The sequence below is a fragment of the Magnolia sinica genome, chromosome 4 (assembly GCF_029962835.1).
Source record: "Magnolia sinica isolate HGM2019 chromosome 4, MsV1, whole genome shotgun sequence".
Classification (NCBI taxonomy): Eukaryota; Viridiplantae; Streptophyta; class Magnoliopsida; order Magnoliales; family Magnoliaceae; genus Magnolia; species Magnolia sinica.
In genome coordinates, this window is record NC_080576.1 from 105,879,390 (window position 1) to 105,931,455 (window position 52,066).

Genomic DNA, 52,066 nt, shown 5'->3' on the forward strand with positions numbered 1-52,066 from the left:
TGGTCCACTTAAGCTTTTTATCTGCCTCTTTTTTTAGCTCATGCACCAAATGCTCTTTTAAAATAGATTGATGGTGCGTATGCAACTCATAGATCATGGTTGTCTCTACATAGCTCCTTGTCTATAACCAGGTCTTGGTGTGAGCATTTGTAAGGAGGGGGATGGGTAGATCATTAATCTATTGAAATTAAAAACTTCTGCAATACTCTCACCAAAGAGTGGCTGTAGTTTAGTGGTAAGAATTCCACGTTGTGGCCGTGGAGACCTGGGCTCGAATCCCAGCAGCCACATTTTTTATTATTTTTAATTTTCAAATTCATGTCTAGAATTCAGCGCCGTTGACTTGGACGGCCAGGATAAACGGTCAGAAATAAAAGTCACTAATTGCCGACGGGACCAGATCAATTTTTTTTTTTTCAGTTGTCCATTGGATTGCGCCTGCCGGTGGATATAGCCTGTTCCCAGTAAGTCCTGAGCCGTGGACCCTACCAATGAGATGCGTCATGAACCGTCTGAATTCCGTGTGTGGTCGTATCTGTCATTTCACGTGCAATGGGCGCATTTGGACGCGGATTGAGACCCGGTCACCCAGGGACCGGGGAGATCCCTGGTGACCCGACTCTGAAGGGCCGTTATCATGTCATCCCTATCCCTTTCCATTTCAGGGCATGAACTCAAAAACGGGCGCGGATTAGGTACCAACCCCGCCTGTTCGGAGCTCGGGACGGGCAGAGGCTCCGAGAGCCACTGAGGATCCACTGTGATTCATGAATCTCATGCACACCGTCCATCCCTTTTTTCATATCATGCTAGAGTAATGGATAAAAAATAAGGCATATTCAAGGCTCAAGTCGACCACACCATAGGAAGCAACGGTGCTTAGGATGCCCACTGTTGGAACCTTCCTACAGCTCACTGTGCCGTTCATTTTCCATCCAACCCATTAATATGGTCATATACACCTGGATGAAGTGAAAAAAGAAATATCATCTTGATATAAATCTTCTCTAGTCCCTAAGAGATTTTCAACGGTAGAAATTTAATCACCACTGTGGGTACATTTGAGATTTCGATCTTATCTATTTTTTGGATAATAATTTAAAATAATATGAAAAAAATGAATGGACGGTGTGGATAAACTTAATATATCACGGTGGCACCTCAGTGGCGCTCGGAGGCTCGGACTGTCCCGAGCTCCGAATGGGCGAGGTGGTACCTAATCCGCGCGCTTAAAAAACGAGGCGGATCCAAACATCAAGTGGACCACATAAAAACAACAGTGGGGATAACGACACTTGCCATTGAAGACCTTGTTATGGGAAGATCCGAGCCCCTTATAGTTCCGAGGATCAGCATCTCCTTAGTTCGATCAGAGCATCTCCTTAGTTCAATCAGATGCAAGAACACCTAAAATAATGAACACTACCGAAGAGAGTGACATCCGAACATCTGAGCCTCCGAGCCGAGGGAATGACATCCGAGCCGAGGGTTCGTCCTCGTCCTCATCTTCATTCAAAGAAGGACCTTCGAGCCGCGGGCTCGTCCTCGTCCTCGTCCTAATCCTCATCTTTCTCCGAATGGGCGATGTCCCGAGCCGAAGCCGGAGAAAAATGCGGACACATTACGCGCCAAACTAGGAAACTACCTTGAGAAGACACTACCGATCGTTTCACCCACAGATACACATGATACCTTACACGATCTCTGGATTACGGGCCGTATCTCCACGATCATATAATCCTGATGATTGAACAAATCATGCTGAGATTAATGGGCCCAGATCATCCGACAGTTAGGTATAAATGCAATAAGACCCCATGCCTACAGGCACGCAACATCTTGCACTCTCCCTCGACCTTTCAACTCAGATTCCTTTGACTTGACTTAGGCATCGGAGGGTCCCCTGACTTAGCCAGGGTCTCCTTTGCTAACACCTTGTGCAGGACCAGGGTTCTTCAAAGGCGTGCAGCACGGAGTGGAGGGTGATCTAGATTTTGTCATCAACAGACTTCATAAGTCTAATCATGATGTTTATTTGCTATCAATACGTTGGTATGAATGACGCAGCCTGGTCGCCTAAGCAATCGGCGTCCTTTTTACGGGGAGCGGAGTAAGAAGTTTTTGACTATCTACACTGTTTACCTGTGATATGGAACACCCAAGATTTGGATTTGCCTTTTTCTTCGGCTAATGCTTTAAAATGAGCGAACAAGATAGATGAACGGCATGGATAAAACACATACATTATGGAAGGCCCAAAGAGCTTTTGGCACCGGTTGAAAGGCCTAAAGAGCTTTGACACCGGTTGACCGGCGAGTGTTAGGGCCATTACTAGGGGTGTACACGAACCGAGCTAGCTCGGTTAGCTCGCTCGACTCGACTCGACTCGAAAAAGCTCGACTCGACTTGGTTTGAAGCTGAGTTCGAACAAGCCTCAGCTCGACTTGACTCAGATCGAATCCAGCTCGAATCGAACTAGTTCGGTGACTCAGTTACTTTGCTATTGATGTTGCTCACAAACAGTTTGATAAAATGACTCAATGAAATATGGCAGGTGGCAAAGAAGGTTTGGCTGGTGGTAAGGAAGGTTTGGCTGGTGGCAGGGTAGTAAGGAAGGTATGTATATGAAACAAATACCTTTTTTCGCTTAGTTTATTTATTTATTTGTTTATTATTTTTTTTTTTTAATGTTTTTATGTTACTTAGAAAGTGTTTGTGAAAATACCTGTAAAACCGTTGCCTCTGTTTGTAAAATAGTGGGATTTTGAAGTTGCGGTTCAGGTGTTTGTGCAAATGCCTCGATCGCGAACTCGGCTCGATCTTGGTTCAAACTTGGCCCGAGCTGCTGACCGAATCGAACCGAGCTAGCCAATCAGGCTCAAGGACCGAGCTGAGCCGATTTCGAGCTAAGGTCAGCCATTGTTCAAGCCAAGTCGAGTTGAGGCCAGCTTGACTCGGTTCGACTCGATGTACACCCCTGGCCCCTATTGTATGCATTTTTAGATCCACTTTGTCTATTTATTTTGTTACATTAGTTATGACATGACCCCAAAACTAAAGCGACCATATCACAGTAGTGATTAAACAAATTACCATTAAAAACTTCCAAAGGCCCACTGTAATGTACCAATAATATTTATTCATCATTCGATCTTATGATAAGGTCATGCAAACGGGAAAGAAGGAAAAACACAAATATCAACAATTTTATGGTCACCTTAATGTAATTATTGTATATCCATGAAGTAAATTTATTTTTCCAAATCATTACAGAAAATAAGCCCAAAACACAAGAAGCACATCCAAATCTAACGTGTACCACACCATGTAAAACAGAGGTGATCGAATGCCTACCATTCAAAACTTCCAAAGGCCCACCCTAATTGTAAACGTAATGTTTATTTTCCATCTAACCTGTTTATAAGGTAATATAGACATGCATGAAGGGGAAAAAACAAATATCAGCTTGATCCAAGGTCAATTACCACTATTTCATGTTGGGTTGTCCACCAAAAATTTGGATCTGCTTTATTTATGAGCTCATGCCCTAAAATGAGCTAGAAAAACGGATGGATCAGCATAGATATACAATACATACATAGGTTGCCCTACGATCAGGGCCGCACGTAGTACGCTCCCACTTACAACTCCATGCCCGCGGCCGTTGGCAGGACATCCCGCCGTCGCATCAAGTGGGAAGCGGATTAGCTGGTGTACCACACGCCAGCTGTATAGCTGATGTATCGACGTCAACAAGTTCGGTGGATCCCATCATGAGGTATGTGTTATATCCAAACCGTCTTCCATTTGGTTAGCTCCTTTTAAGCTTGATACGAAAAATAAGAAAAATAAGATAGATCTAAACATCAATTGGACCACACTATAAAAAGTAATGGGGATTGAACGTCTACCATTGAAACCCTTTTTGGTGTCACGGAAGTTTTGGATCAATATGATATTTGTTTTTCCTCTTCATCCAAGTCTTTGTGATCTTACTAACAGATTCAATTTAAAATAAATGTTATGGTGGGACCTATGAATGTTTTAACGGTGAAAATCATTATCCCCTCTGCTATTTGTGATGTGGTCCATTTGACCTTTGGATATGATTCATTTTTTTGATGATGCACTAAAATGATCTCAAAAACTGGATGAATGGTGTGGATATAATAAGTACATCATTTTGGGGGCCACGCAACTTTGATCTCCTTTGAACCGTTCGTGAACTCGAGGAGCGTGTGCGCTCGTCTTCTCACGACATGTGCATACACCAGCTATGTAGCTGGTGTGTGGTACACCAGCCATCTGCGTCCAAGTGGGACCCACAGTGGATGGTTTAGCCCAAAAATGGGAACGGATTGGCTACTCCAATGACACCAGCCCCGTGGCTGATGGTCGGTGCTCCGTGGGCCCCACCATGATGTATGTGCTTCATCTATTCCGTTCATCCCATTTTAAAGATCATTTTAGGGCTTGGTACAAACAATGAGAGGGATATAAATCTCAGGTTGGCCACACCACAGGAAAACAATAGTGATTGGATATTCACCATTAAAATCCTCCTAAGGGACATTGTACTTTTTATTTGATATCCAATCTATTGATTAGGTCATAAAGACCCAGATGAAGGGAAAAAACAAATATCAACTTGATCCAAAACTTTTATGCCCCAAAAAACTTTTAATGGTCGAAGTTTATTCAAAACTATTTCCTATAATGTGGTTCATTTGAGATTAGAATATACTTAAATTTTGATCTCATATCATAAAATGATTTATAAAAATAAATAGATAGCATGGATTATACACATACATCATGTTGAGGCCCATAGAGAACCGACCACGCCATTGGCTGGTGGCAGGGGGAGTAGGCGAGTCCGTTTCCCACAAAATCGGGTTGGCCAAGCCACACCCGAACGCAACAAACGCCTTTGGCATGAAGTTCCTTGCGTTGGGAACCTATATAGGACCCACTGCGATGTTTGTATGAAATATTCTCCGTCCATCCATTCTATGAGTTTATTTTAAGACATGACACTAAAATTGAACCATATCCAATGCTCAAGTGGGCTGAAAAAGTAATAATTGAACTTTCACAGTTGAAATATCCGTGGGGCCATGTAAGTTTTGAATCATGCTAATATTTGTTTTTTCAGTTCATCCCAGCAGAAATGACTTTATTAATAGTATGGATGTCATGTAAACATCACCGTCGAACCTAGGAAGGTTTCAATGATAGGAATTTACCTAACTACCTTATTCCTTAAATACGGCCCACTTAAGTGACAAACACCATTGTAAGCGGGTCCCCACTTATAATGCCAATGCAGGAACTTACTGTGGAAGGCTTTAGCAGGAAATCCGCGTCCGCCACACCCGCCGCGAATAGGAACTTCCTCAGTTGGAAACGTAGGTGGAGCCAACCGTGATGTTTGTGAGAAATCCAATCCGTCCATCCGTTCTCTGAGATATTTTTAGCATAATAGGACAAAAATAAGCTATATCCAATACTCACTTGGGCCTTAAATGTGAGTATTGAACGTACACAATTAAAATATTCGTGGGGACAGGGAAGTTTTGAATCAGGCTAATATTTGTGTTTTCAGTTCATCCCAGTAGGAATGACGTTATTAACGGTATGGATGGCATGTAAATATCACTTTCCACCCCAGGGAGTTTTCAACGGTAAGAATTTTCCTACCCACCTTTTCCTATACTGTGGCCCGCTTGAGTCTTTGATACTTCTAACTTTTGGTCTCGAGTCTTAAAATGTGCTCAGAAAACAGAATTACGGTGTGGATTTCTCAAAAACATCACTTACAGCGCAGGAACTTCTTGCGAATGGCTTTCGCAGGAAATCCGCGTCCGGGAAAAGATGGCGGTAAGAAACTTGCCAAGGCCGGGACTCTTCTTGACCGTCCATTGTCATCCAAAAATCAAAAGGTTATGATCGTCCTTTCGAGGTGATTCTTGGTTCATGGTCCATCCACTTGGGGACGCGTACCAACGGTTTGGATTACAGAACCGTGGGCCCCACACGTCAGAACTGAGAACCCGAGCATACTGCGAAGTGGAAGAGCCCCACGAGTCGTGGATCACATTAATAATCCCTTCGTTCGACAAAAGCTCCCCAAGGAATGCATCGAAGAACGCCAGAGCGCTGAAAGATCTCCGTTAGCCTCTTTTTTGTTTTTTTTCAATGTAAGCACTCAAGCAATCTCAATCCCGTTGAGATCTTTATTTATGTATTTTTATGATGTCTGAATTCTTCTTCTTCTTCTTCTTCTTCAAAAAAAAAAAAAAAAACTGTTGATTTTAATTTCTGAACTGATTTGTGATTTTAATTTCTCTGATTTTAGCAGATCTGTGATTTTATTTTTTATTTTTAATCGACTGCTTGTTTGAATTCTTGAATGTGTGTGTTGTATTATATCGTTATAAATCGTTCGTGTGGATTTTTTCAGACGAGATCTGGACGCTTCATTTTGTTGGCCCTGGAAAGGAAATGTCTGTTGTTAGAGAATTATACTGTCTGGTTTGGCTTACAAGTGAATGTATAAAAGAAATGGTAAAGGACGATCCAGATGCAATACTTACATGTCCTCTGATCGAACAGTTAGGATCATCTATACAGTTTGATTTTTGGGCAATGGCACCATTTCCAGTAGGGCCCACTAATGAACTGTCCGATCGTATCTACATGTGCCACGTGGATCGTTTATGCATCAACCTTCTCTTTATTATTATTATTATTATTTTATTATTGCAAAGAACTGCTATTATGTACACAACAATGCAATTTACACCAATGTTTTGTTTTTTGCGAAGCACACGCCACTTTTGGTCCTTCACTAGTGGACGCAGATCAGGTGGTGTTGCCAACACCACCCCCAGCAGTAGTGTCGTGATGCATTGGGCGTTGTGGGACCCACCGTGGTGTATGTGTTTAATATCCATGCAGTCCATCCGTTTTGCACTTTTGCTAGGTTGTTTTAGGGCATGAACCCAAAAATGAAGCAGATTCGAAGCTCAAGTGGACCACACCACAAGAAATAGTAGGAATATTGACACCCACGGTTGAAACCTTCCTAGAACCCACTGTAATGTTTTATTTGCTATCCAACCTGTCGATAAGGTTGCAGAGTCCTAGATGAAGGGAAAACACAAATATCAGTTTGATCCAAAACTTTTGTGGCCCCAAAGAAGTTTTTAATGGTGTGCGTTCAATCACCACTGTTTCCTGTGGTGTGGTTGCCTTGAGGTTTGGATCTACTTCATTTTTGGGCATGCGTCCTAAAATGACCTAGCAAAATGGATGGACGGTGTGGATATAGAATACATACATCGCAGTGGGCCCCACAGTCTCCAATACATCACAACACTACTGCTGGGGTGATGTTGGCAACACCATCTGATCCCCTTCCAAACCAAAATGTGCTATTCTAGCAATGAGGTAGAAAAAGTGGGAGTTATATGATACTCTATCACTCTTGATAAGCAGTCACTCAGAAATTGTATGCATGGCTTACATTATGTAAAATAGACCAAGTTGTGGAATCCATTGTTGCCAAGTTGCAATCCCAAAATCATATTGTTTGAACGGCTCGAATCTCTTCTTCATGGATACTTGTTGAAATAGGATCATTTGGCATTTTCACCTCTTAACCATCGAATAAATGTCCACCAATTTGATAATCAGATTACCATATAGAGTAATGTTTGGTTAATGATACATCTAAATTGGGAAGCATAATTTGGACAGTTTTATTTGAATTACTCGTATGCCACATGTACGACTTCTAAGTAATTTATTTGTTCGCTCGTATCATCCATCACACTGCCATGATAGCCCATTGTTGCATGGCAACTGGCCCAATTGAAAGTTATAACCACCTCGAAGCATGGGAAATTTCAAAACTACCTTTCCTATTATGTTATACCATGCCCCTAGAGCATATGAATACGATGAAAATCATTTGAAATTCCACAAAAGAGCTGAAACTCTGCAAAGATCAAAACTTTGAGCTACAACACTTGGGAGACGAGCTCTACAGCCACCATTTGCTTTAAATTTCAGATTGTAGATAGATTCTAAGTCTGGGAGAGTCCAAGGTACAGATTCACTTTTGATTCAACAATCAATTGAAGCGGTTTGGCTTGACATGTGCTCAAGCATCACTGTATCCAGTGTTTTAAATATCGATATATCCCACGATATATCTTGTATCCTACCTATGCGATACGAAACGCACAGGTAATGCTGATATATCCCACCTATTCGATCTAATGAGCATTTTCTATCTTCGATCCATATTTTTGTTGTAAATCGTGTTAAACCAGTGTCAAATGGTTGCAATATTTATGATTCTTCATAGTTTCCATGAAAAATCATGGATTTGGAACTTTGATTTCGAGATTTGGAGGAGATGGGTCAAGTTGTAGAAAATTAAGAAAAATCAAAATTTCTCAATTTCTTGCAAATCAGTTTTAATCTTTGTATCCAAACACAATTAAATATGTATGTAACATGGTCTAGTGATTCTTCTTTTGCTTTTAAATGTATTGCTTGTATTTCCATACATGTCTTCTTACATTTATAAATTATACGAATAGACTTTGAATATATTTGCATTAGTTCAGTTGGAAAAATGCATATATTAGGACCCCATACAAAGGAAACTCTTCTTATGTGCACTTTTTTTTTTTTTTTTTTGTAATGTTCTGATTTCTAAGTGTGTATTGATGTCTTTTTCAACAATCCTTGAAGTTTCATTAAAAAGTTCAACCAAATTCCCAATGTTCTCATCCCATCAACATTGATACATTATGCGATACAACCGATATATCCCATGCAATAACCGACAACATGTATTTGTATCCCAAGGGTGCGATACATTACACGATAACGATATTTAAAACATTGATTGTATCCTCCTCTTCAAAATGGATTTTTCTGTATTTTCTATTTTATTTACTTTATTGTTATCGAGTTAGGAAGAGAACATAGGAAGATCAACCTTTAGATTTTGTTTTTGAGCAAAGAGTATAGTTATATAGGAGATCGAGGCTAGATATGCTATTGCGATTCCTCTATTTTGCTCCTTGGTTGAGGCTTTTTGTATTTTATGGAGTCTTGAAGTCTCTCAAGCTTAGCTCTTAGCAAATAGATGTTGCTCTACATTGTAACCTTCTTGATCTTGGAATCTAAGGATGAGAAGAACCATCTTTGATTAATGCACCCCCCCACCCGACTCGGCCTTTAGCATCAACTCCTCCGTACTTCACGCTTCTTCGCCTGCTTTGACATGCCTTCTTAAAACACCTTGCCCTCCTCTCTTTCACCATGACGCCTTAGCTTCCTCCATTCTATAGTCAAAACCCTTGGAGAAGGTGGTGTGTAATCCCATGGGGTATATTTACACATTTCAAAAGATGGATATGGAGGATAACTATTGAAACCCCAAGGTGTTGATCCTTTGTCACAATCACAAAACAAGACTTTTTTTTGGGGGGGAAATTGAACTAAAATTTTAGTGAGGAAAAAGCAAGTTTAGAGCACAAGTGAGGATACAATAGTGAGTGACCCTCTTCTTACTCCATCTCATTCTATTCTACAAACCATCTCATTATCATCTCTTCGATATTAGAGCAAGAAGCGTCTAGATGGGCTCCCAGTCCAGACAACCCTGCCTCCCACTCTCTTGCCACCTTTGAGAAAGGACCATCCTTTAAACTAAAGACGATTAGTGATGATAACCCATCCATCACCATCAAATGGACTTGTTTTTGTTGTAGGGATGAATATAAAACCACCCATACTGTGGATAATTTAGTTATTTTGGGGAATCTTTAATAGTCTTATGTGTCATCAAGTCAATATTAGCTTTCCATTTTAGAAAATTTGTGTTTTAAGGGGTCCTTCATAGCCCCCCTTTCTTCTTCTTCTTCATGTTGGAGGGAATAGCAAGGAGTTATAATTATGTGGAGGGATGATGCATGAGAGTTCACATCAATTGGATAATTTCACAATGTCGATACAACATTAATGAGTGCCTCCTTGTATGCGAGGTGGCAACATTTGGAGTTATAATTATATGGAGGGAAAGCTGCATGAGAGTCATATCAATTGGATAATTTCACAATATCGATACAACATTAATGAGTGCCTCCTTGTGCATGAGGTGGCAACATCTGGAATCGGATGTTAGCTGTTTTGATTGTGTTCCATTTGATCATCCTCATTGTAGAAGAGATGACCAATTGGAGGATTGTGACTATGCTTTCTCTATGAAATGCCTTATAGGTTCATCATATTGGGGAAAGTAAACGTTGCTAGTGCCATCATCATCATGATAGCCTTGGCCCAGATATTTGAGTCAGGCCTTACGGATCCTTGTTTTTCCAATAGCATTGGAAACAAGAATTCTCAAGATTGCTTGGGAAAAGTTTTACAGTTGAGTGCCTACTTGACATTGACTCTACTCCTTTATTGGGACTGGTACCAGGCTTTTCATCACTTCTAGGCAGAGTTCCATCTTTTCAAGGCTCCTAAATGAGGAAATAAAGCCTTCACAAAACCAAACTACTTGCTGGGTTTTTAAAAGGCGATGTTTTGGACTAGGCGGTTATCATTGTTTGGCATGTTCATAGGTACCTGAGTTACTGGTAATTATTGGCAACAAGTAGTAGTTGTTTTTTTTTCCTATTAATTTCAAAGATTTACATGTGGCAGAACTTCCCATCTAAAGCAACTATAGCTTGAGCTGATCATAAATATTGAACTACCATAAATCCTAGATAGCGGACCTGATGGACAATAGCTGTCAATCTCTTTGCAAAGGAAATAGAAATAAGCCCTGTTTTGAGCTTATGCCTTTTATTTTAGCATTGATACATTGTTATTGTTGTTGTTCACGTGCAGAGTAGTTGCATCTTTCTTTTTCTAAGAGAAGTCAGGCTTCCTTTTCATCGGTCAAATCTTGTTCTCATTTGTTTTCATTGTCTCTAAGGTCTTTATGTCATTTACATCATTCATTAGCATTCATTCATGAAGTTTCTACTCAGTTAGCTTACGTTGAACCAATTTCTTTTGGCTCATTTCTTGAAGCTTTTTAATTTTGTAGGAGAGCGTAAGAGGGGACAAGATGTCTTCGGCTCAAGATCCATTTTACATCGTTAAAGAGGAAATTCAGGGATCAGTAAGTGTAAATCTTGACAAAATTTCCAGTTTTCTAATTTCCCTCTTGAGTAAAGTGATTTTTACATGGTCTTGATTTAGCCATTGTCACTGGTTTACCAGTACATTGAATCAAATGAGTTACTTTGATATTTAGATATTGTAATATGCATAGATTTGTTAATGAAGTTCTTCATATTAAGAGGAAATTCAAGTACCCACATGTCTAGTTATTATCAGCCTTTTCCCCCTTTGATAGGGGCCATTTGTCCTAATTTTTTTAAAAAAATAAAAATAAAATCTTGATGTGGATTTGTTCTCGAACTGTTTCATTAGTTGGCCAAATTGTAGCTGATTTTGATTTTTTATTCCCTTTGTTTTCTTATTCTTATCTATTCCTCATCTTTCCTTTTTCCCGAAGAGCCTAGGTGATTAGAACTTGAATTTCAATGGATATGAAGTTGTAAAGCATGGGAATTTTTTCCACTCTCTTTATGAATATCCAAAATATTGGAATATAAAATTTTATATCAGGAATGTGGTGCTATACATTCATTGGGAATGCACATCTCACCATTGGCAATATGAACAAATTATCATATTTAGTTTAAATCATATTTGAACATCTGTTTTTCACAATTTTAGCAAAATTTTATAGCCGTCAAAATTGTCCGTGTGCTAAAATTTGTTAATCGAGGAAAACAATTTCAAATACGTGAACTAAACTTTTTTATTTTCATTATTTTCAAAATTTTCTACATTTTCTTTTGAATTCGAAAAAATCAAGATGATGGTATTGGACAAAATGCACATGTATCGATGGTACTGGTCATGTATCTTATTGCCCTGGGGTACAAAAAAAAATTGTGAAGTGGCTGGGATAACAAATTTGACTGGAATCAGTTATTCTCATTTCGAGAAACAACTTTCTGAAAATTGTAAGCTCTTTATGTCATTTTATCTTAGAATCAATCATGTGCTAACAATTTGTGGCAACATTTATGAATAAAAAAGAAAACATTTTTTCTTTACTGAAGTTTTGGTCCATCTGTTTTCTCTCCTTTGATTTTGGCATTTATCCTTTGTTTTGATTATGTTCTAAAATTCCATCTTATGGAATTATTACCAGAAATAACACTCTGTATTGTGGTTTTTACCTCATAAAATCACAAAATTTTCCATAGCAACTTCCATATTTTCATTGATGTGCATGTGCGCTTTTTTATTTTACTGAGGTTTAGTTCCTGATTGTTTTTCTTCTGGTATTTTTATCTTTTTTAACGACTCATCTTTTTGTTGATTTGACACCTTTTTTCCCATTTTCCCTGCTCGTGATTGCTTGCATATTATGGGTAATTCATGAAGTTTTCCCTGCTTGCATGTTGCATCAATACTTTGAATGATTTAGTTCAAGTCCTGTCTTAAAATTTCAGATATGTGGCCAGCATCAGTCAGCTGAACATATACTTTTTTGTTGATATGCTAGTTTTGAGTGTTGCATACTCAGTTAGCAATCCAATATTGGAGCAGACAATCAACTAGTTGGTTGTTTCTTTGTCTTGTGAAACGTTGATGCCTGTCTTGGTCCCTTTTGGAAGTACTGCCAAATTGGCATTGGTTCTGCAACTTTAGCAGACCCAATCTGCTTGGCAGTTGGTGCAATGTGGGAAATGGAGTGCGTTTTGGCTCCAAATCGATGTTGAGAAACTTGTTCTTATCTATCTAGAGAGGAACTCATTCGCCGCTGACCATGGAAACACCCGAACATACCCTTATGTTATTATAGTAGCACTAGATTCTGAATTTGTTAAGGAGTTCCAAAATGAGGGTGGCATATACAAACCTGACTGTAAGCACTGTTTTAAAGATCGACGATATCAGCTGATATATCCCACGATATATCTTGTATCCCACCTGTGCAATACGAAATGCACAGGTAGTGCCGATATATCCCACCTATTCGATCTAGTGAGCATTTTCAATTTTTGATCAATGTTTTTGTTGTAAATCACGTTAAACCAAAGTCAAATGGTTACAAATCTATGATTCTTCATGTTTTCCATGAAAATTTATGGATTTGGAACTTCGATTTCAAGATTTTGGGGAGATGGGTCAAGTTGCGAAAATTGAGAAAAATCAAAAATTTTCAATTTCTCATAAATTAGTTGCAATCTTTGTATCCAAACACAAAATTAAACATGTATGTAATCTGATCTAGTGATTCTTTTTTTGCTTTTGAATGTATTGCTTGCGTTTCCATATATGTCTTCTTACGTTTATAAATTATATGAATAGACTTTGAATGTACTTGCATCAGTTCAGTTGGAAAGCACATATATTAGGACCCCATATAAAGGAAACCCCTATTATGTGCACTTTTTTTTTACTTTTTTTTTTTAAATGTAATGTTTTGATTTCTAAGTGTGTATTGATGTCTTTTTCAACAATCCCTAAAGTTTCATTGAAAAATTCGACCAATTTCCCAATTTCTCATGTTTCCCAACAACAGCGATATATTATGCAATACGACTGATATATATCCCATGCGATAACCGATATTTATCCATATCCCAAGGGTGTGATACATTACGCAATAACAGTATTTAAAACATTGACTGTAAGTATAGCAGTCAATATTCCATTGCCACACCAGGGGTGTTTCCTTGTTGATGGCTTGACTTGCTTCTGTGTCTGTTTCTTTTTAACTTGCTTCTGTGTCATGATCTTCCATTATATTGTTAGGGATCATTCTAATTGTTCCCCTTTGTGAGTTGACCAAATTCAGAACAAAAGTCAGCACCCTACTAATTGTTCATAATAGATCTCGCTAGCCAAAAGGCCTAACATTCCTTTTGCTGACCTAGTGTTTAAGGTAGCTTCTCTTTCCAAATGGAAATGATCATGGTGCTATTTCATTTCATTGTATTTTTCAAAGACAAATCTGTTTTCTTTTCTTCTATTATATGATCTAAGGATCTCAAATACTTGCATGTTTGACAGCTTACCATTGTATTTGGTCCATTATTTTCGTACTCCTATCAGGTCTCTATGGTATTAATGGCTTGGATGGGACACCCTCATCCATATCCATGTCCTGGATCTTGAGAAAGGCATAGTCATATCCCACTCTTCATGTCAGTGTCCACATTGGTATTTGGAGATCATAGATCATGGAACTCTTCTTTGGCTCTCAACTTGAGGCCAATTAAATACTCATGTCTCAGCGAGGGAAGGAGCATTACTGTACACAGTTATATCTGTGTTCCCTTCAGCCATTGTGTCTATATTCTAGAAGTATGTTTCTGCGGGACCTAAAATGTATGTTTTAGTGTTTCGAGAAGGCGAAAGCTACTTTTTGAAATGGTTTCATGTTTGCTTGGTCAGATTGATAAAGTGCACACTACTTTTCACCAATGGGAACATATACCTTCGAACACTGGTGAGTGGGTTCATCTCACAAAAGAGCTTGTTGCTGGTTGTGAAAGTGTTGAATGGCAGGTATTATAGACACAACCATTTTAGTCTTCTATGAATTAATTGTTGCATAGTTTTAAAATATCACTATTCTTTTATAATCAAGGCATCTTTGGATAGGAGAACTTGAAAACAGTTTCTACCTCTTTTGAATTCTTCACTTTGATGAGAAGAGATCATAGTTATTGACATCCCTCTTACCACGTTGAATGATGCCTACAGCCCTGGCTGCTGCTGGTTTTTGGATGTAACTTCCATCAATGTTCAGATTTTGATATCAAGGTGGAGGTTTCATCCATTTCAATGTTGGCTGCTTTTCCCTTACCCACCTATGTCCACCATTTTCCAATCTGTTCATGTTCATTTACTGATATACCTTGAAATTCCTGTTTCAGTAAACTGAAATGTTCTTTATATATATATAAGATGGCTAATTTTATTAAAAGCAAAAAATGAGAACAAGAAAAAGGAGGATGATGAGGAATCATCCCACCTGTATCCTACAAATCAACTCCTGCAAAAATCCCGGGTTTGGTCCCAATTTCATCCTTTAAAAGGTTGCGAACCCCTTGTCAACAAACAACCCTCTAGCTTCTTGAAAACAAGGTTTTAAATTGGTGTATCGGGTATTGTTTTTTTCACCACCAATCCAGGTCCATGTTGCCCCTGTATTGGGCTGTTTCGGGCCAACATGGGTTGATACAGCTGTATTGTTCATGGATGATACAAGTACGTATCAGGTTATACATACTGGTTTTGGACGATTCTTTAGCCCTTTCTTGAAAACACACAGATACCGATTCTGCCTTTACTTTACAACTTTAACGTTGAATGATGGAAGATAGAAACTGGTGCATGGAAACCATGTTTTTTTTTTTTTTTTTTTTTGAGAGGTAGTGATAAATTTATTAGAAAACTGCTCTACCAGCTGAGGTGAGATAGGGCTCTTTAGTTTTCTCCATCTATAGCTCTATGAAAACTTGTTGTAAGCCTTTGCTTTTTGTCAGCCTGCTTCTGCTTCTGAACATGTAATTTCTTGATAGGAAGGTGGATGAATTGCACAAGGCAATTTCAGTAGCAGCAAGAGATCCGGCCTCGTATGGCATTGATGAAGTTGAACTTGAGAAACGGAGGAGATGGACCAACAATGCTCGGGCTCAGGTATGATCCATGTTCACCACCACCACCACCACCACCACCAACCCCACCCCCACCCCCACCACCACTGTCATCTTTGTCTATGTGTCTCCGCCATAATAGCCTTTTCCCAGCCATTTGGGTTATCTTTCATGATTGCTAGGCAAAAGTTCAATGACCGGCTACTTACCTGACATAACCATCTACCTGGGCTAGGGACCTGCTGGTGCAACACCACCAGATGGGAGCTGTGGTTATAATCCATCTAGGGGAAAAAGAAGAAGAAGAAGAAGAAAAAAAAAAGCAAAACAGATTATGATGATTAAAATAGGTTCTCAGATGGGCTAGACTGGCCCTTCCCAGCCAAATTCATCCCTCTTTTGGTGGGGTTTGGCTGAGCTATGTTATTTTGCAAATTTTGGATTTGAAGATTATCTCTGAGTTTTGTCTTTAGCTAGAGAATAGCTTAATCATATGAATTTTTAATTTGAAGCTTGTTTGTGGGTTTTATTAGACATTCTAAGCAATGTAACATCGATGGGGACTTGTGTCAATGTTGGATGTGATCGAAAGGTTTTAGACAGAGGGACCCTTAAAAATCCAACACACCAGCACAACTGTACATTTGAAAATGCATTATTGCCTATTTGTATAGATATTAGTACAAGAAAGCATGTTATAGAAAAACTATATCCAGTTCAGTAGAAGGTTATGAATACCATATAAATTACAATGAAAGAAGTAGTAAAAAATAAATTAAGGTTTTTTCCTAACAGCCCTAGCAACATATGTACACCGTACCATGTCTCTGAAACTGATGATTACCTAATATGTACTTCTTTTTTTAAGTGGTCTATTATGCAATCCAAATGAATAGACCTTGCAAACTGAGAAACTGAAGAATAACACAGGATTTTTGGATGGAATTGAGATTTTAAAAAATGAAGACTGATTGAAGCCTTGGTGAACGGACATTAGGAAAAGATGTGATTAATCTTCAGGTCCCAAATGATTGAGATAGTTAATTTCAGGTGTCATAACTTAAAATCCGGATTCCCCTTTTTTACGGTCTTTCACTTGTTTGGAAGGTATTTCGAGATCTATAGTAACTTTCTATATGTTTTGTGAATTTTCTTGGTTTTGAGGCTCAAAATATTGCAGGATGCTTAATGGCAGAAGTTATGGCAGATTTTCAGTATTTTTTCGGCTTTAGTGTTATTTACGATACTTTAAAATAGTTACTGAGGAGCATTAAAACTGGTAGGTTTAACAGGCTTGATATTTGACCATAACTTACAGTCTTAATATTTGACCATAACTTAAATAAGGTTTTCACATAGCTTTGCTTATAACGATGCAAGGGGAGAAAATGCAATTTCATGATTATTCGGATGAAATGGTTCTTCCAGTGAGGTTTGTACTGCTGTGGTGAGCCTCATGAGGGATTTCAGGATCACCAATCACCATTGAAGAAATTTTTACCTAGGTTTTCCTCCAAGGATTGACAAATTATTAAATACCCAGAATGGGACATCAGTCCATATTTGTGGTCCTTTAATTTTTTTCTCTAGAACCAGTCTTATACTGAGAGTCGCCACGGTTTGTGATGAACATCTGTTGCAAACTTTGATTCCAATTTTCCAATTTCAACAACAAGTGTGTATTAATTGCTTGAAACAGTAGTAGACAGATTCTCTAGAACCAGTCTTATACGTAAGAGTCACCACAGTTTGTGATGAACATCTGGAGATAAAGATTTCGTAGTTGCTGCGAACTTCGATTCCAATTTGCCAATTTCAACAATAAGTGTGTATTAATTGCTTGAAAGAGTAGTAGACAAGGAATCTTTGATTTCATATGTTAAAACATGAAACCAAATTGGAAGTTGTATCAGCCATGAAGGAAGAGTTCAAAAAAGCCATTGAGCCAAAACTTGCTGAAGAAGCATTGATGGGCCTGTCTTAACAAGGCAAAGAAACTAACTTGAGGACAATTTCTTTCCCAACCAAAGAAGATATTCATTTAAAACAAGATATACCTAAACGGTTATGCAATGGTAACGTAGTAACTGTTACTCATTACGGGGTCGTAATGACCGTTACAGAAAAATTGACCTATAATGGTCTGAATGGGGCCGAAATGGGTTTTTTCAAAAAAATAAAAATTAGAAAAAGCTGTAACATAACGGTAATGGCGGTGGCCGTTACAGCCACCATTACAGTTAAGGAATACCTTGATTTGAAATAAAGGCCTTCCAAGCCTAGAAATTGAGGACCAACATCAGAGTTTTGGACGGAACCATGGTTGATCCTTTTTTCTTTTTTTTGCCCTTGAAAAATAGATCAATCCAATGGTAGTGCAGCAAGAACAGAAATCCGAACGGATTTGAGACCAAGGTGTTCCATAACAGTAACAGTGGCCATAACAACCACCGTTGTTACTGCTACGATGCGAGCAGCAACAGCTGTTATGGCCTTGCCTTTTCTTTTCTTTCTTTTTTTTTTTGGGAAAAAATCTGTTTCAGGACAGTTACGAGCCATCACAGGACCTTTATGGGGCTGTTACAGATCATGCTTTCTATTATGGCCGTTTCCACCCCGTAACACATAACAGTTACCATTGTTACCATTATGTAATGGCTGTTATGTAACTGTTTTGGCATACCATGTCTGAAAAAGTTACCTACTGGGAGGCATAATTCAACGTTCTATAGCTTTTCTTGAGATATACAATGGTGATTTTGCAAGATTTCATTGTTCCAGTCCTCAAAATTTGACCACAATATTAATAACAAAAATTATCATGACTTCTTAAAGTTCTTTAGATTTTAATGGTGTTTATGGCATTTTAAATTAGTTAGTAGCTTAGAAGGTTCAGTAGCATTAATGGTCAAGACTAGCAGTTAGGGTTTCTTTTAGCTTTACTTGTAATAAGGGAAGCAGAACAATTGTTTCAAGCTGTTTTAAATGGAAATTGTTCTTCCAGTGCCTCGTATTTCATGTGGTTGTGATGTGCATGTTCGGAGCCTCAACTGCCACCCTTGCAAGAGGTTTTTCCTAGGTTTCCCCTCCTGAGAAACCTCAGCACTAGCAGTGACTGGTGTTTCTATCCCCACTTCTTCTTCTTCTTCTTCTTCTTTTTTTTAACCCACGCACTCATACCACGGTGGGATTTCACCACAATGGGTACTTGAACCCATGACCTCGTGTTGAAACTCTTGTGAGTCTACCACTAAGGCATGAGTAAGGACCCACTTCATCAACCCCTGATTTCACTTCATGGCTTGGAATTGTCTTGGATCACTTATCCCTTGATTTATAGATTCTAAGCATTTTAAATGGTTTGTGCCTTCTCCTTTACCCTTCATAAAATTTATTGGCATTTTGTTTTGATCTCCTTAGAAGTTTTAGTATTTCTTTAGGTGCGCAACATGAGGAAGACTGTGGAAGCAGGAAAGGAGCAGAGCAATCTGGTCAACACAGGTCTAAGTGGGATGCGTCAGGAACTAATGCCAGTTTCAAATGGTCGCCCTTATCAGGCAGGCAGATCTGATCAGTACAATACCCAACACAACGAGAATTTCATTTCAGCAGAAACAGATAGGCAATTGCTCCTTATAAAGTAATATACTCTTTCTTTACCTTCCATTTTCTTTTTTTTTGAGAAACCTATGATGTTTGACCAAGAATTTGCTTGGCCCAATAAACTATGCATGGGAGCCCGTCTTTTGGTGATCCAAGTGGTTGATATTATGGCTCCCAAGGTGGATGGAGATTGACAATTTCTCCTCATGAAGTAATATATTCTTTTGCATTTTCTTTTTTGAGGAACAAACAATGTTCAACAATGCATTTGCTTGGCCAAACAAACTTTGCATGGGGGCCTTCCTTTTGGCGATAAGTGGTTCATATGATGGGCCCCATGGTGGATGGAAGACCCCAATGCCTCCCCCATTGGGTGATCTTAACCATCTAAGTGTGCCCTGTCAAATGTGGATTATTGGTTGTTTATATGGCTGGAATCAGATGCTGAGGCATGATCCACCCACGATGGGCACAAAAAACGAGTGGCTTATATTTCTAAAATGAGCGGTTGCTGGTTTGAGCCCATCCATCACGCCAGCTCTCTCTCTCTCTCTCTCTCTCTCTCTCTCTCTCTCAGGCTCACGAATTGTTCTCAACCACTTCTGCTCATTTCAAACAAACGGCGCATATTTCTAAAATTAACCTTACCATTGCTGGGTTGAACAAAAAACACCTTTGCTTTCGGTGGAGCATCTATAGTGCTCCTTTTTTTGCTCTCTCTCTCAGGCTCAGGAATTGTTCTCAACCACTTCTGGTCATTTCAAACAAATGGCATATATTTCTAAAATCAACCTTACCATTGCTGGGTTGAACAAAAAACACCTTTGCTTTCAGTGGAGCATCTATAGTGCTCCTTTTTTTTTGCTCTCTCTCTCTCTCTCTCTCTCTCTCTCTCAGAGGCTCATGTATTGTTCTCAACCATTTCTGGTCATTTCAAACTAAATGAGGTTGCTACAAATCATCAAATGCTCTATCTTTTGAGAAATTCTTTTTTAATTGCATTTTAGTTCTTATTAATTATGAAAAACCCATAATACCAGTTGCAATTGCTGTGGGAATAATCTCATTATCGTGTATGGATATTCTAGTGATTCAAGAGGCTGATCTAGATGTTCCACACCCGTTCAGTAATTGTATTTATCCAGCAATTGATGAGATTGGCGAGAACATCAATCTGTCTGAGCAAACCAACTGACTGGCCACCTCATGGATTGGCCAATTCTCAAAAGTTTTAGTGACTGGTTATTTATAATCATTCAGTAAATAAAGTTTTCTGGCTCTTGCTCCAAACTTATCTTGAAACTTGCCTATTTCTCCTGTTAAACTTGACAAAGTAATGGGATATCTGAAAAAGGTTGGGTAACCTTAGTGTCTGTGCCCTATATTGTTGCCTGCTTGTCAGAACTGTTGGGCACATGTATTTAAGACTTGGTGACTTAGGCCGACTCGCCAGTCTTGAGTCGATTCGCGCAAGTCAGAGGTGAATTGGCACGACTCAACTGAATGGGGGTGACTCATCTTGGTTACTCATGGTGTTGAACTGGATCAGATCCAACTGAGTTTGAGTCACATCCGACTTGTCCGAGCTGTCAATACATGGTTGGGCACAATTTGCCAGATAAAAAGTTGGATTAAATGTCTTAATGCTCTAATTTTCTGGGAATTTTCAGCTCCAGATTGTTGGTAATGCATCTAATCTAGAAACAGCTTTTATTTACTTTCTACTGATTCTCTATGCCCATGAATTGACTCCTTAAGGCAACAAGATGAAGAGCTGGATGAGCTGACTGCAAGTGTACAGAGAATTGGGGGTGTAGGCCTTACTATACACGAAGAACTTGCTGGTCAGGTATTGTTTAACTAAATGCAGTTCATTCTTGAGATATCATCATTTTCCTTCTTTTTTTTTTCAAATTGATTTAAATGCTTATCTTTCTTTTAAGTTGCAAACTAAGTCCACCCTATTCCAACTTATCATCATCGCCATCGTCATCATAGCTAGGCTTTACAAATCCTTTTCTGCCATGGACATGTAAAAATGGATTTCAAGTCTGTGTTCTGCTTATAGTGTTGAAAAATCGCGAGAAAAAGAAGATTTGAGGAATAAAACATAGGGAAGGAAGTATGTAGTTTTACTTCTTTTTTCCCCCCTTCAAGTACATTGGTACACAGTTTAAGTTATTACATTTAAACTGATACCTTTCGGTATTAAAAAGTACATGGTCGGTCTTGCCTGATGAGTGGCCTCTCACATGTGTAAAGCAGTCGCACTTCTTGCAATGAGAAGGATTCTACTAGTAGTTTTTAGTAGCGTTTTTTTTTCCATGAAACAGGTATTTTTTTTGCAGTTTTCTTATACACAACTAGTAGCAATTGTTGGTACCTTGACCTAATTTGCATTTAATTGCTGACCATTGATTTGTTCTGTTGATGTAGGGGAGGATTTTAGATGAATTGAGCTTGGAGATGGATGGCACCATGAATCGTCTTGATTTTGTTCAGGTTGGTGTTATCTCATTTGGACAACAGGCCCATATTTGCCGTAATTTGACTGTCACTAATATATTTCTTCCTCTTGCCAATAAAATTCAGAAGTGGTTTGCCCGCTCCCTACTGATACATGTGCCTACCTTTTGACCTTTCCCTCCAAGATGAGAAATGACATATGAAAAGAAAGGTGAAAAAAATAGGGACTTCTACTGCAAAAACTCTCTCGAGTTTTCATGTTACCAAATAATGCCCCCGCCAATTGAAATTCTCGGGAGGGTCCTTTGAAGGGAGAAATGACCAAAATGACCTTGATTATATTTTCTCTTTAAAAAGTGGTAAATGCAGGAGTTGTGGGGTCCATGGGTATACTTATGACATCCAACCCGTTCCACATATGAACCCCACCATGATGATCAGACAAACCAAAAATCTGGCTGACCAAATCATCAAATGGGCTGCATGTGAATTTGGATGTTTTGGGGTGGTGTACATTACTGTTATGGTGTAGCCCACCTTCTGATTGGATTGTCCAGATTTTCCGTCCACAATGCATTTATTGGACAGGTTGGATGTTGACCTGTCTGCCATGGTAGTTCGCGTGGTAGCTTGTAGATGGCATGCCTTGTACATGGGTCTGGGCTTAGCAAAGTCTAGAGAAAAAGATAAATCTCTATGTAAGAACTCGAAATTTAGAATTTCATTTGCAGACTCAAAATATTCTGAATGTTTCAGAAACATATAAAAACATCAACAGCATGGTGCTGCTAGTTCAAAACTCCTGTAACCTAGCAACTTTCTGAACTGGCTGAGATGCTTTTTGAAAGAGAGAGTATCTGCTGTTAGTCACTTTTCTTTTGATATTCAGGTGTGTCCCCATACAACCTTCACACATGTTCTATATCTCGACTGGTCATCTGGTGGCCCAACACAGAGAGGCTTTACCCTGAAAGCACATCATTTGGCTGGTTGTAACCAGTGTTGGAAGTATTGGTATTGCTACAAGTTTCGAGGCCAGGGATATTGAAACAATATCGATATCGCCGATAATATCGCTGATAACCGGAAATGCAGGGAAGCATGGGAAAAATAGTAAAATTTTCAGCGAAACTTCAAGATATGTTGAAATGCACATATTTGCATATTTAGAAAAAAAATAATAATAATAAATTACAAAAAGAATGCATACACCACAGGTTTCCATTTAATGAGGCCTTAAAAGCATGTGTTGTTGTAAGAAATCAGTCCAACCATCCCATCCGGCTTATTTAACCATCCAACCTTCCATCCAAACATCCATCGATATTGCAAAATATCAACAACACATAATATTTCACCAAGAAATCATTAACAATTGGAAAGGAAATGAAAGATTGTGGTCTCAATATCGCGCATGTTGCCATATCGATAGTATCAGGATATTATCAATGACAAATTGAACACTACACACAACCATGTGCCCATGAAAAAAAAAAATTCTAATAAACAAAATTTTGATGATATCAATATGTTGGCGATATTATTGAAATATCGTCGATACACTTATGATACAAGCGTTACCTAGAATTTACATAGTCGAAAATATTGGTGATGCATTGGCGATATTGATGCATTGGCAATACAAGCGACACCTAGAATTTACATAGTTGAAAACATTGGTGATTAGATTAGCGATATTGATACATTTGTGATACTTAGTGATACATTGCTATTACCTGGAATTTCTGATACTACCAGCGTTATTGGTATCGCTACCAATGTTATGAGCTGGAGATAAAGATAATATCAGAGATAATTTGAACACTGGTTGTAACAATCTTTTCTGCTGATTGGGTGACTTTTGCCCATTGAATGCCAACTGTTGGTTGGAATCTTTTCAACTTTACATTTGTAATCCTCAGAGGGAGGGTGGGAGTAAACCTGATCATTTTCTCTTCTGAAAAATCAGAGAGAGGGTAAACCTGATCATTTTTATTTTCTCTACATCGGCTTTGGTTCTTTTGTTCTCAATTGTTGCAATTGCTCAAATGCACCATTTGCCCACGTTTGACTCATGGCCATTTCAGCAGTGGGATAAAATAATTTTTGATTTGGAATTTCTAATTATCATGGCACCTCATCTTAGCTATTTGGGTTTTGCATCTTGATTTGCTTAGCCAAGGTGCAATGACTGTCTGCCCACCTGTGACCTGACACTAACTTTCTTTTCCCTGGGCTTGAGACCATAATTTGAAAGCTCAACTTGACTATGCTTGAGATCAGGTTGAGTTACGTATTTGGAATTTCCACCTTTATAGAATTTCAAAAAATTGTGAACTAGTTCTCGTGTTGTATTGAAAAGAAAGAGCTCTCTTTTATCTACACATTTGATCGTTTGATACTCTTTCTTTTCTTATTTTCTTTTTGCAGAAAAAGATTGCTCTGGTTATGAAGAAAGCGAGTCTGAAAGGTCAGCTTATGATAATAGCCTTTTTGGTACTTCTATTCATTATTCTTTTTGTTTTGGTTTTCTTCACGTAGGCGATACATGGACTCATTGCTTGTGAGATGTAAGAGAGTTGAGTGGGTCCACTGCTTCTTCTCTGACAACTTTGTAAAGAACACTGACTGATAACCAGAGGCCTGTTTTAGTGGTCCTCTGAAATTGTAGTCCTCATGGACTACCGATTCCCCATTGATTGTAGAAATAGGTGGTGGGCCACATCAGAACATCAGTCCAGATTATACCATCTGCTTCCAGCATGGTTTAATAATTCATCCTTGCCTGAAGCTCTACTGAGTTGACTTGGCTGGATTGGATTTTGGGTTAACTTAACAAGAAGCCCTATTCATGCTTTTTCTGGCGGAGTCAAAAGCTCATACGAGTCCCGTTTGAGTTTTTTCCTGGGTTTTCATATGCTTATCAATTTATGCAATTTACAATATTCAGTGTTCGGGCTTTTAGTTTGGAGTCGGTGGACAATTGAGGGCAAGTGGGCCTATATTTCAGTTGTTCAGTGATCCAAGCTGTTGATGCTGTGGGCCACACCAAAATTACAAATTTGCACCGTAGATCTCCCTTGTGGAAAAGAAATCCTGAACCTTCAACTCGTCAGCTGGGTAGACTCATCCAAGTCTCAAGTCAAAATGGCCTGAATTGGTGTGAATTGGCCTGACTCACTGAGTCGGGGTGACTCGTCATACAAACCAGATCCGGTCCGGTCCCATCGAGTCCAGGTCGACTCGGATGAGTCACATGGGACTCATCCTAGCCTTACAACGATGGCTTTTAATGCATGGGCAATTCTTGTGTCGGACCAATCATATGGGACTTGTTGGAGCCTTAAAAAGGATGGTTTTTTGTGCATCGGTAATCCATTGTAAGGCCCATCGAATTGATGGTTTGGATTACTAACCAATGGGCCCTATTTGTATGTACCGTGCAATCTCTCTGCGATAGTCCTGAGGAATTAATAGTGCAATCTTCAAGTCTGACAGATCGCTGCGCTGGTTCTCGTTTCAACGGACGCAAGAGCCCACGCAACAAAAAGCTCTGCGTGGTCCACCATAATGAGTGTGTGACATCCACTCCATCCATCATTTGTGCTAGCTCATATTGCCCAAAAATAAGGCCTATCCAAAATTCAAGTGGGCCACGCCATAGGGAAAAGTGGGGATGGCGTGCCTACCATTGAGACCTCCTTGGGTCCTTGAAGTTTCTGGTTATGCTTGATATGATCATACGGTCACATAGACCTGGATGAAGGGAAAACATAAATATCAGCTCGTTCCAAAACTTGTGGGCCCAATAGATTTTCAGCGGTAGGCAATGAATCGTCAATGTTTCGTGTGGAGTGATCAACTTGATCCTTCGATCTACCTCCTTTTTGGGCTCGTGCCCTAAAATGATCTTTCAAGATGGATAGACAGCTTGGATAAAGCACATATATCAAGGTGGGCCCTACAGAGCTCCATACAAGACCATCTGTCTCTAGCTAGGTCCTGGTGAGTTGTGGATTTCGTTGGTGTTTTGTACCGGGTCCTTGATTGAATAGAGTGGATTTTGCATATACAGCATGCTTGCCCTACAAGCTTCGGTGTTTAGGGGTGTACACTGAGTCGAGCTGGGCTTCAGCTTGACTTGGCCCGGCCACTACCTGACCCTGGCTCGGCTTGGCTCAGTCTTCGAGCCTGACTGGCTAGCCCGGCTCGGTTCAGTCAGCAGCTCAGGCCAGTTTGAGCCAAGTTCGAGCCTATGACATTTTTACAAACACATGCTCTGCACTTTCAATTTCTTGTAAAACAATAACAGCTGTTTACAAGTATTTTTATCAAACACCTTCTAGGAAACATCAAAATCCAGAAAAATGATATTTGTTTCATATACATACCTTCCATGTCATTAGCGGACACTTCCTTGAGTCATTTCATCAAACACTTGGCTAGCAACATCAATATCAAAGTAAGCCAAGTCACCAAACTAGTTTGATTCGAGTTGGGGTTTGATCCGAGTCGAGTCGAGCTTGGGCAACTCGAACTCGGTTCGAAAATTTTCGGTTCGCGTCCACACCTGTGACGGTGTTGTACGTACTAGGTACAGCATGTTTTTTTTCAGATGGTTGGATCTGCCAAACTTGCTCAACTTAAACTCGGTGAATCTGTTCATTCGCCGCACATGGTTGGATCTGCCAAACTTTTAAGGTGCCTACTTTCACGGTGGGACCACCCCATTAGACGGACTACAAGGTAATACCCCTGGCTAGCACACTAGGTGGGGTCACTTTTCATATATGATTGACCTTGTTGGACGGATTGGATACTGTACATGTCCTACACACCAAGTGAGAATCTGTTTCATTATTTATAGAATATTTGTAAATTAAGAAAGTAATATTTATTACTATTAGATAATCAATGATTAAAATATAATGGGTTCAGCCAGACACTGGTATGGTTGGTCCCGTGAGGCGCAAAAATCAAGTGATTGAGCACTAAGGCGGACTACGAATGGTTGAGATTGGAAGTTCTACCATTAAAATCGTTCAAATTGCATGTGGGTCCACTATCATGTATATACATAATCCAAACCAATACTAATAGATTCCAAGGACTAGGATAGTAAAAGATTCACATGCGCATGTGCATGCACATTATGAATTTAAAATTTTAAGCATGATATTTAGGAATTTTAACACGATTCTCTTTCGAAGTTCGGGTGGTGGGACGGCCTTCTCCCGTCTCTTAGAAATGACCAACTCATGTGGAAGTATAGTTCACATGGAACATTTTCATTCTCCTGACTTCGATGTTCTCATTTGAATATTTGCTACTATCACTAAGATCCATACCGACAACCGCTCCACCCTGGCTCGCGCCAAAGGTTTTGGCGTAACTGTCGTGCCCTTCTACTCATTGGGGCATGTTAATTGCTTTGATGGCCTGGTATAGGTTGTGCGCTTCAGCGCTATTCATTTTTGGAGCTAGTTGATTCAGCATGTGAGTTGTCACCGTTAACTATAGCATGGCCCACCATGTGAGTCTTGTACTTGACCGAATTTTAAGTATTAGGATCCATGGTGAAAATGTGAAGATGGATGGTTGGAAATTATGCCTGCGCAAGCACAGTCCTTCGTGGACCAAAATCACAGCCGAGCTCTGTGGGGTCCGCCCGCAAAATATCAGCCAAATCCACAGCTCAGGTAGGCTACACCACAGGGAACAGTGGAGGTGAAATCCCAACCATAGGTTTGTGTGGGGCCACGATGGTGTGTACCTTTGATCAAATCTGTTACTCACGTGTAAAATTCAAAATTAAGCCTGATCTAAAACTCATGTGGTCCACCCTGCGTGAACTAGGAGGTATTATATGGAAGTGGATTGCCTGTGACCCTGGGAACAGAGATATTGCTGGGGCTGTGTGGGGCTTAGAAAGATTTCCACGACGAATCCACTCCGACCATCTGTTTTGCAAGACCACGATAATAAAGAAGTCTGGATCAGGCAGGTCCAAAACTCATGTGGGCCATATCACAAGACATAGTTGGTATTGAATGCGTTGGGGGGACAGAAGTTTTGAATCAGGATGATATTTGTGCCTACAGTTTATTTGAGCGGTAATAACCAAAATGAACGGTTTGGATGGCATATAAACATAATGGTCAGACCCAGGAAGGTTTCAACGGTGGAATTTTCCGTTCCCACTGTTTAATTTGGTGTGGCCTGCCTGAGTCTTGGATCTGCCTGATTTTTAGAATTCTGTCCTATCGTGATCTTTTAAAACATATGGACGGAGTGGATTTGTCACGGACATATCCTTGAGCCCCACACATCCCCGGGCACAGGTACATCTATGTGCCCGGGTCACAGGCAATCAGCTTCTCTGTACATGTGGACCTGGTTTGGATAGTTATGCTGCCACTAACCAGCTGGCCAGTAGTCGGTGCTCTGTGGGCTCCACAACGATGTATTTGTTTCATCCACGCCGTCCATCTATTTTTCTACATCATTTTAGGAATAATACTAAAAATGAGGCTGATCTAAATATCAGGTGGACTACACCATAGGAAAACAGTATTGATTGAATTTTCACCATTAAAAATCTCCTATGGCCCATAGTAATGTTTATTTGACATCCAACCCGTTGATTATGTCATCAGATCTGGAAAAAGTGAAAAAAGACGGCGTGGATGAAACAAATACACCATGATGGGGCCCACAGAGCATTGACCATTGGCTAGGGGCGGGACACTAGCCAAACCCTTTACATGTTACCCAATGGTGTCCAATCAGTTCTTTATCGAGTTGAACTTTTGTAATCTACAGTTCAAATTAAGGTTCTCACGTGATGGACGGAGTGGATTTACAAGAGCCCCTCCGAGCTTGCGTGTTTTACGCGGTGCGTAAAACAGGGGTAGACGATTCTGGTCCGTCCTCTTCGAATATCAAACCCTAGTTGTCGCTCGTTAAAAACTAAAGAAGAAGAAGTGATGGCTTTCTCATCAGCAAATGGTGGAGGAAATCGGCCGGAAAATAATGTAAGTTGATGGAGTTCGGTCCTCTTCTTCCCTTCTCCGGCGCCGTCTGATCGGGTGTCCGTTTTTTCCGTCTCCGTATCCAAGGTACGTGATTCTTCTTCTCAGTGATCACGTTTTCTTTGGGCAGATCCGACGGTGGTGATTCGATCTGTCAATCGCCTCGATTGAAATTCCACGCTACTAGATCTCGGGTGTAATGCGACCGTTTTGGAATCATTCAATGTTCTGTAGTGAGAGATTGTACGGTATACACAAATGGGACCCATGATCTGATGATGGCCGTCCGTGCACAAAAAATCCCCTGATTGGAGATTTCTAGCCGTATATATCTGGCTTTTTAATCGATTATTCGTTGCTGACCTCTCTATGTGGGGTATTTTGGTGCACAGAGCATCCACCGTCTGGACCATAACATCAACGGTTGTGATCGCTGAAAAATTGGGCCCTGTATATTATAGAATCTCTCGGCCCGAGCACTGTAAAATGGCGATTCTACGAAAGTGAGGGATGCTCTTGTCGTTTGCAGTGGTTGCGGAGGATTTTGTGATGATCCGAAAATGCCCCTGTAGTTTGTCATAATCACGGATATGATTGAGCGTATGGAAGTCTTAGTATGGGACAAAGATGTCCATGTTCCTTCCTTGAGAACATTGAAGCGAAGCAAAAGGAAGCGCTTGGATAGATATCGGTTCCTCCATTTTGATGCGATTTTTGGAGGGTGAAATGGCCAAAATGCCCCTTCACCACTCGAGCATTGTGGAGCTCAAATGGTTTGTGTAAGAAATACAGCCCATCCAACAAGTGTGCCCACCATGATGATTAAACGACCCAAAATTTCAGGCTGATGTACTCATCGGATGGGCCACACCATAGAAAACAACATACATGAACTGTGAACCTTAAAATATTTTTAAGTGACCCTAGCCCACTTGATGATTGGATTGGCCTAGTTTCAAGGGGTGGTACGCCTATTGGACGCATTGGATTTTATATCACGCCACATGGGCCCCGCAAATTTATACTCTGCCGCTTTTTTAGGTTTTTTGGGTTGCCACAAAGAAATGATTTCATCTCATTTTCATTAGGCTGAGCGAATGAACCTGACTCTCGTATGAACTAGGCGTGGACTTATTCTTTTGGCTCATGTGCTGAGCTTTGGCCTGAAATTTATAGCCCGAATAACTTTTCAAGCCAAGCTTGGGGTCAATCATTTTAGCCCAACCTTGCCCAACTTCATGTACACGACTTATATCCTACAAATGTCATTCTAATCCTCCAATAAATAACATATGCATGTTGAATGCAGACCATTAATTTTATTCCTTTTTAATGTTTTTTTTTAAAAAATGTATGTGTGGACCACTTGATTAACGGATGGATTAGGAACATCCCTGTGGGAATAAGGATTTTATTTATTTTCGGGTTGAGCTTGATTGGGCCTGGCTCCTACTAAGTTTTTGGGCTTGGGTCCGCTATACTAGGCTCATGCCAAGGTTGGGTGGAGCTTGGGCATAGGGCCTTGAGTGTCTAGGTTGGGTCTAGCTCAAACCGACCCATTGCCAACCTTACTAGTGTATTTAGGAGGGGGAGAAATGTAAAAGTGGCTAAAAAGAAAAACCATTATTAGAGATTTTAAAAAATAACCAATTTTTTTTATTAACCAAACATGGTTAAAGAAAGTTAACTTATTATTATTTTTACTTAACCGGTCATTGGTGTATTGAAGCAGCTTTTTAATTATGTATTAGAGATGATGGTTTATATAAATTATGGGTTGCCAAGATTATTTAAAATCTTTCCCTAACTTTCTAATACATAATTACTTTTAACTATAATAATAATTTAACTAAAAAAATAATTACTTTTAACGAAAATGAGATGTACTCATTTTTACGTGGCAACCAATCGGGGTCTTAGACTTTCAATTAATGCAGGTTTTTTCTTTTAGTGTTTATTATTATTATTTTATGTTTTACGCCCACACACCCACACGAGCACTCACGCTTATTCTCAGTGTTGAAACAGAGTATGTCTACCACTGAGTCATGGAGCTGGTCCCAGGCATTTTTTAGTTAAATCAAAGATGTCAAAGAGATTTGTAAGCGTGGAAATGGTTTTCCATTTCTATACTTTTCCTCGAAAAATGTGCAAAGGATTCTAAATGTAGATTTCAAACGTATATATCAATAAGATTATTATTGTAAAAATGGTGATTATGGATCCTCAATGGTGCTCGCTAACTTGTAATTGGAATGTGCTAGAATCCAGACTGTCCATTTGGGATATTCTATTTGGAATGCATTAGAATTTTTTAGTATATTCACATGACTTGAATTGATTAACGAAATCAACTTTAATATCTGGAATTAGCATAGATATATAATATTTAGGCTGAATGATTGTAATAAGTCCATTGAAATATATATTCTAACAAAAAATAAGGAAGTTTCAAGCCTCAAGTGCGCAACGAATGATCACAAATGAGCAACTTACCATGATTTTTGACTGTCCATTTAGATGGCCAACATTTTAACAATTTGGATCATTTGGTTGATGTGATTTTAGTGTTGCAGCTAATAATTGAATTGTTTTGGGTATCATCAGTGCGTCACGTATACGACAGATTAGTATCATGGTGACACCTTTGTTACACGTGTAACGCTCCTACTTTTATAAAAGACTCCCACTATATCAGAATCACAACAAAAATATGGAATTTCAAAACACACCCAGCGCCTATTTGGTTTTTCAGCTATTGATGTAATTACTTGTAAATAAGTCATCATTAGTTGTCCTTGTAATTACAACAGTTGGGTTGTTCGCAGTTTCCAAGTATAAAGTTGAGATGTGTGCCCACCATGATGTATATGTCTTATGCATGTCATCCGCCCGCTCATTTTAGGGCATGAGCCCAAAAAATGAGGCAGATCCTCCGCTTAAGTGGACCACACCACAAGTAACATTGGAATTTGAATGCTTATCGTGGAAAACCTTTTAGGGGCCACGAGTTTTGGATCAAGCTGATATTTATGTGTTACCCTCATCGATGGTTGAACGATCTTATCAACAGGTTCGATGACAAATAAATATCTGTGGGTCTAGGGAGGTTTTAGCTTTCAACTGCTAATGCTTTCAAGACCACTTTTCATGTGGTGTGGTCCACTTATGCTTTGAATCTGCCTCAATTGTGGGCTCAAGTCTTAAATGAGCTGATAAAAAGGATGGACAGTGAATAACACACATATATCACGGTGGGACCGCATGTTTAACTCGGAATTCAACCGCTTGAATTCATTCATGCCATCACAAAAATGTTGAAATCTCTCACCTTTTTCTTCCTCTTTTACAAACAGGGTTAAAAGTCATTATCAACATTTTACTCCTATTTATGCTTTTCATTATCTCATATTTTTTATTTTGGAGTTGATATCTCTAAATATAGGATGCTTGTTTGAATGGAGAGGGAATTGGTGCAATGGACAGTGGAGAGGGAATTGGAGCTGTCCATGTGTATCATATTCATTGTTGCAATGGGCAGGGGAGAGGGAACTGGAGCATGCTTGTGTTTAAATGGACCACAATTAGAGAATCACACTGATTGGACCATCCAATCACAGTTAAAACTGGTCGTGAAAACATAACATTTAATTGGAAAATGGGTGATATCGGTGGCTTGGATATCTGATTGGTGTGATTTCTGAGACATGGACCATCCAAGGTCTGGGTCACTAGATGGGTGGTCCCGATTTACCAACCTCTTTGCCACGTGTATGGTGTAAGGTGGGTTGCATGGATGGTTAGTATGGACCAGTCCGCTTGGATTTCTCTTTAAGAAGGAAACGTTGACCGGAAAAAGCGGGGAAGGAGATCGCATAGCGGAGTGGATATCGCGTTAGACTCCGAATCTAAAGGTCGTGGGTTCGAATCCCACTGCGATCGCCTCAACATCTTCCCTTTTTAACGAAAAAAATCTTATTGTAGTCCGCGGACTACTGAAGCGAGTTCATTGTACGCTAGTTGGACCACGCGTGCGGATGATCACTGTCGTGGTCCCACCATTAACAGGCCAAAAAAGCCATTTCAGCCTTGCTGTTTTAACGGTGAGTTTTCTATTCCTACCGTTTCATGTGGCAAGGCCCGCTTGACTTTTGGACCTGCCTCATTTTTCGGCCCATGTCTCAACATGACCTACCAAAACCGATGGACGGAGTGGATGTCATACGGACATGAAGGTGGGCCCCACTTTCGCTTAAAGGGGCGCCCTGTAGGCTGGTTACAGGAAAGTTGGTGAACAGCATGAACCTTTCACACGTGCGGTATTGGTTCGTATCGGGAAACTAGGTTTCAGAAGTCTCTGCGAGCCTGTGATCTTTGGGATCTAGATGGGATGCGTCTGGTGAGTAGTATCCATGCAGGGATCACCATCCGAACGGCTCAGATTTAGACACGTACCAAATCTCAGTTAAATTCCAGATGCGGGCGGAGGGTATTTGTTTATTCATACGTGCCGGGTCCTGCTTTTGAGCAAACGTACAGTTTGCTGGCCCGCAAGATTTGCTAGATGTGGGACCATATTCAGTTGATCCAAACGGTCAAACTGATAGGTTCATGGTGGTTGGGGGTTTGTCTAGTGATATTCGTGATTTAAAGCGAGTAGCTTTGTCTCTGGGACTGCAAGGGCCCTTTTTGGTGTTGCTTCTTGCAACTGGAAATCGATTATGAAGAAGTGCATGTTTACATAAGAAAAAAATATCCTCGCCAAGGCTTCAATGGTGAGTATCGAATCCCCGGTGTTTCATGTGGTGTTGCCCACTTAAATCTTGGAAACGGATTGGCTACTCCCCTGCCACTAGCCCGGTGGCTGGTGGTCGGTGCTCTGTGGGCCCCACCATGATGTATGTGTTTCATCCATGTGGTTCATAAATTTTTACAGATCATTTTAGGGCTTGATAGAAAAAATGAGAGGGATATTAATCTTAGGTGGACCACACCACAAGAAAACAAAAGTGATTGGATATCCACCATTAAAATCCTCCTAAGGCCCACTGTACTGTTTATTTGACATCCAATCTGTTGATTAAGTCATACAGATCTAGATGAAGGGAAAAAACAAAGATTAGCTTGATCTAAAGCTTTTGTGAGCCCCAAAAAGTTTTTAATGGTCGACGTTCATTCAACACTGTTTCCTGTAATGTGGTCCACTTGAGATTGGGATATACCTCATTTTTGGTCTCATATCCTAAAATGATCTAGAAAAATGAACGGCAAGGATGAAACATATACATCATGGTAGGGCCCACAGCACCGACCACTAGACGGAGTGAATGTTGGATCTACTTCATTTGAGTCATACCCTAGCATGAAACAGCGGAATGGATGGACGGAGTGAATGTTGCATGGTCATAAATCATTATGGGCCATAACTACACTTGCAGGCTGTTGGAAAGTCAATGTACATGCCATGAATTTGCTATCATGATACGTAGGTCTGAGATCATTTTTTGGAAAAGCACCACTACATTGACGCCCTAGCCCAAGAGTTAAGTTGATCCACTGGTCAAAGTCGACTACGGTTTGAAAAACAAATAGACGGCTGTAAAACACTTGGGCTAAGGTTTTCTAACCCATCCATCTGTCTCTAGTATTGGATCCTACTTTCTGAGTGGACCATATTAATTTTAAATAAAACATGGTTGAATCAACCCGTGGATGGATGTAGTCTCGGACTTCCAATTAGAGAGTTTTTTGTTTTTAATTTTAAATTGACTAAGTAACTAACCAACCAAATACACTTAAAAAAAGGGATTTTTAGAATTAAAATCAGAAAAACACACTTTTTCTTCAAAGTAATAAAGGTCCTGATATTGAAATCAGGCCTTCGTTGAATTTTCTTTTCGACTATCCATGGTAGGCCATTGATCAAAGGGTCCGGGACTTGGCATTTCGGGACATTTTCCTAACGTAGTTTCTTGTGGTTTAACACATGGCATGCTTTTGGTGGGTGCAACCTGATTATGGGCGGTCCACATTCGGTAAGCGTAGTTAAAATGAGCAACTGTTCATATCCAACAAGCCAGAGATCTACCAATTCAACGGCCAGGATGGAGCGATGTCCCACCACCGGACGGATGGATGGATGGATAATCGCAGGTGCACGTTATAATTGCAGTAATCACCTGTGGAAATGAGGCACATGTGTGTGATGCTAGAAACACTAATCAAATATCAGTCCCTACCGTTCAGATACTGTCTCAAAAATCGGGTCAATACAATCAAGATGTTATGTGCACAAAACAACTGAACGATCAGGAGCCATTGATCAATGGTCCAAATTCGATGGACATATGTGAGCCATGTAAATGGTATTATTTTCGAGAAATAGTATCTGCATCATTGGAATAATAAAAAATTCTGATAATCTGGTGGAGCGTGACAAAAATAGGTGGGCACTTAGATTTCAAATTAAACGGTCCAAATTATGGGTCCAAAAAAAATTACGGTTATTTTATCATCTGATTATCGAGTTGGCGGACATTTATTGGACGACAGAAAATGAAAAAAATAAATAAAATCCAAAGGTTTTATTTAAACAAGCAAGTGTCCACTAATAAGAGGATTGGATTGCTCGACCAATCTGATTTTAGCACTGTAACTTGAAGCAGTGGATCCGCACTTTAGTCCGTTTAGTTGGACTTAACGAATGGCACTTGTACAAATTCTGAGTGCCTGAGTATCAATCGTCATATTTGCCAGAGTATTAAATATCTCTCCCATGTTTCACCATCTATTCCTCGTTTCCACGTATGGGACCAGCCACATGGCAAAAATCTGCGGTGATCGGTACCGTTGATTTGGTCAGCAACAGCGTTATACCAACGATGCAATGGGAGTAGAATACGGTAGCCAACCATTTGTAGCCCGCAAGGGAGATTATTGGAGCTACGGTCCAGATTAAGCCTGAAATTTTTACAATAACGAGATGATCGGAGTTGTCAAATCACCTAGATTTTTGGCATTGAGCACATCCATGCAGTGGCCCACATATCAACGGCCGTGATCACTGGTCATGTGTGCCGAGTTTACGATGGGTGACGCCAGCTCATAAGCATGCATCCAGATAAATGTACACGTGGCATGCATACGACTCAGAACTAAACTCTTAAATCTTGGGCCCCACTTTCGATGGGTCAAATGTTAAAAATCCATACGAAATTGATGACCTGTCCAGCTGATTAGTAGACATATAATGGACGGATAGGATGAAATATTTTCAGTGGTCCAATTTCAACAAATAAATGTCAATTACTTAATCCGATCTCGGTGTCATGATTTATGTACAGTTGTTTCTAATTTCACATCTTAAGTTACATATCTGTCACGTGGACAAAGCTGGGTGAGGGATTATGGATCACCAGAGTATCAAATTACTAATTGTCTATGGTTAAGATTCCTGTGTTAGTTTTGCTCCATTCAAAAAGTGGTGATGACTTTTCAAACGTATGCATTGCGTGGTTTTACAGTAATCCAGACCGTCCAAATTGCTGACCGAACTGTGTTTGTAGCATAATTGATAATTGGCGGTGAGAAGATGATACTATCTGCATTGCGTGGTTTAAGGACTCTTTCGGACTGTCGTGATGCATGTGTTTTATCCACACCGTCCATCTGTCTTTCCATTTCATTTTAGGGCATTAGCTCAAAATTCGAGCATATCCAAAGCTCAAGTGGAACGCACCAGAGGAAACAGTGGGGATTGAATGCCTACCATTGAAAACTTCTTATGGCCACAGAAATTTTGTACCAATCTGATATGTGTTTTATCTTCATCCATGTCTTTGTGACCTTATGAACGGGTTGGATGACAAATAAACATCACCATGGGGCCCTAGCAAGGTTTCAACGGTGGTCGTCATTATTCCCACTGTTTCCTGTGGTGTGGTCCACTTGAGCTTTGGATATTCCTTAATTTTGGGATCAGGTCTTAAAATGAGCTGGAAAAACGGATAGACAGCATGGATAAAACACATACATCACAGTGGGCCCCACAGAGTCCTTACACCACGTAGCTGTGGTGTTGGGTTCACCACGCAATCCGTGCCACGTGTATGGAGGATGAATCACCACTCCAAAACCAACATAGGAGTCTAGCCCTATCATGGAATTATTGCACCTTTGGTCTTGTCCCTTTGGTTAGGCCCACCAAATGAACAGTCTTGTGACAGTACATTTACGTTTTGAATGAGCCATGCATGAACATCTTCGAGTGGGGGCTAGACTTTTATGAAAGTTCAGCACCCTTCTAAAATTGATGATGAGTAGTAGTTGGTTGACCATTCATGTGGTACAACTGCATCTGAATTTTTCCATTGAATTTGAACCACTCAGTACGTTCTTCTTTTAACCGTCCATTTGATAAGCACCAATTGATCGGTTAAGATTGCTCTATTGGTGTGATTTTTGAGCCATGCTCCTTCCGCAAATTGACCAATAATTCGGATGGTCCGGTTTGCCGTACACGCGGGCCACTCCACTTGATAGCCACCAGTTGGTCGGTTGGGATTGCCATGTCGGTGTGATTTTTGAGCCATGCTCCGTCCACGAGGTGACCAATAATTCGGATGGGTGTGTATAATTTCTGTGGGCCCACATTATTGTATGCGTCTTATCCATCCGTCCATCTGTTTTACAAGGGCCCACCTTATTGTATGTGTCTTATCCACCCCGTCCATCCGTTTTATCAGATCATTTTTAGATATAAGCCCAAAATTGAAGCATATCCAAAGCTCAAGTGGGTCACACCACAGGAAACAGTGGGGATAGTGACGTCCACCATTAAAACCTTCATAGGGCCCGCCGTTATGTTTATTTGTCATCCAACCTGTTCATAAGGTCACACAGAGATGGATGAAGGGAAACCAGAAATATCACCTTGATCCAAAACTTTTGTCACCCGCAAAAAGTTTTCAACGGTTGGCATTCAATTCTGTCTATTTCCTATGGTGTGGTCCACTTGATTTTTGGGTATGTCTCAAATTTGGAATTATGCCTTAAAATGAGCTTGTAAAACGTATGGACGGCATGGATAAGACACGCATCATGGTGAACCCCACATAGTTTACTCAGTACTTAATCCGCGTCCTAGGATGGTCCGGGTAGCCGTACATGTAGGCCACATGTACGGAGGTTGAGTCGCCACCATTTAAAATTGATTGAGCCCTGTCCGATTGGTCCAGTGAGAGTGTAAGGCCCACCTTACACATGATTTTTGTTGTCTTTGGCTACCGACTAATTGGATTTGGACGGTTTGAATGAGAGTGCGTGATCTTTCATACTCTTCTGGACTACAACTGGAAATGCTCCGGCGCTCTCAGAGCTTGTAGTGCTCTAAATGTGTTGGGATAGTTAGATAATCCAATCCATTCATCTAGACTGTTCATCTCATGGGCTACCCTGCAAACATCAAGACCGTTTAAAAAAAGGTCCAATCAAAATTTTGAACCATCTATTTGCTAACTTGTTTTATAGATTGCTTATGATTCTGAATAGGGATGTAAATGGGCTGGGCTCGGGCCTGCAAAATCAGAATTTTGAATAAGCCCCGCCCAAAACAGTTCAAAATCCGGGTCAAGACCAACCCCAGTCTCGGCCTATTGACAGCCCTAATTCAAGAAACACTTTTGGTAGACCATTGAAACCATCCCATCCATGGGTTTGGAAAAGAATGGCTGTAGAAAAGTAATTTTTAAATCAAGGATGGATTGAATCATTTGATCACTGCCATTTTTCGCATGTAGCCCATGAAATGTGTGTTGGATTTAATGGACAGTTCAGATCAATTGATTTAGCTGTCCAAGTGAGCCTATCCAATTACTAGTACTCTATAATTTATTAGAGCTGTCTTTTCCCTTATTTTCTTTCTTACTTCTTTCCTTCTTCTTCTTTTTTATTTTTATTTTTTTATTTTATTGATTTATGTCAACCTTCTGGATTAGATGTGAACACAGTTTTGATCTATTATTTGATGATATTTGGTGCAACTAAATCAAGCAAAATGAGAGATGATAGGTGGAGTCGGAAGAATGGGGATCATTTAAAGTTGACTTCTACAATAGATATGGTCGGTGATAATTTTATTTAAGTGCTACATTATAGAAAATTCTATGTATATTTTATTGAGAGAATCATAAAATATATACAAGTGGTTGTATTAAACCGATCTTAGAAGATAATGTAGGATGTAAAACTGGCCTAGTACAGGATGTAATATAATCTATCCTACCACACTCTCTCTTTACTCAAAACTCTTTTATCCTTTCCTTTTTCTTTTCTTTTTTTCTTTTTTTTTTTTAACTTACACCCACACACACCACAATGGACACCCAGACCAATGACCTCAGTATTAAAACTCTGCATTAACCATTTTTTTTTAAAAATAAAAAATAAAATCTATGGTAAAGAAGCTTGTGTAAAGATGAGAGTGATGGATAGCATGAGTAATTAGCAGACAGGTTTGCAAATTAAGTGTTGATGATTTAAAAAAACAAAACAAACTTGGACCAATGACTTTGGTGTTGAAACTCACAAAGTCTACCATTGAGTCATGCTCTCCTCAAACTCAAGGTGCTCAATAAGTAGTAGGGTTTTAAATGTATTAACAAATTTATTTTGAAAAAATATATATATACTTCTATGGTGAATAAGTTTGTGCAGAGATGAGTAGCAAACAAGAAGGTTTGCAAAATGAGTTAATGATTGCAACAACAAATTTAAAAATAAATGATTGCAACAACAAATTAAAATGAGTTAATGATTCCAAGAGACAAATGTTGGTGCCAAATGCCTTCATATTGCATTCAACAGCAACATATGTCAAACTTGAGGGGCAAATGTAGACCGTAGACAAGGAAATATTAGCTTTAAATCAAAGATAGATGATTAGATTTGGATGCAATTACAGGGGTTTTAATCGACAAAATACAGGTGTATTGAAATTTGTAAGAGTTACAATCAACAGCAACAATTGTCGAACTTGAGAGCCGACAGTGGTGTTGGAGATTATTTCATAGGAAATAATTTTGGAAATCAGAAAATAAAATTATTTTTTAAAAAAATCACACTAAAGCACGCATATATGTGTGTGTGTGTGTGTGTGTGTGTGTGTGAAATGTTACTATGAGGTCGACCTCATGGGAACTTCCCATGAGGTCGAGCTGAGTGGGCCCCACCGTGATGTGTATCGGACATCAACACCGTGCATTTGATGGGTCCCATATGGGTTATGGGATATCCCAAAAATCAGCCGTATTTGGAACTCAGGTGAGCAATACCATCTAAAACGATGCAAATACATGCCTAAATCATATGGTTTAGCCCACATAAGTTATGGATTGACCTGATTTTTAATCCCGTGGCCCATCATGGAATGGTGCAACTAACTGATTGGGTAGATGTCGGATGCACATCACAGTGGGGCCCACTCAACTGGACCTCATGGGAGACCTCATTATACCATTTCCACACACACACACACACACACATCACAATCAAGGATCCACTAATCTCGTTGGATATGGGGATCCACGGAAGCCATGCCCTATCTCGAATGACCTGTAGCCTGCCACGTGCGCATGGTATTATATGGAATTAGGTGGGATGGAATTGCATTTGGTCCCGCCCAAATTCCTTTGGGCGTTTGGAAAGGTTGGGATTAGGTAGGATGGAATTGCATCGGTCTCATAGAATTGCATTTGGTCCTTGCTAGATTTCAGTGGATTTTGAAATCCATTATACATGTGGGCCCCACATTGATACGTGTTTATCCATGCCGGCCATCCGCACACACCATTTACATGTGACATTCTGGTTATATATGTGTAAAAGTGACAGACATCCATTGTGAATTTGGTTCGTTGATTACAATTCCATGGTCCACCAAACATAATCTTGCTTAATCTAGTGTTTTTCCTGTTGTAAGAATTTCATCCCAAACATAGGATTGGATGACCAAAATACCATAGAATTTCCGGACATGCAATCATTGTCCTATAATGGTGTTAATCCCATCTAATACAATTCAATACCATTTAATCCCATAGACCAAAGACACCCTTAAGGGGTCGTTTGGCACCATGGATTTGGGGAGATTTCAAATTCCCTAGTTGTTTGACAGTATAAAGTAACCAGGGGTTTCAAATCCAAGGGTTCAAATCCCCTCAAAGAAGGGGTTTGAAATCCTGCAGTGAGAGCTTGAATTACACCTAAAATTCTTTTAATAGATGCATGTGTAGCATTTGTGTCACCATACTATTATTCTATTGGGCACATGACCCACTAATGATATCCAAAAACAATTAGATGATCAATTGCATCACTATAATTACTTAAATATGATGATCAACACCGTCAAAACATTGTCCATGTAAATCAACGGCTAAAAATCGTTGGTTAGTCATTCAGACATGATCTTGTGCTTGTGACCCATCCGAGACTTGAAATTTCATCATTTTCGGGCAAAAAATATATTTCAAAAGACTTATTACAACCATTGTGTCAAACATTACATTCGTCACTAATTAGAGATATTAAAATTAATTTAGTAATTAAATTCATACCCCTATGAATATACCACGCATAGCTACTTTTGAATTAAAGTTAATTCCCAATACAAGGTACCAAACACAAAGGGAGAATTTCAAATTCAGGGTCTCCAAACCCAGGGGTTCCAAATCCACACTCCCAAACAGGCCCTAAGGCTCCTCCATGTCAGCCTCTTATAATTGAGTCGTGATTTAAGAAGGGCTCCTTATGTGACGAGGCCGAGCTTCGTGTTAGAGATTCTACTGGACTGCACGTGTTAGAGATGTTGACCATTCATTAGTAGGGAGCACTGTCAGCATGCCATGGGCTGACAATAGCGTTGGTCGATTAATCAGGCCGGTCAAATTTGAGGGTGCCTGCTAACATGTGCCCAAAAATAGGGCCGACTGCTTGTGTTAGTGATCCGGGCCATTGACTAGGTGTGTACACTGCCAACATATCATGGACCAAAAATAATATTGGTCCACTTATCAGGTGGTTGAAAAAAGGCCCACAGTTCAAATTCAATGTACACGTGTGACTTAATGAGTTTAATACTTTGCTTTTCGTACATGTCATATTTAGGTTGTGCACTGTCTAAAGAATGGCCCATTGGCCATATCTCTGACCGTGTGCCATCCGTCCTAGGAGTGCACATGGAACCGGTAGAATTGGTAAACCGGATCAGAATCAGTTTGGTCCGGTTCTAAAGTGTACCGGTTCCGGTTCTGAAAATCAAAGAACTGATTAGTTCGGTTTGGTTCTTCATTTGGGAGTATGTAGAACTGAACTGAACTGTGAATCGAATCGAAGAACCGAATCGTCGAACTAAACTAGGAACCGAATCAGGATTGGACCATATATTTCAAAAAAAAAAAAAAACTTTCTTCTTCTTCTCCTCTCTCTCTCTCTCTCTCTCTCTCTCTCTCTCTCTCACCCACTGGACAGCCACCTTCCGCCCACCGGCCAGGAAGCCACCGCCCCAATGATCCTCTCTCTCAGTCACTGCGAGCCTGCGACGCGGCCTCTCTCTCTCTCTCTCTCTCTCTCTCTCTCTCTCTCTCTCTCTCTCCCGGAACTATAAAACCGATCCGAAACCGAACCAGTTTTAACAATCCGATTCCAGTTCCAGTTCGGTTCTAGGGTACTAACAATCCAGTTCCGATTTTCCTAGAACCATTAGGAACGGTTCGGTTCCAGTTTCACCCTAGAACTAGACTGAACCAACCTATGTGCACCCCTAATCCATCCCTGACATGCAGTGCATCCCTGCAGTCTTAATCTCTGTTGGGCCAACATGATGACATGATGTATGTGTTATATCCACTCCATTTATTACGAGCTCATTTTAGGGCATGAGCTCAAGCATTAAGTAGATCCAAACCTCAAGTGGAGCACACCACAGGAAACAAGGGGGATTAAACACCCAACATTAAAAATTTCTTAGAGCCTAAGAAGTTTTAGGAGTCACTTGGTACCATGGTTTTAGGGGGATTTGAAATTCCCTAAAATGTTTGGCACCATAAAGTAATTGGGGGGTTTCAAATACATAAATTTCAAATCCCCTCAAAGAAGTGGTTTGAAATCCAAGGTGTAACCTAGGAGCCTAGGATTACATCTAAAATCCTTCCAACGGTCTCATGAGTAACATGTGTGTCACTAGGCTATTAATCTATTAGGGCACATAGCCCATTGATGATATACAAAAACAATCAAATTATCAACTACATCACTATAATTACTTTAATATGATAATCTGTCGTCCAAATATTATCCATGTAAATCAATTGTTAAAAAATGTTGGTTAGTCACTTGGATGTGATCTTGTGCTTATGGCCCATTCAAAACTTGGAATTTTATCATTTTTTAGCATAATATATGTTTGAACGGGCTTATTACAACCATTGTATTAAACATGACATATCTACACTAATTAGAGATATTAAAATTAATTTAATAATTAAATTTAAACCCCATAAATATATGTATAGGTACTTTTGGATTACATAGGATTCTAAACCTAGGGTGCCAAACACAAGAAGAGGATTTTAAATCCAGGGGGTTCTGAATCCAGGGTTCCCGCCTAGCCCTTAAGTCAAGGGGATGTTTGTGTTTTCCCTTTGTTCAGTCGAAATGGGAGGGGATTAGGTGAGACTTTGGCCTCACCCAAGATGGTGTGGCCATTACTGTGGGGCCCACCTTAATGTGCGTATTCTATATCCATATGTCTATCAAATTTTTTTCTAATCATTTTAGAGCATTATCCAAAAAAAGAAGCAAATTGAATTAGTAGGTGGACCATGCCATGGGAAACAGGGGTGATTGACCATTAACTGGCTACAAAACTTTTAAACTAAGCTGGTCTCTCTCTTTCTTGTGTGTGTTTGTGTCTATATATATATATATATATATATATATATATATATAATAATGATCTTGTGTGAATCATACCGCAATGAATTTATGTACGAGCCTTTATGTAAGCCGTAAGATGAGGAGGGCGGCTAAGATTCAGCTGCATTGAGAGAGAGAGAATCATTTGAAAAAAAAAAAAAAAAACTCTCTCCCCCACTCATGGAGAGACTCTTTGAATTGTAAGTGAATTTCATGCAAAGTCATTTGTTGAAAGATCCTGTGCAAGGATTCTGTGTGGGGCCACTATGATGGTTGTGATAAATCCAACCCGTCCATCCATTTTTTGAAATCATTTTAGGACATGCGACAAAAAATGAGGAGGATCCAAAACTTAAATAGGCCACATGAGAGGAAATGTGGCTACAAAAGTTTTGTATCGATTTAAGTTCTCAGTGTTTTCATTTCATCTCAGTGAAAATGACTTTATAAACGGTTTGGATGGAATATAAACATCAAGGTAGAGCCTAGGACGGTTTCAACGGTAAGTATTCATTTCCCCGATGTTTCATCTCGTATGGCCCACTTGAGTCTTGGATCCTCCTCATTTTTGGTAAAATATCCTAAAATGATATCTAAAAAGGAATGGACTGGTTAGATTTCACACAAACATCACAGTGGGCCACACAGAATCCTTGCTCAGGATCTTCATGGGAAAAGATTTAGGAGAAAATCTGCGGCCTCTGGAGTTGGAAAACGGATTGGCTACTCCCTTGCTACTAGCTAATGGCGGGTGGTCGGTGCTATGTGGGCCCCACCATGATGTATGTGTTTCATCTATGTCATCTATCTGTTTTTCTAGATCATTTTATGATATGAGACCAAAAATTGGGTATATCACAATCTGAAGTAAACCACGTTATACCAAACAGTGTTGAATGGACGTCGACCATTTAAAATTTTTTGGGGGCCATAAAAGTTTTGGATCAAGCTGATCTTGTTTTTCCCTTCATATGGGTTTGTATGACCTAATCAACAGTTTGGATGTCAAATAAACAGTACAGTGGGGCCTAAGGATGATTTTACTGGTGGATCTTATCAACCAATTGGACGGCAAATAAATTATATAAAAACATTAAGGCACCAGGCGTACGGCAAACAAACACTACGGAAACATTAACGTGCGCCGTTAGAAGTTCAGTCACCACTGTTTCCTCTGCTATGGTATACTTGATAATTGGGTCTGGTTCATTTTTTATATAATGCCATTAAATGATCCGAAAAAACAGATGGCCAAGGTAGATACATAATACACACATCAAGGTGGGCCCCACAGTAAGGGCCGCACGATATAAGGTGAGTAGCGAGACTGCTACTGAAGTGACGTCACCATTCTGTGGACCCCACCATGATGTATGTTTTGTATCCACGCCGTCCATCCGTCTGGTGAGATAATTTAGTGTAAGATCCAAAGAATGAGTCACATTCCAAGCTCCAATGGACCCCACCAAAAAAACAGTGGGGAGAGTGACGCCACCATTAAAAACTTCTAAAGGCCACAAAAGTTTTCGATCAAGCTGATATTTTTTATTTTTTTTTAAAACCTTTTTTAATGTCTTTTCTAACTTTTGAACAGGTTGGATTTCGAAAAAACATCCTGGTGGGCCTTAGGAAGGTTTTAACGGTGTGCATCAACCTTCCCACTGTTTTATGTGGTGTGGTCCATTGAAGCTTTGGATCTGCCTCATTCTCTAACGGGCGCTTTAAGAAGGTTTCAATGGTCGACAGCAATATCTCCACTGTTTCCTGTGGTGTGGTCCACCTGAGATTTGAATCTCCCATCGTGTTTGCGCTCATGCCCTAACATGAGCTGGCGAAAATGATCTACAAGTCAGATATACACATGCATCATCACGGCCCACACAAAGCATAGTGCTGCAGTACCATGAGCTTACCGTACTCCACCAAATTTCTCGCTAATCTGTTGCATGTGAAGGAAATCTGAGCCGTTAAAATAGTTTTCCTTATCATGGATTTCCTGGGGTGAAATTCAGACCGGTCCACCTACTGATCTTATCGGTCTCACTTTCGAGAAAGATGATCTTCACAGTGGAAATTATCATTTTCGTGGTACCGATTTCCTAGAGAAGTAGCATTCTGGTGGGGAAAGGTGGTACGCACCACGAAGTGACCCTTGCCTGGAGGTGATCAGAACTCTTTTTAAAGGTCGAAGGAAAGCGTACTTTGAATATTTCAATTTTCAGGAACTAAAAACGCCGGCGTAATTTGCGTTACTATCACGTTGGGTTGTCACTTTTTTTAAAAAAACTCAGCGGCAAAGACGCTACGTATATAAGATCCACACTGTACATCGGGTATATCACCCCGTGTTTCATTTCAATCGCAACAATCAGGCTAATTCAATACTTCGGTGGGCCACACCATAGGGAACAATATAAAATTACACCTAAAGCCTCTAAATTCACATGGCATGGCCTACAATAGTTTTTGAATGGTACAGATGAATGGATTGAATGACATAAAAACACGATGGTGGATCCTACGCAAAGGTAGTGGTAGAAATGCACATCCCACCTGTTCTGTATGGTGCGGCCTACCTGAGTTTTGGATCATCGTGACGCTTGGATTCCAAAGTGAACATGAGGCAACTCACTTGATGAACGGAGTGGATCTCATAATAGTTACACCCACGTGGCACTTTGTTGGCCAAACTGACGCCTACAGCGTACGTACGCGAGCCACGCTAGCGCGATCCTTCCATAGAGCTACTTGCTAATTACACGCTCCGCACAGGTGACCAAGTTCACACATGTACTAGAGCCTGGCCGTTCATCAGGTATGACTGGGTGTTAGGCTGGTCCACTGATCATGTGGGCCCACATATTCATAGTTTCTGTATGTGGGACCTTTAGGGGTCGTTTGGCACCATGGATTTGGGGGATTTCAAATCCTCTGCTTGTTTGGCATCATAAGTAACAGGGGTTTCTCTCAAAGAGGGAATTTGAAATCCACATTTAGAGCTTGGATTATATTTAAAATCCTTCTAACAGTTGCCTGTGTAATATGTGTGTCACTGGAGTATTAAACTATTGGGCAGATGGCCTACTAATGATATTCCAAAATAACTAGATTATCAATTGCACCGGTGTAAATTACTTTAACATGTTGATCAGCGCCGTCTAAACATTGTCCATTTAAATAAACAGTTAAAAATCGTTAGTTAGTCACTCGGACATGATCTTGCGATTGTGGTTCATCCGTGACTTGGAATTTCATCATTTTCAGGCGAAGTATATATTTCAGCAGGTTTATTACAACCATTATGTCAAACATTACATACGTTCACTAATTAGAGATATTAAAATTGATTTAGTAATTAAATTCAAACCCCTTTAAATATACCATGCATAGCTACTTTTGGATTAAAGTTAATTCCCAAGGGTGCCAAACATGGAGGATTTCAAATCCAGGAGGTTTTGAATTTAGAGGGTTCTGAATCCACACTCCCAAACGGGCCCTAAAGTAACTGAGGATTTCAAATCCAAGGGGTTTCAAATCCCCTCAAAGAAAGGGTTTGAAATTCACGGTGAGAGCTTGGATTACATCTAAAATCCTTCAAAGAGTTGCATGTGTAACATATATGTCACCGGACTATTACTATTATTCTATTGGGCACATGACTCACTAATGATATCCCAAAACAATTAGATTATCAATTGCATCATTATAATTACTTTAATATGATTCTCAGCACTGTCCAAACATTGTTCATGTAAATCAACAATTAAAAATCGTTGGTTAGTTACTCGAACATGATTTTATACCCGTGGCCCATTCGAGACTTGGAATTTCATCATTTTCGGGCAAAACATATATTTCAGCAGGCCTATTTCAACCATTGTGTTAAACATTACATACGTTCACTAATTAGAGATGTTAAAGTTGATTTACTAATTAAATTCAAGCCTCTATAAATATAACATGCATAGCTTCTTTTGGATTAAAGTTGATTCCCAATCCAAGGTGCCAAAAACAATAGGAGGCTTTTAAATATAGAGAGTCCCAAATCCACACTCCCAAATGGGCCTTTAGATCTCTCTTTTAAGTCCTTGGAAGTAATTTGATATTTTAGTTGAGTGAGAGGGACTCGATTAAATATATTGTCCTTGCTTATGAGGATTTGATTGGACGACATACTACTGTTAGAGATGAGTCTATATAATTACACACCATCTAATTCAAGTCTATCAAATATTAAACTTGATCAGAAGCACTTAAAAATGAAATTTATAATGTATATTCATTCAAATTAAGCCAATTAAATCATGTAAACCACTATTGTCAATGTAATATATAACTCATGTTTTCTGCACATTAATCCTCACTTTTTATTCAAGAATGCCAAAGTAAGAACATTGGATATTTTCATCATTGCCTGGCCAATAAATGTATTGTATGCCTCAACCAATGCCAAGTGACAAACCACCATGTGTGCATGTACGGTGTGGGACCCATAGTTAAAAATAAAAAGTCCCAGCATAAAATGATAAATTTATCCTTCTACTCACATGACATCTTTCAGCCGTACTGTGTCTCCAATAAATACTCGCCGTTCTGGCAGTTAGGTAGTTAAACAAGCGTGAATTTCAACAATGCAGATTAAGTTTTGCTCCCACTTGATCCAAGTTCTCCTTGTGGATGACATGGCAGGATTTGATTAGATGTTAAGTCATTGTCGAAAAAGACCAGTACTTGAGGTGAGGGCAATTCTCAATTCATGTCTAATTTAGCTCATCATACATCCAAGCTAAGCATGCAAGATTTAAATGAATTAATTTAAATTACTTATATCCATGGTGTGTTGTAATGGTCATTATGGGACCGTAAAAGCCATTACATAGAAGGTGATAATGACAACCGTTATATGTTGTGGGATCATAATGGTTGTTACGAAAGTAAAGGCTACGGTAACTTCATAACAACATATTACAAGGTCAATATAGGATTTTCAGATTATTTTTTCTTCAATAAAGAAAAAAGAGACTGTAAGGGCTGTTATAAGAGCTATAATTAGTATTTTAAAGGTACCTGTATGACACATGTACAACTTTAAATAATATTGAAGTGCTTGCCTATTATCTATCACACTGCCAGAGTATATAAGTTCTCCCCACATTTCATGTGGCCGAGTCACGAGTGTCAGCCTTTTATTGTGGTCCTTGTAATGGCAGAAACTGTGGTCCTTGTAATGCCACAGGAAACAAAGGCTCATCTTGATCATTGATCTGGCCCTCGACAATGGATTTTAACTGATAGTGGGCCCGGCCTACCTTGTGCATGAGAATGTAATGAAAGAAGCTTCTTACAGAGTAATGAATACGGATAGTAAAGATCACGTAGAATTTCTTACCTTATAATGTGTAAATCTGGCTCGCCATCCTCAATGGGCCCACCTTTCTTTCAATGTGCCCATTTTTGGATGCCCTTAATCTGATGGTTCAATTCATTCAATCATAGTGATTTTGGGGCTGTGTAGACAGTCCTATCAAAGGCCGCTGGCGATCATAGGTGGGCCTTCTTCCTCACTAGCAAAATGTTTATCTCTCACCGGGGAGACCGTGCGGTCCAGCTAGAAGAATTGTTATATGGTAGAGCCATTTCTAACATGTGGAAGGTGAGCCTAACCTGGCTTTGAACCTATTGGCATGGCCTATCGGCCGGGCTTCATCTCTTGTGCATGGCTCGATCAGTTTTTTGGGTTAGGCTTGTAAGAATCTCATAAGATGGGTCTTATTGATCAATGGTCTGGATTGTCCTAAAAGTTGGATAACATGATTGGGTGTACTAGTGGGCCCCATAAGTTGTGACACATCCAGAAATTCATGCAAGGGTAGAGTGCTACAACTGTGATACACACACAATGTTTAGAGGAATTAGGATTATCAATTCGCGTGGAGCCTTGGGGAAAAGAGTTTTGATAGGTTTCAAACTCCCCATCCCTCTAACCTATATTAATAAGGTTGGGTCCCCAATCCAACACCACTAATAGAAGCTTAAGCCCATCTTATCTTCTTTAAAGGGTGTAAGGAAAGGAAGACCTTAGCGTTCTGCTTTCATGGCAATGACATCACAACAAGGTAAGCCATCTATTCCTTCATATCTCCATCCAGTGCACAATGCAACAATGTAAGCCTTCTATTCCTTCATCTCTTCATATCCAATGCACAACAAGGTCCTTCGCCATTCCACATTATTAGATCTAACAAAGCCTGGACTTAAGTCATTTTAGCTCAACTTGATCTAACCACGCACGACCCAACTTAATTTTATGTGTTATATCTTACAAATATGTTAATCCTTAGGCAATTATTTATCTCGAATGTGGACCATTAGCTTCATTCCTCTAAAATGTGTCTTTTTTTTCTTTTTTTTTTTTGTTCATGCATGGCCCACTTGATAAATGAATAAATTAGAAATTTTAGGGAAAAAATAAAATGTACCAAATTTTGGGTTGGGCTGAGTTGGATCAAGTTGGGTCCACACATTAAATTAGTCCTTTGAGCTTGCTATTCTAGGCCCATGCCACGCTTAGATTGGACTCAAGCCTAATGGGTTTTAAGCGTCCAATTAGGCCCAACCCCAGCCCATTGACACCCCTAATGATGGAGTGATTAGAAAATCAGGTCCCCTCATGCAGGCGTTGGCGTGAATAGTTTATTTATCTAAAGTCATTCCTATTAGACAATCTTATACATTTAATATTGGACCATTAAAGTAAAGATAGACAAGAAAAACCATTAATATTTAAATATGCAATAGGATTGTTTCATAAATTTTATTTTTTAAAATGTAAGCCATCCATTGGTGCCATGTGTGTACTTGATCGGTACATTACCCTACCACAAAGTCCTAATAGATGGCTTTGAATAGTTTGTCCAACTCTACCACATGTCTCTCTTTCCACCATTTGAATAAAATTTTCTAGGTGGGGCTTTTTAAATTCTCATATTCAAATGGATGTTAATGAGTACACTTTGGTTTGAATGAATTAATAATAGTCTTTTGTTTAGGTAGGTCAGATTTATATTGAATTTATATATATAAAAAAAGAAAGTTTAAATGGTAAACTCTACTCATGAACCAAAAGGCCTCAATGTTGAAACACCCTATCTACTATTTAGCTACGGTCTCAGAAAAAAAAAACAAATAAATAAATAAATAATCCCATGGTCTAAGTTGAATGTCCATGTGCAGGTCACTTTATCAGTATACCATAGAATATGTTCACAATTACTGTGGCACGGATCCAACTAGGGAGCAAATTGGTTATTACCCTCACCATAACCTAGGACGGACGGTCCTAATAGGGGATCTATGGGGCTCACCTTGATGTATGCATTTTATCTATGCCACCCAATCATTTTGACAGATCATTTTAGGGCATAAGCCTACAAAGGACGGAGATGTAAGGCTCAAGTGAACCACACCACAAGAAACAATGGGGATAGAATGTCCACCATTGTAATCCTCGTGAGGGCCACGGAAGTTTTGGATCAAGATGATATATATGTTCTCCCTTTTATCCATGTTTGTCTAAACTTGTGAATAAGTTAGATGTCAAATAAACATCACCGTGGGCCCTAGGAATGTTTCAATGGTGGGGTCATTAGAACCACTGCTTCTTATTATGTGGTCCACTCAAGGCTTTGATATGATTCCTTTTGAGCTCATGCCCTAAAATGATCTGCAAAATGGATGGACGGCCTAGATAAAAGCCATACATTAGGCCTCACTGAATTCCTACTAGCACAGTTCCTATCCAGGTAGGTCATGTGGGCTAGTACCTAACCAGCACCCCAACTAAGTGGGTGCTTGTAAAAGAATGAAGGTAAAATATTATCATTATATTTTTACTTTATAAAATTATTATTTTTATAATGAGCACCGGTGAAACAAACAATGTAACAAAATTATCATCACAAGATAGAGGCATCCTTGGGCTAGGCACAAGTTTGAAAAGTCAAATTTTTGAATAGGCATAGCCCTGTGGCACAACTAAACAATTCAAAATCCACTCCAAGATGTACCCAGGCTCAACCCATTAACACCTGATCCATAGCTCAAGTGGTAGACTGAGATAAAGATATCCCGTTTCAACATTGAGATCTTGGTATCGATTCCTTGGTGGGGTGGCTAACAGTGAAGAGTACAGTGTCAAGTGACAGTGGCTTTTACCAACAAGCTAAC

At 39.6% G+C, this 52,066-nt stretch overlaps 1 protein-coding gene, 1 long non-coding RNA gene and 2 other non-coding genes across 6 annotated transcripts; all 4 read left to right on the forward strand.

Moving 5' to 3' along the window:
- The first annotated feature begins 218 nt into the window (after window positions 1-218).
- Window positions 219-290, forward strand: TRNAH-GUG (transfer RNA histidin (anticodon GUG)). The gene has a single exon. It is a non-coding gene; the product is annotated as a tRNA-His (tRNA).
- A 5,592-nt stretch (window positions 291-5,882) lies between these two features.
- On the forward strand, window positions 5,883-24,741 carry LOC131243655 (syntaxin-61-like). Of its 3 annotated transcripts, XM_058243150.1 has the most exons (9): window positions 5,883-6,172; window positions 11,123-11,197; window positions 14,560-14,673; window positions 14,872-14,931; window positions 15,697-15,810; window positions 19,208-19,407; window positions 21,129-21,219; window positions 21,807-21,872; window positions 24,267-24,741. In XM_058243150.1, exons 2-9 carry the CDS (start codon window positions 11,144-11,146, stop codon window positions 24,375-24,377), a joined length of 810 nt encoding a protein of 269 aa, XP_058099133.1. In that variant the 5' UTR covers window positions 5,883-6,172; window positions 11,123-11,143; the 3' UTR covers window positions 24,378-24,741. The 3 variants fall into 3 exon arrangements, with proteins under 3 accessions (XP_058099133.1, XP_058099135.1, XP_058099134.1); XM_058243152.1 differs by lacking the exons at window positions 5,883-6,172; window positions 24,267-24,741 and adding an exon at window positions 21,963-24,254 and having other exon boundaries at window positions 10,682-11,197; XM_058243151.1 differs by lacking the exons at window positions 5,883-6,172; window positions 14,872-14,931 and having other exon boundaries at window positions 11,057-11,197.
- A 3,919-nt stretch (window positions 24,742-28,660) lies between these two features.
- LOC131243656 (uncharacterized) lies at window positions 28,661-31,189 on the forward strand. Its single transcript, XR_009170161.1, has 2 exons — window positions 28,661-28,954; window positions 30,896-31,189. It is a non-coding gene; the product is annotated as an uncharacterized LOC131243656 (long non-coding RNA).
- Window positions 31,190-32,736: 1,547 nt separating this feature from the next.
- TRNAR-CCG (transfer RNA arginine (anticodon CCG)) lies at window positions 32,737-32,809 on the forward strand. Its single transcript has one exon. It is a non-coding gene; the product is annotated as a tRNA-Arg (tRNA).
- Window positions 32,810-52,066: the final 19,257 nt, after the last annotated feature.

What these genes read in the sequence shown, in the direction of transcription:
- LOC131243655 (XM_058243150.1), top strand. Translation starts at nt 11,144, where the DNA reads ATGTCTTCGGCTCAAGATCCATTTTACATCGTTAAAGAGGAAATTCAG. An exon ending in AAGAGGAAATTCAGGGATCA is followed by an intron (nt 11,198 to 14,559) that starts GTAAGTGTAAAT and finishes TTGCTTGGTCAG; the next exon opens with ATTGATAAAGTGCACACTAC. An exon ending in GTGAAAGTGTTGAATGGCAG is followed by an intron (nt 14,674 to 14,871) that starts GTATTATAGACA and finishes TGATGCCTACAG; the next exon opens with CCCTGGCTGCTGCTGGTTTT.